At 46.5% G+C, this 70,701-nt stretch overlaps 2 protein-coding genes across 2 annotated transcripts in view; one reads left to right on the top strand and one right to left on the bottom strand.

Moving 5' to 3' along the window:
* The window catches only part of C27H6orf58 (chromosome 27 C6orf58 homolog), a 17,059-nt gene extending 10,976 nt beyond the window's left edge, over nt 1–6,083 (bottom strand). The window contains exon 1 of the mRNA XM_054393185.1: nt 5,762–6,083. Within this exon, the coding sequence (XP_054249160.1) occupies nt 5,762–6,083 (322 nt within the window). The remainder of the gene's footprint in view (nt 1–5,761) is intronic.
* A 27,523-nt stretch (nt 6,084–33,606) lies between these two features.
* SOGA3 (SOGA family member 3) lies at nt 33,607–60,556 on the top strand. Its single transcript, XM_054393106.1, has 6 exons — nt 33,607–34,521; nt 34,859–35,083; nt 40,680–40,838; nt 57,705–57,776; nt 58,657–59,832; nt 60,536–60,556. The coding sequence occupies exons 1-6, from the start codon at nt 33,607–33,609 to the stop codon at nt 60,554–60,556; spliced, it is 2,568 nt and encodes an 855-aa protein (XP_054249081.1).
* The last annotated feature ends 10,145 nt before the right edge of the window (nt 60,557–70,701 follow it).

The raw sequence follows: 70,701 nt of genomic DNA, 5'->3' as shown, positions 1-70,701 counted from the left end.
AAATTAAACATGGTTGGAATTGTCTCCCCTAACTGGGCTGTGTGCTGCAGAATCCCGTGCAGGTTCATGGTGCATGGCCTGGCTGTGGAGCTGAGTGTGCCAACCTGGGTGTACCTGGTGAGTAGGGTTTCCAGGCCTCTGTGTAGCAAGCACAAGACCTGTCACAAATGCTGCTGAGAGCATGTGAGGCATGTTTGGCTTTAAGCAGGTGGCATGTAGAGACAGCCTCATTCCTGCAAGCACTATGGACATGCACACTCTCTGGTAATTAGTCATGGAGGGAGGCAGGAAGCCTGCTTGAAGTGTCAAGTCCAATGAGTTGAGCTGTTCCAGAAGCTCCCAAGCTCTGCCCTGCAGAACCCTTACACTGATGAATCAGCTCAGTAATGACAGTGGCAGCCCTGTCAGGCCAGGACTAAATCTCATTACATCCTTGAAACCCCCAAATCTTCTGAGAGATTTTGCTCAAGAGTAGGAGATGGTCAGGGACCACATGCATGCTGATTATCCTAATTATCCTCTCCAGCTGACTTGTGCTTTGTGGCATGCTGGTTGTTCAAGCCTCCAGCCTTCAGTAGCAGAGGATCACAGGATCACAGGATGTTAGGGCTTGGAAGGGACCTCCAAAGATCATCAAGTCCAACCCCTCCAAAGATCATCAAGTCCAACCCCCTCCAAAGATCATCAAGTCCAACCCCACTGCCAGAGCAGGACCATAGAACCTAGCACAGGTTGGACAGGAACACATCCAGATGGGTCTTGAAAGTCTCCAAAGGAGGAGAGCACTGAGAGCATGAACTGGCAGTGCAATGCAGTTCAACAGGATGGGTTTGTTGCATGAAAAATTGTATTTATTAACATTTACAGAAAGATTTGGGGTTTCCCCCCCCAAGATTCTACTTTCACACAGGGTGTGAAATATGCAGCAGTAGTTCCCAGCATCATGGAGTCACAGAGTGCCAGGTTGGAAGAGACCCTGTGGTAGTTTTAGGCTATGCCTGTAAAAACTGTTCAGAAATCTCGAACAGAAAGGTGGTAAAGTGTAAATAAATCACTACTGGGTGTGAAAAGGACAATAATGATAGTTCTGAGCGATCCCATTGGAGAGATATCTACCATAAGAATTAGTCTGGCAAATCATTTCTCTCTCTTCTCTCTTTCCTGGAGCTGGGAGATACTAACTGGCTTCTGTTTGACCTTGGCTGCATTGTTTTGGCTAAGTTCTAACATCTCTCTGCTCCTTTCTCTTGTCCCTTTTGTGTACAAGGTGGGGGGAGGGGGGCAGGGAGGGAGAAGCTATTAGCTTCCCCTGCTCTTTGGCCAGGGGGGTTCTTGTGCTGCTTATCAATTATGAATCCCTGTAAATATTGCAAATCCTATCTATTTTTGTACCTATTCATTGCACTCCATTGTAAATTGGAGTTTTGCTTGTAAACACAGCTTCCATTTGCTTCCAACTGAGCTGGGCTGGCAAATGTAATGCTGGGGGGGAGGGGGGATTTTTCAACCCACCACAGACCCCAAGGGTCATCTGGTCCAACCATCCAAGGTGATGGTGTAGTTGAAATGAGCTGGCCCAGCAGCCTGGCATTAAGGGACAGAAGAGTGTTTAACTGCTCAGTGTCCTGGTAATCATTTCTTAATTTGCAGTGCAAATATCCTCTGAGTTTGGGGAAAAAGGACCAATCAGACTGGGAAAGTGGCATGGAAAGACACTAAGGATTTTCTTTTCCATCATTTACTTAGTAGCTGGTGAATAATTCAGGAGGTGTGGAGGAGACTCCCCTGGAGCTGGAGAAGCAACACAAATTGGTCAGAGAATCACAGAGTGCCAGGTTGGAAGGGACCCCAAGGATCATCTGGTCCATCCTTTCTAGGTGATAGTGGAGCTGAAATGAGCTGGCCCAGCAGCCTGGCAAGCTGAATCTTAAAGTTGTCCAGCGTAGGGGATTCCACTGCTTCCCTTGGGAGATGATTCCAGTGTCTGACTGTGCTTATGGGGAAACATTTTCTTCTGCTGTCCAATGGGAATCTCCCCCAAGCCGTTTTTTCTCCAGGCTGAAAAACTCCAGCTCTCTCAGCCTTTCCTTGGATGGCAGGGCTTCCCCTTGGTGTGCAAAGAGGATGAGCAAAAGAAGGAAAAGGAGACAAAATGTGGCAGAAGAATTGTATGTGAGATTTCCCAAAGGCTGCTAGCTCAGGTGTTTTGGGCCAATGAGGAGGCCTGAGCTGTATGAGTGATAATTGTAAGAGATCAATAAATTACTTGGAGATGGAGGCACTAACCCCACTTCTTGGTCTGCACTCCAGTTTTGTTCTCCCTGCTCCCTCCTATTCCCTGTGCTTAACACCATTGTTATTTCAGCCTTCACATCTACCCCAGCTACCTTTCTGTGCCTCTCAGCTGTATGTCCTTAGCAACTATTTGCAACCTCATCAGCAAGATTCCTTTACTGTCTCTCTGGCAAGGCTGTTAATGAAAAAGCTAAAGGCAGTAGTTCTCAAGAGTGATGATTTCAGATCTCTGAGCCTATCCTCCATTTAGCTGGAAACATACTTTAGCAGCATTCATCACTGAGTCCTCCTTCAGATGTTCTTTTCCCCAGATTTGCTATTCTCTGTCTCATTCTCGTTTTATAAAGGGTCATTAAAAACACTCCTTCTATGAGTTTACAAAAGGGGGAAATGCACTTCTGGACTCTGCCAAAACATCACTCCTACCAGAAAAGAAGATACTGATTTAATCTGACACAACCTAACTTTGATTCACTTGAGCTCTGCTTTATCCCTTTTCTACATTTAGCTCCATGCCACAGACTCATAGAATCACAGAGTGGTTTGGGCTGGAAGGGACCTCCAAAGGTCATCCAGTCCAAGCCCCTCTGCAGTCTCAACTGCAGTTGCTCAGAGCCCTGTCGAGCCTGACCTTGAATATCTCCAGGGATGGGGCTTCAGCTGCCTCCCTGGGCAACCTGTTCCAGTGTTCCACCAGCCTCATGGTGCAGAACTTGTTCCTAGCATCCAATGCAAATCTTGAAGCCATTGCCCTTTGTCCTGTCCCTGCAGGCCTCTGTGAACAGTCTCTCTGGAATAGAATCATAGAATCTTTAAACATTCTTTCCTCCATAGAATCATTCAGGGTTGGAAGGGACCACAAGGATCATCCAGTTCCAACCCCCCTGCCATGGGCAGGGACACCCCACACTAGATGAGGCTGGCCAGAGCCTCATCCAGCCTGGCCTCAACCACCTCCCTGGACAACCCATTCCAGGCTCTCACCACTCTCATGGGGAAGAACTTCCTCCTCATGTCCAGCCTGAATCTCCCCACTTCCAGCTTCATTCCATTCCTCCCAGTCCTATCACTACCTGATATCCTAAAAAGTCCCTCCCCAGCTTTCTTATAGCCCCCTTCAGATACTGGAAGGCCACAAGAAGGTCACCTTGGAGCCTTCTCTTCTCCATACTTAATGTCTCATCCACTGCTAATGTAAAAAATACTTCTGTTTCCTTCTCCCATTTTTCCTTCTTCATGAATGCTGGTACAAACTTTCTTACTCTTTGGACATACAACACTACCTGAATCTTTATGTTCTTGCACCTGGAATTCATAGAGTCATAGAATAGTAGGGATTGGAGCAAAGCAAGTCAGCTCTGGCTTGGAAAGGAAACCTTCACTGCCTGCTGCATGTGAAGTAGAATGTGGAAGAACAAGTTCTCTGACAAAGCCTTTGATCAGACATTGCAGCTTTAGCCTCAAGGGACAAGAAAGCTGGGGAGGGACTTTTTAGGATCTCAGGTAGTGATAGGACTGGGGGGAATGGAATAAAGCTGGAAGTGGGGAGATTCAGGCTGGATGTGAGGAAGAAGTTCTTCCCCATGAGAGTGGTGAGAGCCTGGAATGGGTTGTCCAGGGAGGTGGTTGAGGCCCCATCCCTGGAGGTGTTTAAGGCCAGGCTGGATGAGGCTCTGGCCAGCCTGATGTAGTGTGAGGTGTCCCTGCCCATGGCAGGGGGGTTGGAACTGGATGATCCTTGTGGTCCCTTCCAACCCTGACTGATTCTATGATTCTATGTCAGAGGTGTTTCTGTGTCTGCCAACAAGCAAACACGAGTGACTGCCTCAAATAACAACCAGCTTCTGGAGGATGAGCCATTAGAATTCAGACACCAAAAGCAAAACCAAGCCAAACCAAAAGAAAGAGCAAACAGAACAAACTTTATTTTGTTCCTAACAAAAACAAACAAACAACAAAAAAAAAAATATATATATATATAATTTAGAAAGTAATGAGACAACTCCTAAATTGATTGAATAGAAACAAATTCTCAGAGGCTGGGGTGAACATAAGGAATGAATAAAGGAATGAAACTCAAACCACCAGCAGAGGAAGACTGCAGGCCATGAAATCTACCTGCCCTTGCAGGGGGTTGGACCTGATGTTCTCTTGAGGTCCCTTCAAACCTCTGATATACTGTGAGACTGGGATACCTACTGCAAACAGGAGCAACTGAAATAGGGGATCATTAAGAATCACAGGATTGTTAAGGTTGGAAAAGACCTCTCAGACCATCAAGCTCCACCACAAAATGGAAACACCCTACTGCCCATCTAAACCACAGCCCTTCTGGGTTCTGAGCAGTCCTGTGTGAGCAATACCTTTTCTCATTAGGAAATTTAATGACCTATTGCTCATCAAGACAAGGCTGTTCCCTTCATTGACAATTTCTTCTTCAAACTGGCAGCTTAGCTCAAAATTTACACTGTCTGAGGCTATTCATAGAATCACAGAAGGAAGATTTTTGGTTGGAAAAAGAACTTTAAGATCATTGAGTCCAGCCATCACCTGACTACCATTATCCAACTACAATTTGGTAGTCAGAGCATAGCAAATCAGTGACTAATTTGGCATATTCTGAGCTTTGGGATTGTTGAGTCCAACCATCATCTAACTACCATTATCCAACTACAATTTGGTAGTTAGATAGAGTTAGAATACAGCAAATTAGTAATTAATTTGGTATTTTTTGACCTTTTAAGATTATTGAGTCTAACTATTCTCTAATTACCATTATCCAACTACGGTTTGGTAGATAGATAGAATATAGCAAAATTAGTAATTTGGTATATTTTGACCTTTTGAGATTGAGTCAAACTATTCTCTAATTACCATTATCCAACTACAATTTCGTAGATAGAGTTAGAATACAGCAAATCAGTAATTAATTTAGTATATTCTGACCTTTTAAGATCATTGAGTTCAACCATTCTCTAATTACTATTATCCAACTACAATTTGGTAGTCAGAGTTAGAATATAGCAAATTAGTAATTAATTTGGTATATTCTGACCTTTTGAGATTATTGAGTCAAACTATTCTCTAATTACCATTATCCAGCTACAATTTGGTAGTCAGATAGAGTTAGAATATAGCAAATTAGTAATTAATTTGCTATATTCTGACCTTTTGAGATTATTGAGTCTAACTATTATCCAGCTACAATTAGGTAGTTAGAGTTATAATATAGCAAATTAGTAATTAATTTAGTATATTCTGACCTTTTGAGATTACTGAGTCTTACTATTCTCTACCTACCATTATCCAGCTACACTTTGGTACTCAGATACAGTTAGAATACAGCAAATTAACTACTAATTGGGCTTGTTCTGAGTTTATGAGGCAGAAATCTTGCAAAGAGTGACCCCCAAGTGGGTCTGGTAGAGATTTTGCTGCTCTAGAAACTTAAGGCCATAAGTCCTACCTGTATGAAACTGCCACCCATGCTGCAGTGGCAATCCCCAGAGAATGTTGCCAGCATCCTGGGATCGAGGGGCTATGAAGTATTTGCCTGAAGAATTTATCAGTATCTTGTACATTCCTAGTCTCTGTAGGTAGTTCCAAGCATTGATGAGGATTTTGTTGTCCTTTACTGGGAAGTCCGTCAGGCTGCCCGGGACATGCTCCCACAGTCGGGGGTAGGCATCTTCTCCAGTGGCATCGTTTTCACCCTGTGCTGTGGCAGTGGCTGGGCTCAGGGCAGCAGTGGCTATGAGGAGAGCAGGTATGGCAAGGTAAGGCTGCATTGTGACTGGTCATCAGCCAGCAGCTCTTTGTGGCTTTTATAATGAAAGGGGAGGGCTGGGCAACAAGAGGTGACTCACACACAGAGGTCTCTATCTCCCTTCCCTGTTTGCTGTAGGAAGATAGCAAACCTTGAAACAACTTTGGAGGAGGCTATGTTTTGTCTTTCAGTTGGAAAGAATGTAAGCTGTGTCCAGTTCTGGGGTCCTCAGTTCAAGAGAGATATTGAGGGACTGGAACGTGTCCAGAATGATAAAGGCAATGAAGCTGGTGAGGGGTCTGGAGCACAGCCCTGTGAGGAGCGGCTGAAGGAGCTGGGGGTGTTTAGCCTGGAGAAGAGGAGGGTCAGGGGTGACCTCATTGCTGTCTACAACTACCTGAAGGGAGGTTGTAGCCAGGTGGGGGTTGGTCTCTTCTCACAGGCAACCAGCAGCAGAACAAGAGGACACAGTCTCAAGTTGTGCCAGGGGAGGTATAGGCTGGAGGTGAGGAGAAAGTTCTTCACAGAGAGATTGGCCATTGGAATGGGCTGCCCAGGGAGATGGTGGAGTTGCTATCACTGGAGATATTCAAGAGAAGCCTGGATGAGGCACTTAGTGCCATGGTCTGGTTGATTGCTTAGGGCTGGGTGATAGGTTGGACTGGATGATCTTGGGAGGTCTCTTCCAACCTGATTGCTTCTATGATTCTAAACACCTTGTAACTGAAGAGAAAGACCAGGCAGAAGTAGACTGGCTATGTTGAGAAGCTTGTTTGTCAGTATTCACCTGTTGTGTGCTTTGCTTGGACCCATGTCAGTGAAAGGATAGACAACTGGGATGTGACAGCTCTGTACTAGGAAAGTAGATAAGATGACTGTGTAACAGAGTAGGAGGCTTTGGCTTTAGGCTTTGGCTTATGCTTAAGCTCTTGCATTGCTTTTGCGATTTGGCTTATGCTTAAGCTCTTGCTTTGCTTTTGCTTTTGCTCGTGCTTAGTGCTTTGCTTAGTTACATAGACAATAAATGCTTTTGCCTTTCACAATGAGAGTCTTCTCATCTTGGCATCACCTGGAAACACCATAACACACAGCCTATGAGAAGAACACAACTGCTACAATTACAGTTTGCAGTGACCCTGAAGTGGAGCTGCCAGATCAGCAAGCTGTGAGTAATGGTCTGATCTCCGTGTGGCACCTGGGGAGCAGCAGCAGATGCCTCAGAGGGAGCAGTGTGACCAGAACATGTCCACATCTGTGCTGCCCATGGCATGTATCCACCCTTCCAAAAGGCTGAGGTGCTGCAATACTGATTGCACAGAATCACAGAATGGTAAGGGTTGGAAGGCACCTCTGGAGATCACCCAGTCCAACCCACCTGCCAAAGCAGGATCACCCAGGGCAGGTCACACAGGAACACATCCAGGTGGGTTTTGAAAGTATCCAGAGAAGGAGACTGCACAACCTCCCTGGGCAGCCTGCTCCAGGGCTCCAGCACCCTCACAGCAAAGAACTTTTTTCCTCATGTTGACAAAGAACTTCCTGGGTTCCAGTTTGTGCCCATTGCCCCTTGGCCTATCACTGGGCACCTTGAAAAAGAGCCTGGCCCCTTCTTCTTGCCACCCACCCTGCAGATATTTGTAAATATTAAGTAATCCCCTTATTAACCTTATTGTCCCTGTGTTTCTTCCTAGCTGTCATCTTCCTGTTCCCTGCCTGCTTCCTTTGGATGAAGAGACAACAATCACAGAATCACAGAATTAACCAGGTGTGTCGGTGTGAGCTGAAATTCCCCCCCCACCAACAATAACCAGGCTAGCTCAGTCTGGAAGCAAATGAAAAGCTGTATTTACAAGCAGAGTCTAAAATCTACAATGAAATGCAATGAATATGTACAAATATACAAAAATTCACAACATTCACAAATATATACAATCAACAGAAAAAGCACAATCGATCTCCCTTTGCTTCCCCCCAAGGGGACCCTCCCAAAGGGGGCCTCCCTCTCCCAGGAGCTTCCCCCCCCGACCCCCCTGGACAGAGAAGCAGAGTTTAGTTAGAGCAGAAAGTTGTTAACTTAGCTGCCAAGGTCAGTACGTGTTATCTTCAGCCAGAAGAGAAGAAGAAACAGCAGCCAGACAGCCCAGCAACTGCCCCCACTGCAGAACGCAGAATGTGCCAAATGCCTACTTTGTTTTGGGTAATAGTTCTTAAACATTTTTATCTATCCAATGGAAGTGTTTAGAACAATTGTTATTTTGCTTTCTTACACCCAATAGTGACTTATTTACATTCTTTCACTTTCTCTGTTTTGAACTTTGCAAGGAAAAATTAAAAAGACAGTTTCAAACCATCACAGTCCACCCCTTCTAAACAATTCCATTGGCTGCTACTATCATTTATCTAATCTATAATAATATCTACAACAATAGGTGAATAAAGACCATAGTCCATTCCGGCTATCTCAGATGTAGATGATTCAAAAGAGTCAAATCACAGGAAAAAACAGCAAACAGCTTGTTTCCTCGCAGATGGAGCGAAGAAAGGAACAGGGACTCTCAGGTGACTCAGGGCTCTCAGGGTTCATGCACTGTAGATCTCATGAACTCTCCTCTTGGGCGCGATGCTGTATCTGCGCAACACTCTGAATTTAACCTCTCTCAGCCAAAGTTAGATTTCTTTGTGGAATACACTGAATTTCACCATTTTCTTGCATCACCCAATAGGTGTGACCAGGACCTTCAGCAGAAACCACCCCTCGGACAGGTTTGGCCTCTCCAAAATAAAAAGTGTGTCGGTGTGAGCTGAAATTCCCCCCCACCGACAATAACCAGGCTAGCCCAGTCTGGAAGCAAATGAAAAGCTGTATTTACAAGCAGATGAAATGCAATGAATATGTACAAATATACAAAATTCACAACACTTACAAATATATACAATCAATAGAAAAGCACAACCAAGCTCCCTTTGCTTCCCCCCAAGGGGACCCTCCCAAAGGGGGCCTCCCTCTCCCAGGAGCTTCCCCCCCCGACTCCCCTGGACAGAGAAGCAGAGTTTAGTTAGAGCAGAAAGTTGTTAACTTAGCTGCCAAGGTCAGTACGTGTTATCTTCAGCCAGAAGAGAAGAAGAAACAGCAGCCAGACAGCCCAGCAACTGCCCCCACTGCCGAACGCAGAATGTGCAGAGTGCCTACTTTGTTTTGGGTAATAGTTCTTAAACATTTCTATCTATCCAATGGAAGTGTTTAGAACAATCGTTATTTTGCTTTCTTACACCCAATAGTGACTTATTTACATTCTTTCACTTTCTCTCTTCTGAACTTTGCAAGGAAAAATTAAAAAGACAGTTTCAAACCATCACACCAGGTTGGAAAAGACCATTGAGATCATCAAGTCCAACCTATCACCCAACACCATCTAATCAGCTAAACCATGGCACTTAGTGCCTCATCCAGTCTTATTTTAAACACTTCCAGGGATGGTGACTCCACCACTCCACAGAGCTCACCCCAAAACAGGCACAGGCAAGGTTAGGTTGGGGCTGAGGTGCTCTAGGGAGGGCTCCAGATGCTGGTGGAGGAGCAGCAGTGACAAAAGGCAGGTGCTGCCATTGGCACCTTTATCTTTTGGCTTTGGGACAAATTTCTGCAGCCTTCAAGTCATAAAAGTATTGGAAGCAGCCAAATCAACCTGTCTGCAGGCCATGCAGCACCTGGCTAGTTGTAGTGTTTGTCTTGTGTGGTTTCAATAAGGCAGAAATGTGGTACTGAGGGCCATGGTTTAGCACCAGCCTTGGTAGAGTTAGAGAATGGTTGGACTCAATGATCTTAAAGGTCTTTTCCAACCAAACTGACTCTGTGATCCTACTCCATCAGCGGTCATTATGAAGACCTCATTTCTCCTAGTAAGTCAGCAGAGAATCATAGAATTGTTTCAGTTGGAACACACCACTAAGTTCATCCAGTCCAACCAGCAACCCAACACCACCATGGCCATTAAACCATGGCCCCAGGTACCATGGCCCCACATTTCTTGAACACCTTCAGGGATGGGGACCCCACCACCTCCCTGGGCAGCCTGTTCCAATCCCTGACCACTCTTGCAGCAAAGAAACTTTTCCTAATATCCAAACTAAACCTCCCCTGGTGCAACCTGAGGTCATTTCCTATTGTCCTATCCCTTGGTACTAGGGAGAGAATCAGGATTCTATTATGATTTGAGAATATGAAGGCCATCCCACCTCTGATAAAATCAGTGTCTGACTAAGTTACACTCCCAAGAGAAATGAAACTGCCCAGCAACCTTCACCTCACCTAATTCCAGGGTTTTTCTAATCTTCAGCTGCTTTGTCTCAGGTAAGCAGTGGTTACAAAAGAACACTCAGCAAACACAGCCAGCAGTTGTTATCTCAGCAGTCTCTCTTTTGCCTGAGAAAAGCTGCAAATGCCTTGTTCCTTTGAAGGATACCTGTGACGTTTAGTGGAGCTTTGGTGCTTAAAGGACCTTAACCCTTAGGTGAGAGCAAGTCCAACCTGCTGCAAACATTTGACAGTAAATTCAGAATAAAACTAACAGCTCCATTCCATTTTTTTTCTCCATAAGGAGACTTTAAGTATCATTTCCCAGTGCTCACTTTCCTGATGCAGAACCCTGTATCCATTCCTAATAAACTGAAAGTCTTTTGAAGAACAATCAGTGCTCAGCAGAAGTTAGCACAGATCTGAGAACAATTTTCCATGGAGTTTCTCTGGGTGGGATTGATCTAACCTAACTGTGGACATTTAAATATTAACCTAGATTCTCTCAAGGGACAAAGCAGAGGGTCAGGCATGTCCAGGATGTACAAGGTTTAAAATCACAGAATCAGAGAATGGCTCAGGTTGGCAGGGACCTCAGAGATCATCTATTCCAAACTCCCTGCCATGGGCGAGGACACCTCTCAACTAGACTTGACTGCTCAAGACTTCATCCAACTTGGCCTTGAACACCCCCAGGGAAGGAGCATCCACAGCAACCAGTTCCAGAGTCTCACCACCCTTGGACTGAAGAACTTCTTCCTAAGATGCAGTCTCAACCAACTCTCCCTCAGCTTCAAACCATTCCCTCTTATCCCATTGCCAGACACCCTTATGAAAAGTCCCTCTTGCCTGGGTAGTAGAGGCCAGCTCCAGCAGCCTGTCTTTGCTGCCACTCCAGGCAGATCTCTGGGGGTGAAAGGATGCCCTGTGGCAGAGCCATTGCCTGGACAGCCACTGCAGGGAAGTGTGATGTGAAAAGGGACAAGACTATGCTCCTGCAGCTCAGTGTGTTTTAAGGGTTGGTTCTGCACAGGAGCCCCCAGGACAGCCAGATCTGTGGGACTTGTTCTGTCCCATCTTCCCTCTCCTTCCACACAACCTGGGCTGATCCTGTCCCCCTCCTGGATGCCAGTGCCCACTGCCTCACACAGGTACCCTAACCCACCCATGTGGTCCTTTGCTCCCATCCTCTATCACTCTTTTCCCCCTTTTTACCACCATTCTCCCTCTTTTTATACCCATTCCTTCATCCCTTTAGCATTTTCTTCCCATTTTGTTCCCATTTGCTCTCTATTTTCCTCCTTTTGATCCTATTTCCCCCTTTTTCATCCCCTTTTTCCCCATTTCTCCCCATTTTGCCCCCTTTATCCTCACTTTCTTCCCATTTTATTCCCATTTGCTCCCTATTTTCCTCCTTTAGATCCTATTTCCCCCTTTTTCATCCCCTTTTTCCCCATTTCTCCCCATTTTGCCCCCTTTATCCTCACTTTCTTCCCATTTTATTCCCATTTTCTCCCTATTTTCCTCCTTTAGATCCTATTTCCCCTTTTTTATCCCTTTTTCCCCATTTCTCCCCATTTTGCCCCTTTTATCCTCACTTTCTTCCCATTTTGTTCCCATTTGCTCTCTATTTTCCTCCTTTTGATCCTATTTCCCCCTTTTTCATCCCTTTTCCTCCCATTTCTCCCCATTTTGCCCCTTTTATCCTCATTTTCTCCCCATTTCACCCTTTTCTCCCTAGTTTATCCCTTTTTCCACTCATTTTTTATCCCTATTTTACTCCATTTTATTGCACCTTTACCTCCTTTACCTGTCCTTTACCCTTATTTCCCTGTTTTCTGCTCATTCCTCCCCCCTCTTCTCCTCCCCCAGTTCCCCAGCCTGTGCAGGTCTCACTGAATGGCAGCACAGCCTGAGGGGTATCAGCCACTGCCCTCAGTTTGGTGTCATCAGCAAATCTGCAGGCAGTGCCTCTGTGCCCTCAGGCAGGATATCCACAAATAGACTGCAGAGTCCTGCTCCCAGTACTGACCCCTGAGGGACCCCACTGGACACAGGCCTCCAACTAGACCCTGTCCCAGTGACCACAGCTCTCTGGCTTATTCCCTTCAACCAGTTCCCATCAACTTCACTCCCTGATCATCCAGACCAGGCTGCCTCAGTTCAGCTGCAAGGATGCTGTGGGAGATGCTGTCAGATGCTTTGCTGAGATCAAGATAAACCACATCCACTGCTCTACCATGAGTGGCTGTCCATGGGTCCATGTCCAAGTGGAGGCCAGGGACAAGTGGAGTCCCTCAGGGATCAGTCCTGGGATCAGTCTTGTTCAGTCTTGTTCAGTCTTGTTGGTGCCATGGACAGAGGCATTGAGTGCACCCTCAGCAGGTTTCCTGATGACACCAAGCTGTGTGGTGCAGCAGACAGGCTGGAGGGAAGGGATCCATCCAGAGAGACCTGAACAGGCTGCAGAGGTGAGCCCATGACAACCTCATGAGGTTCAACAAGACCAAGTGCAGGGTCCTGCATCTGGGTTGAAGCAATCCCAAGCACCAATAGAGACTGGGCAGGGACTGGCTGGAAAGCAGCCCTGAGGAAAGGGACTTGGGGTGCTGGTGGATGAGAAGCTCAACATGAGCCAGCAGTGAGCACTTGCAGCCCAGAAAGCCAAGCAGAGCCTGGGCTGCATCAGGAGAAGTGTGGCCAGCAGGGCAAGGGAGGTGATTCTCCCCCTCTGCTCCACTCTGCTGAGACCACACCTGGAGTACTGCATCCAGTTCTGGAGCCTCTGTTACAAGAAGGATCTGGAGGTGCTGGAAGGTGTCCAGAGAAGGGCCACAAGGATGAGCAGAGGGCTGGAGCTGCTTTGCTACGAGGACAGACTGAGAGAGTTGGGGCTGTTCACTCTTGAGAAGGGAAGGCTCTGAGGAGACCTTCTTGTGGCCTTCCCGTATCTGAAAGGGGCTACAAGAAAGCTGGGGAGGGATATTTTAGGGTGTCAGGGAGTGATAGGAATGGGGGGGATGGAGCAAAACTAGGAATGTGTAATATCAGATTGGATGTTAGGAAGAAGGTAATATCAGATTGGATGTTAGGGTGGTGAGAGACTGGAACATGTTGCCCTGGGAAGTGGTGGAAGCCTCATCCCTGAAGGTTTTTGCAGCCAGGCTGGATGTGATTGTGAGCAACCTGCTGTAGTGTGAGGTGTCCCTGCCCATGGCAGGGAGTTTGGAACTGGATGATCCCTGAGGTCCCTTCTAACCCTAACAGGTCTAGGATTCTATGATTCTATTCACCTGGTTATGTCCTCATCAAAGGCTATCAAGTTGGTCAAACACAACTTCCCCCTGGTAAAGCCACGCTGACTACTCCTGATGACTCTCTTATCCTTGCTGTGCCTTGAGACAGCAACAAGGAGAAGTTGCTCAATCAGCCTCCCAGGGATGGAGGTGAGACTGACTGCTCTGCAGTTACCTGGGTCCTCCTTTTTGAAGACTGCAGTGACCTTTGCTTTCCTCCAGTCCTCAGGCACCTCTCCTGTTCCCTGATGTGGAATGGGTACCTGATGCTGTCCCATGTATACCCTGTCAGTGCTCCAGATGAGTAATGGCAATACTTAAACTTCCTGAGCAGCCTTGCTTGCAAGACCAATGTTAAGGTGTCTAGATATAAAAACCAACCAACCCACCCCCCCTCCAACAGCTGAAACAGGAGAATTTGAATTGACTTCTGTTTTTCGTGATGAAGGTGATTTAGCTTAAAGGTTAGTTCAGGTAGTGCCATCAGCTTCACCTCTTTTTATTATCTTCAGCTCCGAAGATGAAAATTAAACTGATTGCAGAGTTAGGTATTTGTAGTGCTTAGCACCTACACATAAATATGCAGATAGATTTGGAAGGACATGGACCTGATGGAGTGGGTCCAGAGGAGGGGCACGGAAATGATCAGGGGGTTGGAGCAACTCTGCTATGGGGACAGGCTGAGGGAACTGGGGATGGAGAAGAAAAGGCTCCAGGGGGACCTAATAGCAACCTTCCAGTACCTGAAGGGGGCTGCAAGAAGGCTGCAGAGGGACTGTTTACAAAAGCCTGCAATGATAGGATGAGGGGCAACTGTTTCAAACTGGAGAAGAGGAGATTTAGGTTGGATGTTAGGAACAAGTTCTGAACCATGAGGGTGGTGGAACACTGCAACAGGTTGCCCAGGGAGGTGGTTGAGGCTCCATCCCTGGAGATGTTCAAGGTGAGGCTCAACAGGGCTCTGGACAACCTGATCTAGTTGGGGATGTCCCTGCTGACTGCAGAGGGGATTGGACTGGATGACCTTTGGAGGTCCCTTCCAACCCAGACCATTCTGTGATTCTGTGATCTCTTCAACAATACTCATCACAAAAGACGTCAGCCTTATTTTCATGTGATGGAATTCATTCCTTTCAGGCACACAGGACCTCCATTCACTGAGGCACATATTTTGAATACATATTTTGAGTAAAACACACTCAGCACATCTTGAGGCCACACCTTGAGTCTTGGGTTCAGTTTTGAGGTCTTCACTACAAGAAAGGTGCAGGAGCAAGTCCAGGGAAGGGCAACCAAGCTGGGGAAGGGTCTGGAGACCAGGGCTGGTGAGGAGTGGCTAAGGGAGGTGGGGTTGTTTAGTCTGGAGAAGAGGAGGCTGAGGGGAGACCTCATTGCTCTCTACAACTACCTGAAAGGAGGCTGGAACAAGGTGGTAATTGGTCTCCTGCCCCTAGTATGAAGTGATAGGATGAGAGGAAATGGCCTCAGGTTCCATCAGGTGAGGTTTAGGTTGGATATTAGGGAAAATTGCTTTGCTACAAGAATGGTCAGGGATGGGGACAGGCTGCCCAGAGAGGTGGTGGAGTCACCATGCCTGGAGGTGTTTCAAAGAGCCAGAGATGTGGTGCTGAAGGCCATGATTTAGCAGCAGCCTTGGTAGAGCTAGAGAATGGTTGGACTCAATGAGCTTAAAGCTCTTTTCCAACCAAAACAATTCTCTGATTTTCTATTTCAGATTGGGTAGATAAAGCAGGCAGATATACTCCTGAGAACATCAGGGTTGTAAAGAACTATCTGCTGTAGGAAGAGGATAGCACATTTTGATTATAGTATCTATTTTTTTTTTTTTCTGAGAGAGAGTTACTCAAATCCAGCCCTAAGCCTGATCAGGAAACTGAGTAAAACTTTTGGCTGTTTGAATATCACTTGGGAAAGACCAAATTTGCAGGGAAAAAAAAAAACCACAACAAAAAACCCTGCCCACCAGGCTCACACTGTGAGTTGGCTTTATTTCAATTTGTCATTAATTATGCATCCATTTCTAAGGCAGATTAATCAAATCTTCACTTATATTTTTAGCATGGCACTTTAATCAGATGAAAATGAAAATGAGAATAAGTGGAAATAACCCATGAGGAAAAAAGGAAGGAAGGAAGGAATTTGGAAGGAAGGAATTTGGAAGGAAGGAATTCAGAAGGAAGGAAAGAAGGAATTCAGAAGGAAGGAATTCGGAAGGAAGAAAGAAAGAAAGAAAGAAAGAAAGAAAGAAAGAAAGAAAGAAAGAAAGAAAGAAAGAAAGAAAGAAAGAAAGAAAGAAAGAAAGAAAGAAAGAAAGAAAGAAAGAAAGAAAGAAAGAAAGAAAGAAAGAAAGAAAGAAAGAAAGAAAGAAAGAAAGAAAGAAAGAAAGAAAAAGAAAGAAAGAAAGAAAGAAAGAAAGAAAGAAAGAAAGAAAGAAAGAAAGAAAGAAAGAAAGAAAGAAAGAAAGAAAGAAAGAAAGAAAAGAAAGAAAGAAAGAAAGAAAGAAAGAAAGAAAGAAAGAAAGAAAGAAAAAGAAAGAAAGAAAGGAAGAAAGGAAAGAAAGAAAGAAAGAAAGAAGAAAGAAAGAAAGAAAGAAAGAAAGAAAGAAAGAAAGAAAGAAAGAAAGAAAGAAAGAAAGAAAGAAAGAAAGAAAGAAAGAAAGAGAAAGAAGAAAGAAAAAAGAAAGAAAGGAAGAAAGGAAAGAAAGAAAGGAAGAAAGGAAGAAAGAAAGAAAGAAAGAAAGGAAGAAAGGAAGAAAGAAAGGAAGAAAGAAAGAAAGAAAGAAAGAAAGAAAGAAAGAAAGAAAGAAAGAAAGAAAGAAAGAAAGAAAGAAAGAAAGAAAGAAAGAAAGAAAGAAAGGAAAGAAAGAAAGAAAGAAAGAAAGAAAGAAAGAAAGAAAGAAAGAAAGAAAGAAAGAAAGAAAGAAAAAGAAAGAAAGAAAGAAAGAAAGAAAGAAAGAAAGAAAGAAAGAAAGAAAGAAAGAAAGAAAGAAAGAAAGAAAGAAAGAAAGAAAGAAAGAAAGAAAGAAAGAAAGAAAGAAAGAAAGAAAGAAAGAAAGAAAGAAAGAAGAAGAAAGAAAGAAAGAAAGAAAGAAAGAAGAAAGGAAGGAAGAAAGGAAAGAAAGAAAGAAAGAAAGAAAGAAAGAAAGAAAGAAAGAAAGAAAGAAAGAAAGAAAGAAAGAAAGAAAGAAAGAAAGAAAGAAAGAAAGAAAGAAAAAGAAAGAAAGAAAGAAAGAAAGAAAGAAAGAAAGAAAGAGAAAGAAAAAGAAAGAAAGAAAGAAAGAAAGAAAGAAAGAAAGAAAGAAAGAAAGAAAGAAAGAAAGAAAGAAAGAAAGAAAGAAAGAAAAGAAAGAAAGAAGAGAAAGAAAGAAAGAAAGAAAGAAGAAAGAAAGAAAGAAAGAAAGAAAGAAAGAAAGAAAGAAAGAAAGAAAGAAAGAAAGAAAGAAAGAAAGAAAGAAAGAAAGAAAGAAAGAAAATCTCCACCATAGCAAAGATTCCTTAAAAGAATGTCAGAAGCATCCCAAGCAGTAAATCTGTAGCTAGATGCTAGTGCCCGTATGGCAAATGAGAGCATCAGCCAGAAACTTGGACTAAAGCAGCTTTTGGGGGGTTGGGTTTTTTGGGGTGTGTTTTTTGGGGGTTTGTTTGTTTGGGGTTTTTTTATTTGTTTAGGGTTTTTTCTCTTTTTTTTTTCTTTTTTTTTTAGGAATAAACAAAATTCAGAAATTCCAATCAGGAAAGATATTTTCACCTTTTGAAACTTAGAGACCCTCAGAGACCATGTGGAGAGGACTGTGCTCCATCTTCTTCCAGATGCAGCCATTTTCCTGAGACTGAAACACGTAAGAAGGAGGGGGGGGAGGGGAGAAGCTTCCTCAAAAGGGAAGGAGAGCTGTGGAAAAAAAAATGATTGTCAGAGAAACAACTGAATCCTTATTGGGCAAGCAGGGAAAATAAATTTGGGTACAAGACAAGAGGAAAGGAAGGCAGTAAAACAAAAGACAGGAGGCTATAAATAATCCTTCTATTTTCTTGCCTAATTTTGCTTCTGTCATGGGCAAGAATAAGAGCCTTGTTGTTTCTAATTGATATTCCATGTTGGAATACAGCACAGCAGTTTGGTTCTGCTCTTTCACCCACAACAGCAGAGGGAATGAGTCTGATCTGCAAGAGAAACAGATTTCAGTTTTGTTTAGAGAAGTGTGAAGAACTCCTTAGAAACAAATTCCAAACCTGCCTGATTAAGTGAAGGTGTATATTTAGCACACACCTCCTACACCCAGGCAGCCACCTCTGAAACATAACCATGATGCTACAGACCTGGGAAAGGTATTGAAAGGGAGAAAATCCTCAACACAAGGACTTGGAACTGTTGGAGAGGGTCCAGAGGAGGCCACAAAGATGATCAGAAGGCTGGAGCACCTCTCCTGTGGGGACAGGCTGAGTCAGGGCTGATCAGCCTGGAGAAGAGAAGGCTCCAGGGAAACCTTAGAGCAGCCTTCCAGTACACAAAGGAAGTTACAGGAGAGCTGAGGAAGGACTTTTGACAAAAGATTGTAGTGACAGGATGAGGGACAATGGCTTTGAGCTGGGAGAGGGGAGATTGAGACTGGAGATTAGGAAGAAATTCTTCCCAGTGACGGTGGTGAAACACTGGAACAGGTTGCCCAGGGAGGTTGTGGCTGTCTCCTCCCTGGAGGTATTCAAGGTCAGGTTGGATGATGCCTTGAGCAACCCCCATGGCAGGGGGTTGGAACTAGATGATCTTTGAGGTCCTTTCCAACCCAAACCATTCTATGGTTCTATAATAATGAGTAGAAGACAAACCCCCTCCCGAACAGTGAATATGAACAGCCAAGCTTCACAGAAAGCAGCTTTCTGAAATATGTGACTTCCTCCTGGATTTCTGTTGCATTTTTGTCTAATTAACTCCAAAAGCTCAGCCTTTGAGCCAGAAGATTTGCCTTCTTGATCTGATTCTCTTCCTTTGCACAAGTAACTAAAAATCAACGCATTATAGTTTATTTTGTCAAATTGGAATGCACACATCAGGCTCTGCTCCTGGGCTTTTCCCATCCTTTCACTGAAATCACACCAAAATTCCTCGCATTAACCTCATCTGCAGGAAAACTTGTGATAAAATATTTGATAGTCTTGTGCCAGAGCAGGGAATGTGGCCATAACACAATTTCTAACTCCATGCTCTTCTTACTCTTCTGAGAGTCCTCAGGCTGACAGCAGAAAATCAGGAATTTACCTCACCTTTCCCAGTCAGTACTAGTGCCAAGTGGTGGAGTCTCCTTCTCTGGAGACTTTCAAAAGCTGTCTGGACACGTCCCTGTGCAATCTGATCTAAGAGAAGCTGCTCTAGCAGAGGAGCTGGACAAGATGACATCTGGAGGTCCCTTCCGAGCCCTACCATACTGGGATGCTGCCATTCTGTGTAATGGGAACCGGCAAGGGTGGGGAAACCGCAGGCGCCTGCAAACTCGCACATGGCCACTAGGTGGTGTTCTGGAACCGCTCAATCTGCTACTGCCACATAGAACGGAAACAAACAAACCAATAAACAAAAGACTGCAACAGAAATTGATTTGTGAGCCCATACCTTGAGTAGTGCCTTTAGTTTTGGGCTCCTCACTACGAAAAGGACGTTGAGGTGCTGGAGCGTATCCAGAGAAAGGCAACAAAGCTGGGGAAGGGTCTGGAGAACACAGGTGGTGAGAAGCAGCAGAGGGAACTGGGGGTGTTTAGACTGAAGAGGAGGCTGAGGAGAGACCTCATTGCTCTCTACAGTTCCCTGAAAGCAGATTTGAGCCAGGTGAGGGTTGGTCTCTTCTTCCTGGTATCAGGTGATAGATGAAATGGCCTGAAATTGTGCCAGGGGAGGTTTAGGTTGAAGATTAGGAAAAGTTTCTTTGCTGCAAGAGTGGTCTGGGATTGGAAGAGGCTGCCCAGGGAGGTGGTGGAGTCCTCATCCCTGGAGGTGTTCAAGCAACCTGTGGCTATGGCAGTTGGGGACATGGTTTAATGGCCATCATGGTGTTGGGTTGATGGTTGGATTCAGTGATCTTAGAGGGCTTTTCCAACTAAAACAGTTCTATGATTCTGTGATTCTGTGATTCTATGATTCTATGATTCTGTGATTCTATGGTTCTGTGATTCTGTCTGACAGATACCTTGAGTCTTCTGTCACTGTGGTAAAACCCAGCCCAAACCCTACCCAATGTACTAATACTGTTAGTGGCAGCATAATGTTAATACAAACATTCATTAACACCACTGATCATTTCCAGGGAAATGACAGGAGGTGTTCCCACTGCCTGGTTGTTAAGACACTCAAATATCTATCTGCATTTTTCTGTTGCTTCCCCTGTCAGGAAACAGTTGTGGCTGTCTTTGCAAATGACAAAAGTCTCATGGCACTTCATTAACTCTAGACCTGGCAATCACAGCACTCCCATAATTCTTATCTAAAACCAAAAAAAAAGAGACAAAATGCAGCATTTGTAGTATCTGAGGGAAAAGACATCTTACTGAACACCACCTGAAAGGGAAACTGGGAGGAAAAAGGTACAGGAACTCCACCTGCATGGAACGAATTCATCCCTTCCAAGGCCTCATTTTGGACTCTATTTATACCCTGTTCTTGCAGCTGATTTTCACTTAGTGCCTATGTTGGAGAAGAAAAGACATGGGGATAGCTTGGGGTTTTCCCTCAGCAAGTCTGCAGATGACACCAAGCTGAGTGTTGTGGTTGATATGCCAGAGGGACTGGATGTCAGCCAGAGGGACCTGGACAAGATGAGAAGGGAAAATCGGGAGGTTCCAAAAGGCCAAGTGCAAGGTCCTGCATCTGGGTTGGGATAATCCTCATTATCAATCCAGGCTGGGGGATTAATTAAATTAAGAGCAGCCCTGCAGAGAAGGACTTGGGGGTGCTGGTGGATGAGAAGCAGGACATGAGAGCCTGCAAAGGGCACTGGCAGCCCAGAAGGCCAAGGGCAGCCCAAGGCTGCCCTTGGCCTTCTGAGCTGCCAGTGCCCGTTGCCAGGGATGGAGAGAGGGGATCCTGCCCCTCTGCCTTGCTCTGGGGAGACCTCACCTGCAGTGATGTGTCCAAGAGGGTCCAGAGGATGGCCACAAAGATGCTCTGAGGGCTGGAGCAGCTTTCCTATGAAGACAGGCTGGGAGAGCTGGGGTCTTTTCTAACCAAAATGATTCTGTGATGCTCTTGTAGAGCCTGAGAGCAACTCTGGTTGCATGATTACAGGCAGGATAATGAGAGGGACAGAAGCTGTGATCTCTTTTTGTGATTCTTTCCTTCTCAGCATCTGTCATGCATTGAGCTCCAGCTCTTGTCAGGAATATTTTAATACACACCTGAGCTTTTGTGCTTGCTCCCAAATGCACTTTCAGCTTCCTGTGATAGGAAATGAGGCTTCCCTGCACTCAGGCCCATTGTTTTCTGTTTCATCAGTGCTGCATCAAGAGCAGTGCACATCAAACACCTCCCTTGTGCTTCCCTCTGTATGTCTCAGATTGCTTTAGGCAGAGATCAACATCCTTCTTTGTGCTTGTATGGGAAACTATTAGATTTTTCTGCTGTGCCTAGAAGGAGCTATCAGGAACATTCTTTACTCTGGGAAGTCATAAAACGAGACTCCTTCACATCTCTTCCGTTTCTTATCTCTGCAGGAGCACAACCTGTTTTATTTTTCTGGGTACAATTCTCTCTTGCATTATACAGACAGTACACAAAGTGCAATCCAGAATAACTGTTTTATGGGAGCTACAAAATTCTCACTTATGGCCTAGAAAACAAAAATAAACACGATCAAATCAGATTCATACTTCAGCTTTCAAACTCCCAGTGGCTCTCAAAACATCTTGCAACCTGGCCTGTACCAGGAATGTGTAACCAGCAGGACCAGGAAAGTGATTGTCACCCTGAACTCCGCACAGGTGAGGCCACACCTAGAGTCCTGGGTTCAGTTTTGGGGCTCTCACTCCAAGAAGGACATTGAGGTGCTGGAGCAGGTCCAGAGAAGGGCAACAAAGCTGGGGAAGGGTCTGGAGAAACAGGGCTGGTGAGGAGCAGCTGAGTGAACTGGGGGTGTTTAGTGTGGAGAAGAGGAGGCTGAGGAGAGACCTCATTGCTCTCTACAGCTCCCTGAGAGGAGGTAGGAGCCAGGTGGGTGTTCAGTAAAGAACATGTTACATCAAGGACAACAGAGACAACTGCTCTTTAAACAAGTCCATCCCTAAAATCTCTTTGGGACTTGGTACTATGATTCACAGATGTTCTCAGGTTCTCCTTCTCTGCAGGCACTCAGAACCCACCTGGATGCGTTCCTGTGAGACCTGCCCTAGGTAATCTGCTCTGGCAGGGGGGTTGGACTGGATGAGCTTTAGAGGTCCTTTCCAACCCCCAATGTTCTGTGAGTCTGTGGAATTAACAAGAAGAAAAAAAAAGACTAAATTAACATTAAATGAGAAAAACAACCAAACAAACAACAACAACAACAACAAACTAGAAGGAAGCCTTTATTTTATAAGAAGTAAGTTCTACTAAGCACCAGACCTAATTGAGCCTAGCTTTATTCTTCACTGGCAGAGTCAAAGATTCCTCTAATTTTCATTACCATTTGAAGATTTTTTTTGAGCCTTCTCACTCCCTGTGAGGCTGAGAAACCAGCCAGGAACAAAATCCAAGCCAGGTATGAACTTGAGCAACCTGATCTAGTAGGAGGTGTCCCTGCCCATGGTGGGGGAGTTGGAACTAGGTGATCTCTAAGGTCCCTTCCAACACAAACCCTTCTAGGATTCTTATAACCCTGTGGTAGCTTTAGGCTATGCCTTCAAAATTTCTCACAGATCTAGAACAGAGAGTTGTGAAATGTAAATAAATCACTATTGGGTGTAAAAAGGAAAATAATGATAGCTCTAAACAATCCCATTGGAGAGATATCTTTCTCTCTCTCTTCTCACCTCTTCACTCTGAGAGAGACTAACTGGCTTCTGCTTGACCTTGGCTGCATTGTTGTGATTGCTTTTAACGTCTCTGCTTCTGTCTCTTATCCCTTTAAGGGGGAGGCAGGGAGGGAGAAGCTGTTGCAGCTTGCCTGGGTTTTGGCCAGGGAGGGTCCCTGGGGTGTTTATGAATTGTAAATCCCTGTAAATATTGTCAATATTGTCTATTTTGTAGATATTCATTGCATTCCACTGTAGATTGGAGTTTTGCTTGTAAATACAGTTTTCATTTGCTTCCAGCTGAGCTGGTCTGGCAAAGTTAACGCTGGGGGGGAATTTTCAACACACCACAGACCCAGTGCATAAATATACAGACATCCTGAACTGGGATACAGGAGATCCCTTATGGATATGAAAGCTGGAGCTGTTTCCCTGGCCACTGGGATGAGTTGTCAGGGATGGCACAGATGGTATCATTCTCCCTTCGCTGAGGCATCCTGTCCCCTTGGTGGCATCTGTAGGTATGAGGACATGAATGAACAGAAGGTGCAGCCTCAATGTGCTCATTCTGTAGCTGTCTCTAGCTGAGGAGCAGCTGTTAAAGAGGAGGAGGAGGAAATAAAAAGGAGAGAGGCATGACAACCAGGCTCACCATGATTTTCTGTAATGATATGGTCAAATGTGTGCACCAGAACATGTCTGGGTTAATGAGCTGTTGGGTGCTCTTAGCATGGTTCTGTCTGATGAGATGTGTCAGCTGAAAATGTTATTTGGTACTTAGCTTTGCTCCCTCACCAGTGTGATTCCTCTTTAACATAAAGCTTGCTCCTTTTTGAAGCAGCATTGTGTGCAATTCTGCTGTGCAGAACATCTGGAAAGCTCTTCCATTTCCAAGGGAATAGGAAAAGGTGAGCAGTTGTAAAGTATTTAGTGTTTATTCTTAGACTGCTGCCTGGTACAATAACCATCAGGGCCAGGTAGCCACTAGATCAGAAATTACCCATGGATAAAAAATCGATCATAGAACCACAGAATTGTTTGGGCTGGTAAAGACCTCCAAGCTCATTGAGTCCAACCTTCAACCCAACAGACAGATATTTGAGTGTCTTAACAACTAGGCAGTGGGAACACCTCCTGTCATTTCCCTGTAAATGATCAGTGGTGTCAGTGAATGTTTGTATTAACATTATGCTGCCACTAACAGTATTAATACATTGGATAGGGTTTGGGTTGAGTTTTAACACAGTAACAGAAGACTCAAGATATCTGTCAGATAGAATCACAGAATCATAGAATCATAGAATCAAAGAATCACAGAATCACAGAATCACAGAGTCATAGAATCACAGAAACACAGAAACACAGAATCACAGAATCACAGAAACACAGAATCATAGAATCACAGAATCAGAGAATCACAGAATCAGAGAATCAGAGAATCACAGAATTATAGAATCACAGAACCACAGAATTATAGAACTGTTTTTGTTGGAAAAGGCCTCCAAGATCATTGAATCCAACCATCAACCCACCACCACCACAGCCATTAAACCATGTCCCCAGGTGCCATGGCCACACATTTCTTGAACAGCTCCAGGGATGGGGACTCCACCACCTCCCTGGGCATCCTGTTCCAATCCCTGACTACACTTGCAGGAAAGAAATTTTTCCTAATATCCAATCTAAAGAGGGCTAATCCAATTTAAGGAGAAAGGGCTCTGGTCTGGTGTATAAATAGTCATGTCCAGCTCATCTCCTTGTGCGGGGAGATAAGCTGCAGCCTGTGCCAGCTGGGGCAGTGCCAGCATCATGACCTAGCACAGCACGCTCCAGCAGCTACTTGTTCTGCCCTAGCAGAAGCCAGCATATTCCCAAAAGGGCAGAGGAGGTGAGTAAGCAATGTGGCCCCAGCACACCGAGTGCATGCTACCCAGGCATCCTCCTGGAAAAGTGTCCTCTCCAAATGCCTGCTGAAAGCTGTTATTAAAGTGTTCTCTGCTGAAAGCTAGGAGGTCATGCTTGGGTCATGCTTTTTAGGGTGTTATGTAAGGGATCCCTGTCTTAACTTCCTGAAGGAAACCTTTACTATATGACTTAAACTGGAACTGTAGGTGGAGGAGAAATTCACAGAATCACAGAGGAAATGGTTTGAAGCTGAGGGAGAGTAGGTTTAGACTGGATGTCAGGAAGAGGTTCTTCAGTATAAGGGTGGTGAGACTCTGGAACAGGTTGCCCAGAGAGGCTGTGGAGGTGTTCACAACCCTTCCCTGGATGGATTCAAGGCCAGGTTGGATGAGGCCTTGAGCAAGCTGGGCTAGTTGAGAGGTGTTCAAAAAAGGATTGGACATGGCAGTTGAAGCCATGGTTTAGTTAGTCATGAGGTGCTGGGTGATAGGTTGGACTTGATGATCTCTGAGGTCTTTTCCAACCTTGTTGATTCTATGATTCTATGTATCACAGGACATTAGAGGTTGGAAGGGACCTCAAGAGATCATCCAGTACAACTACCCTGCCAAAAGCAGGGTCACTTAGGGTAGTCTGCACAAAAATGCATCCAGGTGGGTCTGGAAAGTCTCCAGAGAAGGAGACTCCACAACTCCCTGGGCAGCCTGCTCCAGGGCTCTGTCACCCTCACTGTAAAGAAGTTTCTTCTCATGTTGAGATGAAACCTTCTGTGTTCAAGCTTGTACCTGCTGTTCCTTGTCTTATTGCTGTGCACCACTGAAAAGAGCTTGGACCCCTCCACTTGACAGCCACCCCTCAGATATTTATACACATTGATCAGATCCCTTCTCAGTATTCTCTTCTCAAGACTAAGTGTTCCTGCCTATGGCAGGTAGGTTGGAGTAGATGAACTCTGAGGCCCCTTCCAACCTAAATCATTCTATTATTCTGTCATTCTATGGTTGCAAGGGACCCTCAAATGTCATCTTGTCCAATGCCCCTGCAGTCAGCAGGGACATCTCCAACTAGAGCAGGTTGCTCAGAGCCCCATCTAGTTTGACCTTAATTGTTTCCAGGATGGTGCCTCCACCACATCCCTGGGTGATCTGTTCCAGTGTTTCACCTCCCTCATAGTAAAGAACTTCCCAATGTCTTATCTAAACCTCCCCTGCTCCAGTTTCAAACCATTGCCCCTCTTCCTATCACCACAGGCCCTTCTAAACAGTCCCTCCCCAGCCTTTCTGTAGGTCCCCTTCAGATATTGAAATGCTGCTCTAAGGTTTCCCTGGAGCCTTCTCTTCTCCATGCTGAACAGCCCCAACTCTCTCTGCCTGTCCTTGTAGGAGAGGTGTTCCAGCCCTCTCATATCTTTGTGGCCCTCCAGCTCTCTGATCATCTTTGTCTCCTTTCTTTTCCTCTCCTCTTTCAGTCTGGTGCCCTTTCATTGCTTGTATAACTACATAGAACTAAAAAAAACATTTTAAAAAGCAGGTCTTTACATGAGCAAGGAACAGTGGAGACTAGAAAACAAAGTATTCACAGTCCTAACTGCAGTCAAAATAGTTTTAGCTACTGAAGGCAAAAAGAATGCTGAAGAAGTCATAGGTATACTTCACTAGGGTGCAGTAGGTTAGCAGTGCATCCTAAGAAGGATGAATGAAAAGGGAAGGGAAGGGAAGGGAAAGGAAGGGAAGGGAAGGGAAGGGAAGGGAAGGGAAGGGAAGGGAAGGGAAGGGAAGGGAAGGGAAGGGAAGGGAAGGGAAGGGAAGGGAAGGGAAGGGAAGGGAAGGGAAGGGAAGGGAAAGGAAAGGAAGGGAAGGGAAGGGAAGGGAAGGGAAGGGAAGGGAAGGGAAGGGAAGGGAAGGGAAGGGAAGGGAAGGGAAGGGAAGGGAAGGGAAGGGAAGGGAAGGGAAGGGAAGGGAAGGGAAGGGAAGGGAAGGGAAGGGAAGGGAAGGGAAGGGAAGGGAAGGGAAGGGAAGGGAAGGGAAGGGAAGGGAAGGGAAGGGAAGGGAAGGGAAGGGAAGGGAAGAGAAGGGAGAAAAGAGAAGAAAAGAGAAGAAAAGAGAAGAAAAGGAAAGGAAAGGAAAGGAAAGGAAAGGAAAGGAAAGGAAAGGAAAGGAAAGGAAAGGAAAGGAAAGGAAAGGAAAGGAAAGGAAAGGAAAGGAAAGGAAAGGAAAGGAAAGGAAAGGAAAGGAAAGGAAAGGAAAGGAAAGGAAAGGAAAGGAAAGGAAAGGAAAGGAAAGGAAAGGAAAGGAAAGGAAAGGAAAGGAAAGGAAAGGAAAGGAAAGGAAAGGAAAGGAAAGGAAAGGAAAGGAAAGGAAAGGAAAGGAAAGGAAAGGAAAGGAAAGGAAAGGAAAGGAAAGGAAAGGAAAGGAAAGGAAAGGAAAGGAAAGGAAAGGAAAGGAAAGGAAAGGAAAGGAAAGGAAAGGAAAGGAAAAAGGAAAGAAAAGAAAAGGAAAGGAAAGGAAAAGGAAAGAAAAGAAAAGAAAAGAAAGAAAAGAAAAGAAAAGAAAAGAAAAGAAAAGAAAAGAAAAGAAAAGAAAAGAAAAGAAAAGAAAAGAAAAGAAAAGAAAAGAAAAGAAAAGAAAAGAGAAAAAATGGGAAAGAGAGAGAAGCAAAACTAGAGGATGAGAATTTTCGTATGGAGCCAGATCAAAGAGGGCAGGCTGGTGAGTTGGCTAGAGGGGAACCTCATGAAGTTCAACAAGGGCAAGCATATAAAAATTGACAATGACACAAAATTTCTTCTGCTCTCATCATTTCTGTTTCTGGAGGGAGTGGGTGTAATCTACAGGAGCTAAAGCACTCTTGCTAACAAAAACCTCTGTTGCTATTAGGGAATTTGCTGCTAGATCTCTGTAAGCATTTTACATCAGCAGCAGGTCAAGATATAATAGATGCAGTAATTGTATCTGCCCTAGAATCATAGAATGCTTTGGGCCTTAAGAGACCTGCTGTGACAGCAGTGAAGTTTTAGCCAGAGCAGAGCCTTTGAGAATGAAGTCAACAATCCCAAATGGGTAGAGTTAGATTAGATGTCGGGAAGAAATTGTTCCCCATGTGGGTGGTGAGACACTGGAACAATTTGCCCAGGGAGGTGGTGGAAGCCTCATCCCTGGAGGTTTTTGCAGCCAGGCTGGATGTGGCTGTGACAAACCTGTTGTAGTGTGAGGTGTCCCTGGCCATAGCAGAGGGGGTGGAACTGGATGATCCCTGAGGTCCCTTCCAACCCAAACAATTCTATGATTCTAAACAATACTGAGAGGTGAGAAAACATTTCTGCCATAAGATTGGTCTCTACTGTGGGTTGCATGGCTTGACAGTATGGATGAAGATAATCTGATGGCCTCCTTCTGACAATGGTATGAGAAAATAAGACTCTCTATCTTTCAAATGCCCAAGAAAACTTGTGCAGGTGGTATGGGATGTCATCCCACCTCACAGAACTGTAGAATCATAGAATTGTATTGGTTGCAATAGCCCTCAGAGATCATCAGTAAATTTGCAGATGACACCAAGCTGGGAGCAGGTGTTGATCTGTTAGAAGGTAGAAGGGCTCTGCAGAGGGACCTTGACCGTCTAGACAGATGGGCAGAGTCCAACAGGATGGCATTCAACAAGTCCAAGTGCCAGGTGCTGCACTTTGGCCACAACAATCCCATGCAGAGCTACAGGCTGGGGTCAGAGTGGCTGGAGAGCAGCCAGGTAGAAAGGGACCTGGGGGTACTGGTCGACAGCCACCTGAACATGAGCCAGCAGTGTGCCCAGGTGGCCAAGAGAGCCAATGGCATCCTGACCTGTATCAGGCATAGTGTGGCCAGCAGGAGCAGGGAGGTCATTGTACCCCTGTACACAGCACTGGTTAGGCCACACCTTGAGTACTGTGTCCAGTTCTGGGCCCCTCAGTTTAGGAAAGATGTTGAATTGCTGGAGCATGTCCAGAGAAGGGCAACGAGGCTGGGGAGAGGCCTTGAGCACAAGCCCTATGAGGAGAGGCTGAGGGAGCTGGGACTGTTTAGCCTGGAGAAGAGGAGGCTCAGGGGAGACCTCATTGCTGTCCACAACTACCTGAAGGGAGGTTGTAGCCAGGAGGGGGTTGGTCTCTTCTCCCAGGCAACCAGCAGCAGAACAAGAGGACACAGTCTCAAGGTGCACCAGGGGAGGTTTAGGCTGGAGGTGAGGAGAAAGTTCTTCACAGAGAGAGTGGTTGGCCATTGGAATGGGCTGCCCAGGGAGGTGGTGGAGTCACCATCCCTGGAGGTGTTCAAGAGGGGATTGGACTTGGTGCCATGGTTTAGATAGTCATGAGGTTTAGGGTGACAGGTTGGACTTGATGATCTTTGAGGTCTCTTCCAACCTTCTTGATTCTTGATTCTTGATTCTCGATTCTTGATCCAGTCCAACCTTCTATCCAACACCACCATGACTGTTAAACCATGTCCCCAGGTGCCATGGCCACATGTTTCTTAACACCTCCAGGGATGGTGACTCCACCACCTCTCTGAGCAGCCTGTTCTAATGCCTGACCACTCTTGCAGGAATGAAATTTTTCCTAATATGATGTCCTAGATGTCATATTAGTTTTACTGTGGAAAGTCTGGTCAGGGACCTCATCCAGCGAGGGAGCAGAACCATTTTAACTGCTGTCCAGTGCTTAAGGGGAAGGACTGCTGTGCTTGTCCTCCCCAGTAGATGACAAAATGTTGTGTTACTGTGATGATCTCATCTCTGCTATTCTGCATATTCAGAGGCAAGGACCCTAGGTGTTCTTCTAGCCAAATCCAGACACCACTTACACAGGAGATTCTTTCCCCTCCAACTTTAGAAATATTTTGTAGTTTCATGCCTCATGTTTTCAATCAATTTTTCTGTTTAGTTGCCTTGACTGCAGTCAATATTTATGAGCTTCAAAGGCTTGAGTAATCATTAAATATTATGAATCTTAAAAGTAGCTTCTCATCACCCTAGTGTTTTTATTCTTCAGCATAAATGTTACATTTCCAATTTTCTGATTGTCCTCAGCTCATCCCATCTATAAATATCCAGCTCCTGCAGTCCCTGGGCTCAAGGCTGGAGAACATGCAGCTGCATGGTGGGGGTGTACCTTTCCACATCGTAGGATATGCTGTTTCAGATGTGTTGGGTCCTGCTTGTCATATCAGAAGAGGTGGAGAGGATTGTAGGGCAGAAGCAGCTGGAAAGATAGCAGGAGGTCTCCCCTGAGCTTGCCCTCCCCCAAGGGCTGCACCAGAACCTCACAGATACCTTTCTATACATATATGCATATGCAGTCACAGAATGGTGGGGGTTGGAAGGGACTTTTGGAGATCATTTAGTCTAACCCCCCTGCCAGAGCAGGTTCACCTAGAGCAGGTTGCACAGGATAGTGTTCAGGTGGGCTTTGAATGACTTCAGAGAAAAAGACTCCACCACCACCCTGGGCAGCCTGCTTCGGTGCTCTACCACCTTCAACAGAAAGAAGTTCTTCCTCATGTTTGGATTTCACCTCCTATATTCCATATCTGAAGCCATACACATGTAGGTGTGTTTGATGTGTTCACATGTAGGTATGCACACACAGTGCTGTTTCTGTGTAGGCACAGTGTATTTGTGTGGATATATTTAATGTATAGAGGTGGACATAGATCCGTGCATGTGCATATACCCTGGTATACCTGTGGGCATGAAATCCTCCTCTGCACAGACCTCAGATGGAAATACTTCCTCCTGAGAGGGCAAGGAAAGGGAAAATGAAAGGGAAAGGGGAAAGGGAAAAGATAATGGGAAAAGGGAGAAAGAAAGGAAAACGGGAGAAAGAAAAGGGAGAAGGAAAGGGGAGAGGAAGGGGAGAGAAAGAGATGGGATATAGAGGAAAGAAAGAGAAGGGAAGGGAAGGGAAGGGAAGGGAAGGGAAGGGAAGGGAAGGGAAGGGAAGGGAAGGGAAGGGAAGGGAAGGGAAGGGAAGGGAAGGGAAGGAAGGGAAGGGAAGGGAAGGGAAGGGAAGGGAAGGGAAGGGAAGGGAAGGGAAGGGAAGGGAAGGGAAGGGAAGGGAAGGGAAGGGAAGGGAAGGGAAGGGAAGGGAAGGGAAGGGAAGGGAAGGGAAGGGAAGGGAAGTCTCTTTGCAATTGCGAGAGACTTCAAGTGTGGAATCTCAGGAGCCCTCAGGGTTCTCCAGCGCACAGGTGAATTCATCTCATGACAAAAGCGCTGAAACTCAGGGTACGGGTAAACGGTTAACGGCTTCTTATTCCCTATGCCTATATGACCAAACCGCTCCGGGGTACGCTCCCGGGAGCCCAGGGGGGGCTCGTCTTCCCCGTCTCGGCAAGGTCGGGCCGCGGTGGCGGAGCGCAGCGAGGACTCGACGGCGAACAAAGACAGTCCCGCCAGCATCCCGCCGAGGGTGCCGAAGACGGCCGGCGTCCCCAGGGCAGCGCAGGGCACTGGGTGGCTGCTCCGGGTGGCTGGCCGAGATGCGCCGGGCAGGTGGAGTGCAGGCTGTGACCCCCGCCCCGCTGTAATCCCGCACCTCTGTGTGCCGTGGGGGGGGGGGGGGGGGGGGGGGGCGGGACGCGGCTCAGCCTCCAGGCCTGGGCGGGGTTCTTGCCGCTTCAGCTTTTCTTTTCTCTTCCCTTCGCCGCTTTCCTCCCTCCCTCCCTCTCCCTCCCCCCGTCTCCATCTCCCAGGCCCAGTGAGGTCAGCTCATGAATATCTCATTTTGCTGAGAGGACCTCGTGTGCGCTGCCTGTGCCCCCCCCACGCCGCATGCATTCGGCCAGCCCGGAGCAGACAGGGTGGTGGTGAGTACCGGGGCTGCCTTATACCAGCCCTTTTGTGTCCCCGATACCGGAACGCCGCTCGGGATGCAGGTGCAATAAACCCGCCCGGGTGTAAAGCAGAAACGGAGAAAATCCTGCTGCTCCTTTAAATCCAGGACAAAAGGCAGGAGCGCTCCCAACCTTTCCCTTTGGGATCAGGGAGAGGCGGGCGGCAGGGGCGGCTGGGGGAAGCCCTGGGTGAAGCCCTGGGCAGGGGGGATGCCCAAGCTGAAGGGTGGAACCTTTGCATGCCTCCCTTTTGTTGCTGCCCTTTATTTATTTATTTTTTCCACTCGGGCTGCTGTTCCCGACGAAAAAACCTCCATCCAGGCGCCACGTGGGTTTGCTGCTGGGGTGGAGGTTGTGTGGTAGAGTTTGGTGAGGATGGAGATATTGGACTGCGGCTCAAACGGGGCTTTCCTTGTGCCACCTGAAAGACAAAATAACCTTAAAAATCAAGAATCTAAGCCATAGTCCTGGAATCGGGGGCAGGCACGATGAGACGTGTTCCCGACAGAGCGCGGCCGAGCCGGGTGACTTTGCTGCAGTGAAACTTCCAGATAGAAGATTCAGGAACCTTACACTATTATTTGTTTTAATTTGGTTTTGAGCAATAGGTATAAAGAAAAAGGAGGCAATGAGTAAGATGCAGGATCTAAGCTAAGTACTGGGGGTTTATATTTTTGCAGTTTTCTGTAGGTTTGGATTCCAAGAGTGACATTTTGTACCTGTGTAGCTCTGAACAGCAGCAGTGTGGAAATTCTGGTTGTGATGGTTAATAGAGATGTAAAGCAAGCGTTAAGTTTTACACTCCCATGCTCCCCTTTTTGACTAATTAATGTCTGGGAAATTTCTGCCAAATGGTGTTCTTTCAAGCATTAATTTCCAGTATATTGGTTAAAATCATGGTGATAATGACAGTGCATTTGAGAGGAAACCCTATGCTCTTGCCAGTAGAGCTAAGCAAACACAGTCTCATTGTCTAGCATGTTCTAGGGAGTAAACCAGTTGTCAGGGACTGGTATAATATCAGACTTTGCCCAGTGGTTTGTCTTTCTTCCCTGTGCCATTAAGAAATGGTTATGCCAGGAAGGAATCATTAGGCTGTGTTAGGAATGCTGCCATTTCTACTTTGTCTCTCGTTTTATTTGCAAAATATATTCAGAAATATTATTAGCAGCATGATATGGCTTTACCAGTCCTTTCTAATAAGTTGTTGTGGCCATGAAAACTCTGCTTTAGACACTATGGGTGGGGGGTAAAATTGCCCTGTTAGCGACCTTAGGTGACCACATCACATCCTGTACTGGGTGAGGGTGTGTTCCCTGCTTCCTCAGGTCTGAAAACCCGCTGGAGTGATTGTGCCTCAGCCCTATGTCACAAACCTTGATCAGTCTTTAGCCCTGACAATGTCTCTGGAAAATGAAAGGGGACAAATGAGAGAATCACAGAAGCGTTTGGGTTGGAAAAGACCCTTAAGATCATTGAGCCCAACCATTATTTAACTCTACCAATCTCTAGAAGCTGATTGAAGGGCCCCTTTCCTTTATGATCCCCAACTCCTGAGATGTGGAGACCTAACCTTGCTCTGAAGAGTCCCTGTCAAAGCTGAAGGGAAATCTGTTGTTGCTTCCACGTGTGCAGCCCTTTGTACAGAACCCTTTCTTTCCCCATCGGCTGTCACAGACAGCTGGAAGAGGCCTCTGAGGAGACAGACAGGTGTGGTACAGCCCAGATTGGCACTGAGCTTGGCAGCAACAAGGCAGAAGTAAGTCGGGGGTGTGGATGGAAATTTAGCTGTGGTGGGGCAGGCCTCAGGGGGGGTGGGCTGGGCATCAAGGTGGGGGTGGTGGGGAATGGCCCACGATGCAAGCAGAGTGGACCCTGAGCTCGTCCTCAGCCATGCAGTGGGCACTCCCTCTCAGAAGCACCCGTGGCCTGGCGCTAGGCTTCATCCTCAGCCGGCTCTCCCCTGGCCGCCGCCCTGCCCGCGGGGTGGAGAAGGGCCGGGGAGCCGCCGGGGCACTGCAGCGGTAAGCAGCTGGCACGCTACTTGCCGGAGATCCCATCTCCTCACCTCCCCGATGTTGTCCTCCCTTGTCTCCACCCCAACCACCTTCACTTATCCCGCAGATCCCGGGGCGGCGGCGGCGGAGGAGGAGGAGGCCGCCGGTGATGGACGTGTCTAGCAGATAGAGCCGCCATGAGCCAGCCGCCGGCAGGGGGCGCCGCCGCGGAGCCTCGCCTGCACCCCGAGGGCAGCAGCGGCCGGAAGCCGCCGCCGCGCGCCTCCTCCCCGGCCCGCGCTCGCGACACCGCCCCGCGCCCGCCGCCCGCCAGTACCTCCCGCGCCCCAGCTGCCGTCGCCGCCGCCGCCAAGGCCGCCTCGACGCGCCCGCCGCCGGGCCAGGTCCCCAGAGCCGCCCGTGGCCGCGCCGCTGACAAGGCACCGCGCGGCGTGGGGCCTGCGGGAGCTGTCCAGCCCGGCGCCGGTGCTGAACCGCCGCCCGCCGCTGGTGGAAAAGCCGCTGCCGAGGAGTCTCCGCCGCTGCGCGCCGCCGAGCCCGCTGAGGAGGCGCCCCCTGCAGGAGGCGGCGGCGGGCGGGAGCGGGAGGGGGCGGGGGCGCCGCAGCCGCCGCCGCCCAAGCAGTGGCGGGGGAAAGCGGGGCGGTCTCCGCTGAAGGGCGCAGGGGAGGCGGCCCCGGCGCCTCCATCTTCCTCGGGCGCAGGGAAGGGCCGCGGGGCGGCGGGTGGCGGTGGGTACTGGAAGGAGGGATGCCTGCAGAGTGAGCTGATCCAGTTCCACCTCAGGAAGGGGCTGGCGGCGGCAGCCCAAATGCAGACCAAAGGCAGCAACCACAGCAGCAGCGGCAGCGCTTCTTCCGCCGCCTCCTCCTCCTCCTCCTCCTCTGCGGCCGCCGCCCCGGTCGAGCCTCCCCCGGGCGCCTCCGCCTCCTCGCCCTCTGCCATGGCGGCGGCCGGGGCGGAGGGGCTGCGGCGGGAGGAGGCGGGCGGCGGCGGCAGGAGTGGTACCCCCGAGGGCTCACTGAGCCCGCAGCTGCAGGAGGAGATGCAGGAAGAGATGGAGAAGCTGCGGGAGGAAAACGAGACCCTCAAGGTAAGGGGCCGGGGCGGCGGGGGCAGCGGGAGGCAGTAGCCAGGGGTCGGGGGAACAGGGGCCAGGCCGCCTCCCACCCCCATGCCCGGTCGGGGGTTTCCCTGCAGCCCTCTTCCCCGGCACTGCCACTGGAGGCAGGCTTAAGGTGGCCCTGCGGTGGGGGTGCGGGCAGGGACATTTGCTTGGGTGCGGAGCTACTAATGAGGTGGGTGGTGTTTAGCTGGTGGTCCTGCGGGGGGGGGGGGGGTCCATTTTGGCAGCTTTCCCTTACCCGTGCTGCTATTTGTGCTTCTGACCCACCTGTTGCCTCCCTGTCCCCTTGTTGCCCCACTGCCAGAATGAGATAGATGAACTGAGGACGGAGATGGACGAGATGAGGGACAGTTTCTTCGAGGAGGACGCTTGCCAGCTCCAAGAGATGCGGCACGAGCTGGAGCGAGCCAACAAGAACTGCCGGATCCTCCAGTACCGGCTGCGCAAGGCCGAGCGCAAGCGGCTGCGCTACGCCCAGACCGGCGAGATTGATGGCGAGCTCCTGCGCAGCATGGAGCAGGACCTCAAGGTATGCCCCTGGGCAGCTGTCAAGGGGAGGCAGTGCCTCGGACCAAGACATAACTCTGCGCTTGGTCCTCATGAATCAGAGCATGGCTTGAGTTGGAAGGGCCCTTAGAGATCATCTAGTTCCAGTCCTCCTGCCATGGGCAGGGACACCTTCCACTAGACGAGGCTGTTCAAAAGGCTCATCCAGAAGTCTTAAACACCTCCAGGGATGAGGCATCCATAGGTTCTCTGGGCAACCCATTCCAGTGCTTCACCACCTTCATAATGAAGAACTTCTTCCAAATCTAAATCTAAATCTAAATCCTAAATCTAAATCTAATCTAATCTAATCTAATCTAATCTAATCTAATCTAATCTAATCTAATCTAATCTAATCAAAATCAAAATCTAGTCTAATCTAATCTGGGCAACTCATTCCAGTGCTTCACCACCTTCGTAATGAAGAACTTCTTCCAAATCTAAATCTAAATCCTAAATCCTAAACCCTAAATCTAAATCTAAATCTAATAAAATCTAATCTAATCTAATTGAAATCGTAATCTAATCTAAATCTAGTCTAATCTAATCTGGGCAACCCATTCCAGTGCCTCACCACCTTCATTATGAAGAATTTCTGCTAAATCTAAATCTAAATCTAAATCTAAATCTAAATCTAAATCTAGGTAACCCATTCCAGTGCTTCACCACCTTCATAATGAACTTCTTCTAAATCTAAATCTAAATCTAAATCTAAATCTAAATCTAAATCTAAATCTAATAAAATCTAATCTAAATCTAAGTCTAATCTAACCTAATCTAATCTGGGCAACCCATTCCAGTGCCTCATCACCTTCGTTATGAAGAACTTCTAAATCTAAATCTAAATCTAAATCATCAAAATCTAAATCTAAATCTAAATCTAATCTAATCTAATCTGGGCAACCCATTCCAGTGCCTCATCACCTTCATTATGAAGAACTTCTAAATCTAAATCTAAGTCTAAATCTAAATCATCAAAATCTAAATCTAAATCTAATCTAATCTAATCTAATCTGGGCAACCCATTCCAGTGCCTCACCATCTTCACTGTGAAGAACTTCGAAATCTAAATCTAAATCGCATCTAAATCTAATCAAATCTAATGTAAATCTAAATCTAAATCTACATCTACATCTACATCTACATCTACATCTGAATCTAAATCTAGTTTCAAAAGTTCCCCCCTCGTCCTGTCACTACAAGCCATTCTAAATTGTCCCTCCCCAGCTTTCCTGTAGCCTCCTTCAGGTACTGGAAGGCCACTCTAAGGTCTCCCTGGAGCCTTCTCTTCTCCAGGCTGAACCAGGAAGAGATACTTTTGCACCATCTGCATGCCCAATGCCTGGCACACTCAGACCCAAGTGCTGATCCCATATGTATTGGGAATGAATTACATTAACTTGGCATCAGAGGCTTGGGGGAAGTGGGTTAGGGATGCTGCAAGCGGACAAAGGTTGAAATTTCATAGGATATCTGATGACTTGGATCCTCCATCCTTACAAAAACCCTCATCAAAAGGCCCTCCCAAGCTCTCCTGTAGGCCCATTCAGATACTGGAATCAAGTGTTTCCATCTGTTCTGCCAGTGCAGCTCATGGGGTAGCAGTGGACAAGCATACTGTGGCACTTCAGGGTTTATTTAGGCTGGCTGCAGCTTTAGTCCTATCAGTTTTGGTAAAGTTGTTGTGCAAGAAGTGTCTCAAGTCCAAATGAGGACCTAGAGATTTTGGATCTTCATGATGAACCTAAAACATACCCTACCCCTGCAAAATTAAACCATCCTCACCAGATAGTCCTCTTGACTTTAAGAGGATTACAGTTCTCTTCAGTCAAGGTTTCAGAGAGCTGGCAGGTTGAATACTGGCAGAGTCAGAACACAAAGCCCTGGCCCCACTGATGTCAGCAAAAAAACTGCTGTTTTCAGGATTTCTGAAAATCCTGAAGCTGGGATTTTCCACATCTCACTGAAACCATAGACACAACCAATCAGATTTCAATGTCTAATCAGCCGTAGTCCACCCATAACGTCAGAATGAACTAAGGCCTGTTGTTGAGGAAGAGTTTCAGCTCTGAATTCAAGATTACCATTGGTAAGATCTCCATCATAGAATCCTAGAATTGTTAGGGTTGGAAGCGACCTCAAGGATCATCCAGTTCCAACCCCCCTGCCGTGGGCAGGGACACCTCACACTACAGCAGGTTGCTCACAGCCACATCCAGCCTGGCTGCAAAAACCTCCACGGGTGAGGCTTCCACCACCTCCCTGGGCAATCTGTTCCAGTGTTTCACCATCCTCACGGGGAAGAACTTCTTCCTAACATCCAATCTGAATCTACCCACTCCTAGTTTTGCTCCATTCCCCCAAGTCCTGTCACTCTCTGACACCCTAAAAAGTCCCTCCCCAGCTTTCTTGTAGCCCTCTTCAGATACTGGAAGGCCACAAGAAGGTCTCCTCAGAGCCTTCTCTTCTCCAGACTGAACAGCCCCAACTCTGTCAGGCTGTCCTCATATGAGAGGTGCTCCAGCCCTCTGCTCATCCTTGTGGCCATTCTCTGGACATGTTCCAGCATGTCATCTCCATTCTAGGTTGGTCCAGTTATATAAAAAAACCACTGTTCCTTGGGCTAGTTGGAAGTTGTTTATTTTCTTCTTCCATCCACTAGATTCTTACTGAATCAGGATTCCTATGTCCTGCAATTTCCCATGGAAGCACAGAGCTCTGGAGAGCAAATATAAGGTTATTGACCACACTTCAGCCTGTGACTCCAGTTACCTGAGGCTCATTGGATTCTGTGGGTGCAGTTGAAGATGCTCATTTAATGCATGGGCAGGAACTAGGTGGTTTTTAAACTTGGTGTTTGATCAGTCTAATGGAATAAGAGTCTGTTATTCCCAGGCCTGGTTTGCAGACTTGGATCATCTCTTCTGGACATTTTCCAGCTTGTCATCATTCTTATTAAAATGTAGGAACCAGTCCAAGACTCGTTCTAGTAATTTTCTCACTAATGCCATCTAAAATGCTAATACCCTTCTCTCAATTTCTGTTTGATATTCCTTCTCTGTACATATTCTTCTCCTTCTGGTTTAATGGCCATGGTGGTATTGTGTCCCTGGTTGGACTCAATGACCTGAAAGGTCTTTTCCAACCAAAATTATTCTGTGATTCTGTGAAACTCCATGTTGTCTGTTGTGGCCATGACAGTTCTCTAAGTACAGCTGTCCCTGTGGTTCTTGACAAAATGGTCTTCTTGGTCAGAAGAAGCAAAGCAACCCCTTCCTCAGGGGAATTTCTAATTGAAACAAGGGGTCTTGGCACACTCAGAATGCTGTTTAGGTGAGTAGCTGATTTGTTGCAGGCAGAATTTGAACATGAACCTTCCTGCCCCAAGTCAATATTGTGATTTCAGCTTCCAGAGTTGATTTCCTAGTTGGCTCAATGTTACTTGATGTTAGCAAGTGTGCAGGGCTTGGGGGGAAGTGGGTGGGGCATCTCTGGTGAGGTGCTTGCCTGCAGTGTAGGAGGTAGCAGCTGAGGTCTTAGGTTGAGCTGGACAAAGGGCTCACTTCAATGATGTTTTCTCCCACATCTTTCCCAATAACTATACAAGTGACTCTTTGGAAAGGGAAGAGTGTTTTTGCAGAGTGTTCCCACAGATGATGAAGGTGTTCTGCTCTGGAGTAGGGATGGATGTCTACTGCCAGATTTCTACCTAATTAAATTCTGGGTGCTGGCTAACCATAATTGTAACTCGTCTGCAGTTCTTTGGGCTGTTCCCAAGTCCACTGCTGGGGAATTTCTGTCCAAAATGGCCTCAACCTGAGCCAGGGGAGGTTTAGGTTTAGGATATTAGGAAACATTTCTTTGCTGCAAGAGTGGTCAGGAATTGGAACAGGCTGCCCAGGGAGGTGGTGGAGTCACCATCTCTGGAGGTGTTCAAGAAATGTGTGGCCATGGCACTTTGGGATATGGTTTAATGGCCATGGTGGTGTTGGCTTGATGGTTGGACTCAGTGATCTTAGAGGCCTTTTCCAACCTTAGTGACTCTACAGTTCTGTGAAAACAATGCTGTTTATTTTGCATGGGTAAAATATTGGGGGGCTCAATCCTTCAGGGATGCAGTCATGCATTTAGCTGTATCCAAATACATCTTGCATAAGTGAGTGCCATTCCCCACCTCATCTAGAAAGCTCTGTAGCATTTCCCTGCATTAATTGCTACTCCTCCAAATTTTATATTGAATACCTGCTGCCATTAATGATCTTGTTGCTTGGCTGTGTTTACTGCTGCAGCCTGTATCTATGAACTGAGGACAGATTCTGATAGGATGCTGTTCCAAATGTGTCCCCCATGATTTTCCATTTCCTTTGGTTGGGCAACCAGATGAGCAGTTTAATACTGAGCATAGGCAAAGCCATCAAGCTGTAGCCCCATGGCGTGATTCTCAGCTCATCCTGCAGTCTCTTTGGAGCATGGTTATAATTGAAATTCCCCTCCACTCGCTCTTTCTGTGAGGCATTATGTGTCTTGAGTGCTGCCTGTGTGGTGGGGGAGGTTACTGAATGATTTCTGGGCTACACTGCAGCACTGTATCTGTAATTCACACTGGGTTTCTTGTCAGAGGAGGCTGAGTCACTAGCTGCTGCTGTTTTCTGAGTTTGGATCCTTCTAGACTGCTTGCTTACAATCTTTTTTTTTTCTTTAGATTTTTAGTGTGTCAAAAAGAATTCTTTGACATAGTAACATCAAGATGAGGCTAGTGAAAGCCATAAAGGATATCTCCCTGAGCTCCCCTAGCTAATGCTAAGAAGGATTAATTAGACTTTCCCGTATTCTAAAAAAAGCAGGAAATTAGGCTCTTCAAACTCTGTGTCTAAATCACCAGCACAGCAGTGATTAGTGTGTGTTTAAATGTGTTTGCTGCATGATTATGGTTCCTCATGGTTTCACAGAACACAATGCAAGTGGCTTGAATGGCAAAATTCTCATTGCTTTCTATGAAGAAGAGAAATTAGATCTTGATGTATGCCTTTTAACTGTATTCTTGTGAGAATGCATTTTTAAAAACCCAAAGAGCTTAGTGTTCATCTTCATTTGACATATTGGACATCATTTGAGCAAAAGAGAAGACTGAGAGGAGATCTTATTAATGTTTCTAAATAACTGAAGGGTGAGTGTCAAGAAGAAGGGGCCAGGTTCTTTTCAGTGGTGTCCTGTGATAGGATGACACAAACTGGAACTCAGGAAGTTCCACCTCAACATGAGGAAAAACTTCATTGGTGTGAGGGTGCTGGAGCCCTGGAGCAGGCTGCCCAGAGAGGTTGTGGAGTCTCCTCCTCTGGAGACTTGCAAGACCCATCTGGATGTGTTCCTGTGTGGCCTGCTCTAGGTGATCCTGCCTTTGCAGGGAGGTTAGACTCAGTGATCACTGGGGGTCCATTCCAACCCCTACCTTCTGTCTATCTGTCTCCTTACACAGAAACCTCCAGAATTAACCTTTCTGGTTAGGTTGCTTAGGCACCAAGCACTACAGCAGTAATTCTTGGCTTTTAATCTTTCTTCTGAAATACCATTTCATTTAGGTTGCAAAAGACGTGTCGGTGAGACTTCATCACGAGCTGGAAAACGTGGAAGAGAAACGAACCATAACAGAAGATGAAAATGAAAAATTAAGGCAGCAGCTTATAGAAGTTGAAATTGCCAAGCAGGCACTACAGAATGAGATGGAAAAGATGAAGGAGGTTAGTGTTGCTTTTTACTTCTACTCAAAGTATTTGAGGTTTTCAGATTCTTACTGCTGAACTAACTGGTTTTCCTTCTAGAACTCACTCGGGGGGGTGTAAGATATGGCAGGCAAAAGTTGATAATTCCAAAGAATGTTGAAGTACAGCTTTGTGATTGGGAAGCTGAGAAGAGTCTGAAGGGGATTTGGTGTTTCCTAAGCAAAACAGAAGCCAAACTGTGACTTTGTTTTTCTTGTAGAAGAAAGGGAATGTGGAACTGATGGTAACAGAGTTCAGGTGCTTTGAGATATTGTATGTACATTAAGGTACAGGCATTGGAACAGGCTGCCCAGGGAGGTGATGGAGTCACCATCGCTGGAAGTGTTCAAGAAATGTGTGGCCATGGCACTCTGGCACATGGTTTAATGGCCATGGTGGTGTTGGGTTGATGATTGTTGGACTGGATGATCTTAGAGGTCTCTTCCAACCAAAACCATTCATAGATTCATAGAACCATAGAATGGTTTGGGTTGGAAGGGACCTTAGAGATCATACAGTTCCAAACCCTCTGCCAGGGGCAGGGACACCTCCCACTACATTAGGCTGCTGAAGGCCTTCCCCAGCCTGGCCTTGAACACTTCCAGTCAGGGAGCATCCACAGTTTCTCTGCACAACCTGTTCCAGTCTCTCACCACCCTCTGTCAAGAATTTCTCCCTAATCTCCAGTCTCAATCTCCCCTCTTTTTAGCCAAAGCCCTTGTCCCTTGTCCGGTCACTACAAGATCTTACCAAAAGTTCTTCCTCAGTTCTCTTGTAGCCCCCTTCAGGTACTGGAAGGCTGCTCTAAGGTCTCTTTGGAGCCTTCTCTTCTCCAGGCTAAACAAACCCAACTCTCTTAGCCTGTCCCATAGTGGGGGTGCTCCAGCCCTCTGATCATCTTCATGGCCTCCTCTGGACCTGCTCCAGAAGTTCAATGTCCTTTTGTGCTGGACATTGAACTACTGGGTTCTATGATTTTATATTTACAGGAAGAGTGCTGCAGGGAGTCAAAGGCATCTAGCTTTGCAGCTGGTGTTCCCCACAGGTTTATACAAAGACCACTTTATCTCCCTTGCTGGATACTACCAGGGACCAGCAAACTCTGAGACTGGGTATCTAGCTGCTTCTTGTTCAGTTGTGTTCTTTGGAGTGCTGGGAAGTGAAAGATTCTACCTGGCCTTTCAGTCTAAGCATGATTTTATGTTATATCTACTTCATCTTCCAAATGACTCCATTTGCTGTTGGAGAGATGCAAAATGCTGTGCTATTAAGTAAGCAGAAAAATTTTGCTATAGCAGTAATGGCCTGGCTGACAGAGATAACAAAGCATGCAGTAAAAAGGGAAACTGTTGACTAAGGATAAGAAAACTCAGATTTTAGGAACAGCTCAGTATTTAAAATTCAGTGAATGCCACCAATTTCACTTTTAATGCTATTCCTTAGAAGGAGTGCCAATGTCTACTTTGATCTTGTATGCAGCAGAAGTGATGTATTTCAGTTGGTAAGACAGTCAGGGAATTTTCAGTTCTGTGATAAGTTACAGAGTTTTTAGGAACTTACTTTAGTGTTTGCTTTAAATGAATGTAGTATTGACTGGAACTGAGTTCAAGACAATGTTAGTAGAAGATAAATAAGTGTGGTTTTTTTTCCACTTCCTACTGCTTTTCCAGATAATTGCAGATTTGAAATGGGCATGAAATCTGAGCCTTAGACAGCTTCCTTCTCCTCTGCCTGAGGCTTTCATTTTCTGTTTTCACTCTGCTTTCACTCTTTTTCTGCCCCAACCCAAGAGACATGAACCTGCTGCAGCAGGTCCAGGGCAGGGCACGAAGATGATCAGAGGACTAGAGAACCTCTCCTGTGAAAATAGGCTGGGAGAGTTGGGGCTGTTTGGCCTGGAGAAGAGAAGGCTCCAAGGAGACCTTAGAGCTGCACTTCAATATCTGAAGGGGGCCTACAGGAAGGCTGGGGAAGGACTGTTTAGAAGGGCCTGTGGGGACAGGATGAGAACAAATGGTTTGCTACTGGAGCAGGGCAGATTTAGTTTGGACATCAGGAGGAAGTTCTTCACTATGAGGATGGTGAGATACTGAAACAGTTTGCCCAGGGATGTGGTTGAGGCCCCATCCCTGGAGACATTCAAGGTCAGACTTGATGTGGCCCTGGGCAGCCTGATCTAGTTGAAGATGCTCCTGCTGACTGCAGTGGCATTGGACAAGATTACCTTTGAGGGTCCCTGCCAACGTGATACAATCTGTGAATCAAATAAAACTCAGTTTCTGGGACCATCATGTTTATGAGACCATGATCTTTCTCTAATTATCCTTATAACTTGTTGTTAAGCTTGGCTTTACTCCTTTTTTCTTTAATTACTCTTGTCCATTTAGACTCTACTTTCTTCTAGATTCCCATGTATGGATCCTTTCCTCCTGTTCTCTGATAGATTGTATCACCACTCTAGGCTTCTTTTACCTTGCTTCTTCTTTGGCTTCTTCAGATAACAATGAAGTGTAGTGGAAATTTAATAGCTTTTGTTCTTCAGGAGCTCTGCAGCTGTAGGAAATGAACCCAATCAAAAGGCTGCTTCATCTCTGTCATCAGTAGTTGCTTTCTCTTTATCCTAATCATTCCTTCTGGCCTGCTATGCTGCTTTCATACTGGTTTCCACTTCTTTCTTTGACTTAGGTGTTTGCCCCTTTCTGTCTTTGCTGTTGGTATCAATGGGAAGATACTGGAGACTCCAGAAGAAAGGAGAGTGTCATGTTTAAGCTAGGGACTCTTCTACACAGTGCTGTTTTCATGAAGCTGAAACAGATGGATAATGGCCACTGGCACAGAATGGGGACACTGGGTTAGAATAGAAAAATGCAGTAAGACAAAGTAGGGAAGGAAAAATGCACCAGAGTAGAGGTGGAGTGGACAAAGAATTAGAAATGCATCCTCATGTTGGACTGGAGAGGAGAACTGCCAGGCCCAGTCACTGTATGCATTGTCATAATGAGGCAGGAGTTTGTATTTTTGTGTTTCAAAGAGGCTGCTGATGCCCTTTCAGGAGCAGAGGACATTAGGACTTTCAGGAAGTTGGAGGATGGTTGAGGAGCTGCAGGCCAGAGAAAAGCAAGTTTGAAATGAAGCCAAATTTTGATGCACTTTGCAAACATGCTGTGACTTGGGGGCCCAATGGAAGGATGCTGGTGTAGAATTCTGATTCTTACAGATTATAAATCTAGCATCAGTGAAGAAGCTACAAAAATGTTAACATGAAACAACTCTGAAAACAAGCCAAAGCAGTCTGAAGTGTATTAGAATTTTTCTGTGGCAAATACCTTTTGTTCTTCTCTGGCAGTCAGAGGTTTCATGCATCTTAAGTGCCATTGTCAGGTAGTCACAGAGTCACAGAATTCGTTGGAAAAGACCTTTGAGATCATCAGGTACAACCGGTCACCCAACACCATCTAATTAACTAAACCATGGCACTAGTCATACCTGTTAATGTTAATTTTGTCTTTGTTTGTCGGTTATTTCCTCTGGCCTCATGGGTTTTGTTCCTTTGTCACTGCAGTGCAGCCCATGATGACCAATGGAACCTCCTGCTTGAGGAAGTTCTACTCAGCTGTGTGTAAAGTTAAGACCTATTGGCTAGGTTGTGGTCTTCATTGAGTTTAAGAGTAATGGGACAGTTAATCTCCAAAAACAATGAAGCATGATAACAGTACTCAGAGTATGTAATGACTGATTTCTGTCCTTTTATGTCATCACATGTACTGCAAAAAAACACAAACCTTTCATTCTCCTTGAATTTTATTTATGAGTAACTGCCATGGGAAATTTACTCTTGTTTTATAGTGAACAATAGCAGAGAATGGTTAAAAGACTTGAAATGTTGGAGGCAGAATGATAATTTTTTGTAAGGGAATCTCTAGAGCAAGACCAAAGCCAAAGTTCTCTTTGTGTTTAAAAAAAAACATGGTAGACTTGCCTGGAAACATCTCTAGAAGATAAATGCTAGCAGATGTGCTTGCATAAAGACTAATCCAGAGTTCTGCAGTGGAGCAGGTGGGGGAATTATTATAGACTTGAGAATCTATCTGCCCTTTAATACAGAGAGTTTCTGTTTGATTTCTTGATTTAGAGCTGTTGAAAAAAAAAAAAAAACAGTTGTGATTTTTTCCATGATAAAGAGTTGTTGCTGACAGCAGTGGAAGCTTGCAAGCATCCAGGATTTGGAAGGTGTTCCAGCAAAGTGTGGATTTTCCATGTTTCTTTTACTGTCATAGAATCATAGAATGGTTTGGGTTGGAAGGGACCTCAAAGATCATCCAGTTCCAACCCCCCTGCTATGGGCAGGGACACCTCCCACCAGCCCAGGTTGCTCAAGGCCTCATCCAGCCTGGCCTTGAAACACCTCCAGGGAGGAGGCATCCACAACCTCCCTGGGCAACCTGTTCCAGTGTCTCCCCACCCTCACTGGAAAGATTTTCTTCTTAATCTCCAGTCTCAATCTCCTCTCTTCCAGCTCAAAGCCATTGTCCCTTGTCCTGTCACTACCAACCCTTGTGAGAAGTCCTTCCACAGCTCTCTTGTAGCACCCCCACCCGGCCCTGGAAGGCTGCTCTAAGGTCTCTCCAGACCTTTCTTGTCTCCAGGCTGAACAGCCCCAAGTGTCCCAGCCTGTCCCCATAGGTGAGGTTCTCCAGCCCTCTGATCATCTTTGAGGCTTCTTCTGGACCCTCTCCAGCAGTTCCAGGTCCTTCTTGTGCTGGGAGTGTCAGAACTGGAGGCAGTGCTGCAGGTGGGGTCTGAGCAGAGCAGAGCAGAGGGGCAGAATCCCTTCCCTGTGCTGCTGCTCTCCCTGCTCTGGAAGCAGCTCAGCACACAGCTGCCTGCTGGGCTGCCAGGGACCATTGCTGGGTCATGGGGAGTTTGACATGAGATGTCTTCTGCTCCTTCACTTCAGGAGTTTATACCTGCCTGCATGGATCTGTGTTTTCAGGAGTGGTGCCTGCCTTGTCAGTCAGTATGGTTTGTTCACTGCATGGAAAGGGAAGAAGGCAGCAGGGTCTGAGGACCTGGGCACTGGAGCTGGAAGAAGAGAACTGCATTCTTTTCGTAATTTTGGTACTAACCTGCTGTGGCACTACAGGAAAGAAATGAAACTTTTCTGCTTACTCTTGCAACCTTTGTCTGCCCTGCTTATACACAGATTAGCTCTCCATGCATCTCTGAGTGCTGAGACTGCACAGAAATTAGGAGGGCAGCTGAGAATTTCACAAGAAAAACTGCTGTTAAAAACAAACAACAAACTCCCATCACCCCAAAACCAGAGAGCTGTGTGAAGAACTGGTAAGGGATGATCCCATCCCAGTTCCTTTGACAGCAATATCAGCTACCCCTCTGTGTCTCTTGTATAAAAATCCAGTGTCTTTCTCAAAGCCCTTTCACTCTTTATAGACTCTTCTCCTCCCATTTAACCATAATCACTTATTCTCTCTCTCTGTCTTGATCCCTTCCCTTCCCTTCCCTTCCCTTCCCTTCCCTTCCCTTCCCTTCCCTTCCCTTCCCTTCCCTTCCCTTCCCTTCCCTTCCCTTCCCTTCCCTTCCCTTCCCTTCCCTTCCCTTCCCTTCCCTTCCCTTCCCTTCCCTTCCCTTCCCTTCCCTTCCCTTCCCTTCCCTTCCCCTTCCCTTCCCATTTTGCTGTGTTCTGGTTCCTAAGTCCCAGTCCTGTCCTTCTCCTTCCCGTTCCCTCCTTCTCTGCATACATCCAGCTCTTCCTGAGGCTCCAACGTCCTCTCTGTAGTTCAAGTCTTTTCCAGTCCATTTTCCTCTTATTCTGCTCCGAAGTTTCTTATCTTCATTTCTTAGTTACAGCTTCTTTCTTCTGCCAAATTTGTCCTTTTCCCCTGATTCTTCCACCCCCTCATACAAATCTGTCAGCTTCCTTGGTTTGTTCTGTTCCTTTTCTTGTTCCCTAGCTCTTCACTTTTGCATCAGGACTGGGAGCAGGTCCCTCAGCTGCTCCTCCCCAGCCCTGTTCTCCAGAGCCTTCACCAGCTTCATTGCCCTTCTCTGGACCTACTCCAGCTCTTCAATGTCCTTCTTCTACTGAGGGCCCCAAAACTGAACCCAGGACTCAAGGTGTGGCCTCACCAGTGCCCAGTACAGGGGGCCAATCACATCCCTGGTCCTGCTGGTCACACCATTGCTGATCCAGCTCATGGCCTTCTTGGCTACCTGTGCACACATTGACTCATCTTCAGTCAGCTGTCAACAGGCACCCTCAGGTCTTTCTCTGTTGGTCAGTTTCCAGCCACTCTGCCCCAAGCCTGGAGCATTCATGGGGTTGTTTTGACCCAAGTGCAGGACTCAGCCCTTGGTTTTTGTTAAACCTCATACAATTGGCTCATTGATCCAACCTGTCCAGGTCTCTCTGTAGAGCCTTCCTACTCTCCAGCAGATCAGCACTCCCTCCCATCTTAGAGTCATCTGCATGTCTGTAGATTATACCCCAATTGATGCCACCCATGCTTCTTTGTGGTCCTCACCCATAGCTCCCAGCTGGTCCATCACCTGTTACAAAGCACTGCTGTGTGCAGCTGAACTGCTCTTTTGTGTGGAGCACAACTCTTCTTCTTCTCTTTTAGAGGTTTTATCAATCCATGGCTGCACTCCAGGCATGAGAGCTATCCCATCACGTCTCTGAGGTCCCACTGAAGTCATGCATTTATAGTTTCTCTTTGTTGCCTGTGCTGCAGGCATGCAAGTCACTGAGAATGGATATTTGGTTGTGCTGCTTTGAAAAGGAAAGTTTGAGTCTCTGACATCAGACCACCCCCAAGCACATCCTGAGTGCACTTTGTTTTCATGTTAGAGTTTAAGTCTTGTTTCAAACAGCAGGTAATGGGGAGAGTAGGGACAAGGTTGAGATAAGTTGCTGTTAATTTTAAGATGTTTGAGGTCTACTCCACTCTGGTGAGACTCCACCTGCAGTGCTGTGTCCAGCTTTGGAGCTCCCTGTGCAAGATGGACGTGGAACTGTTGGAGAAGGTCCAGAGGAGGGCTACAAAAATGATCAGAGGGCTGGAGAACCTCTCCTGTGAAGACAGGTGCAGAGAGATGGGGTTGTTCAGCCTGGAGAAGAGAAGGCTCTGGGGAGACCTTAGAGCAGCCTTCCAGTATTTGAAGGGGGCTACAGGAGAGCTAGGGAGGGACTTTTGACAAAGACATGGAGTGACAGGATGAGGGGGAATGGCTTCTGACTGAAAGAAGCTCCATTTAGATTAGACACTGGGAGAAATTTTTTCCCATGAGGTTGCTGAGGCACTGGAATAGGTTACCCAAGAGCTGTAGAGGCTCCAAGCCTGGAAGTGTTCAAAGGCAGGTGGGAAGGGGCCTGGAGCAACCTGATCTAGTGGGAAGTGTCACTACCTATGCACAGGAGTTGGAACTAGATGATATTTAAGGTCCCTTCCAACCCAAACCTTTGTAGCTATGTGTCTGTACTACAGAGTGGTTCCAAAGAATGTTTATAGATATAATGATTGGTGCTTTATCTATATAAACAGAAATAAATGTGTAAAAACAAATCCATAGACAGCTTCACCCATCAGTGATGCTCTTCCAAGACTTACAGTGATTTACTTGCTCCTGGCACCAGATGGCAGCAGGGGAGGCTTTTATAGGGCTCTCACAAGCCTCATTTCTTCCTAAGTCTTTTGAACGACCCAAATCCCAACTCTTATCAGCAACACTTCTACTAAAAGTACCTCTGCTTAGAGGATTTCCATGATCTGGAATCTCATTTGGTTACCTGATGAAGATTCAGTTTGCTTTGGTGAAAAGAACAGCAGGATAATGAGGAAAATCTCTTTTCAAAAAGACAGGAGATTTTACAAAAGCGATGAGAAACAAATCTCTGCCTGAGTTCCTGCAGGAAAAAAAAAGGCAAAAAAATTCCTCTGTCTCAGTGGTTCTCCAAGAGCTGCATCCCTGCAGATGTAACCCCCCCACCCCAGTTACTTCTGTCAGATTTGCTCATGTGAAATTCTGTTACCTTTGGTACCCTGCCCAAATATTTTGTTCCTTTAAAAATAGTCCTCAGTAGGGATGCTATTTATCATCTGTGAGGGGGTGCTTCTGACATCTTGGCTCAGAACACACTGCCATGGCTTGCACAGATTGCAGAGGGAGCCAGCTAAGCAGAGTTTGCTACAGTTCAGAAAAGAATCATCATGCAGAAAGAAATTGGCTTGGTACAAAAATCTGTTGTAATAGTTCGCTGAAAATGTCCTGCCATAAACAGGGAAAAAAAAAAACCAAAACCAATGTGCATTGGAGAAGCAGTTTGCACTTAAATCTTCACAGAATCAACCAGGTTGGAAAAGACCTCAGAGATCATCAAGTCCAACCTATTACCTAATACCTAACATCTTCTAAAATTGTTTTTTAATGATGTATCAACTGTCAGCCATTCACAGGAGCCATTTGCTTCAAGAGAATGTAGTGAAAGTGAACATTTGGGGACTGGAACATCCACCTTACAAGGAGAGGCTGGGAGAGCTGGGGCTGTTCAGCCTGCAGAAGAACAGCCTGAGGGAGGGAATCTCATTAATGCTGATCAATAGCTAAAGGGTGAGTGTCAGGAGGATGGAGTCAGACTCTTCTCAGTGGTGTCCAGTGACAAGAATCACAGAATCAGTCAGGGTTGGAAGGGACCACAAGGATCATCTGGTTCCAACCCCCCTGCCATGGGCAGGGACACCTCACACTAGAGGGCAGTGGACACAAAAGGGGCAAGGGATACAAACTGGAACACAGGAGATTACACTTAGACATAAAGGAAAAATTCTTCACTTTGAGGGTGGCTGAGTCTTGGAGCAGTCTGCCCAGAGAGGTAGTGGAGTCTTCACCTCTGGAGGCATTCCAAACCCACCTGGACATGTTTCTGTGTGATTTACTCTGGGTGATCCTGCTCTGGCAGTGGGGGTTGGACTCAATAATCCTTCCAACCACCACCATTCTGTGATTCTGCTGGATTCTGTGAAGCAGGACACTTTGCAGGTGTTTTGTACAACTCTTTTTTTCCTGTGCAGTACAGCTGCACACAGCTGTGTCTGTGCAGAACACCAAACCTTCCATCAGGCAGATAGCTCACATGCAGGGAATGATCACAGAATCACAGAATCAATAATGTTGGAAAAGACCTCCTGGCACAACTTGAGACTGTGTCCTATTGTTCTGCTGCTGGTTGCCTGTGAGAAGAGACCAAACCCCACCTGGCTGCAACCTCCCTTCAGGTAGGTGTAGACAGCAATGAGGTCTCCCCTGAGCCTCCTCTTCTCCAGGCTAAACACCCCCAGCTCCCTCAGCCTCTCCTCGTAGGGTTTGTGTTCAAGGCCTCTCCCCAGCCTTGTTGTCCTTCTCTGGACACATTCAAGTACCTCAATATCCTTCTTAAGCTGAGGGCCCAGACCTGGACACAGCACTCAAGGTGTGGCCTAACCAGTGCTGAGCACAGGGCAGAAAGACTTCCCTGCTCCTGCTGGCCACACTATTCCTGATGCAGACCAGGATGCCATTGGCCTCCTTGGCCACCTGGGCACATTGCTGGCTCCTGTTCAGCTGCTGTCACCCAGCACCCCAGGTCCCTTTCCACCTGGCTGCTCTCCAGCCACTCCAACCCCAGCCTGTAGCACTGCTTGGGGTTGTTGTGGCCAAAGTGCAGCACCTGGCACTTGGACTTGTTAAATGCCATCATGTTGGACTCTGCCCATCTGTCCAGCCCCTCAAAGTCCCTCTGCAGAGTTCTTCTACCCTCTAACCAATCAACACCTGCTCCCAGCTTGGTGTCATCTGCAAATTTACTGATGACTGACAGATCATCAATAAAGATGTTGAACAGGATGGGGCCCAGAACTGATCCCTGGGGTACCCCGCTAGTGACTGGCCTCCAGCTGGATGTGGCACCATTCACCACCACTCTCTGGGCTCAGCCCTCCAGCCAGTTCGTAACCCAGCTCAGAGTACCACAAAGGAAGCATTATCCGCGGGGAATAATGCTCAACAAATGGCTTCTGTGACCAGGCTGAACAGGAGTAGAGGCTCTATGGCTGAGCAAGGCAGCCAGCTGGTTCTTAGTTGGCCACCAGGGTGCCAGTTGTGCTCCACCTCTGAACTGCCCTGGAAGAGCTATGCTGCAAAGAGCAGAATTGCATGTTTTGAGCCACCTTCTTCTTTTAGACTCTCATTTGCACTCATTTATAGCCATATCCTGTGATGTGTGTCACTGTGTATTAAAGAGAGATGAGCTGCTGATGTTCTCTATGGGCTTTACTCACTTGTGTGCAGCTCTTCAGTTTTCTCCCTTCAGATCTCCAGTTTAGGAAGCATGCATTCTGTGACTGATCAATCATAAGTTTTGTGGTTTGGGTTTGTTTGTGGTTCAGCAATGTTCACACATTCATCATAAGTTCTCATACCAAAATTACCAAGGGAAACACTAATTTTTAACTGAGACACTGTGGTGTGTTGCTGTGAAATAATGCAAGATGATCAAAGAAGAAAACAATGTGAGACCTAATTTGGTGAGAAAGGCTCAATAACTTCTCATTTGAGAAGTGGGCCAGTGGCAACTGCATGAGGTTCAACAAGTCAAAGTGCAAGGTCCTGCATCTGGATCAAGCCAACACCAGGCACAAATCCAGGCTGGGTGCAGAGTGAGTTGAGAGCAGCTCTACAGAAATAGACTTGGGGGTGTTGGTTGCTGAGAAGTTCCCCAGGAGCCAGCAGTGCCCTCCTGCAGCCCAGCAGGCAGCTGTGTGCTGGGCTGCAGCCAGAGGAGTGTGGGCAGTAGGGCAGGAGAGGGGATTCTGCCCCTTGGCTCTGCTCTGCTCAGACCTCACCTCCAATCCTGCCTCCAGTTCTGGTGTCCCCAGCATAAGAAGGACATAGAGCTGCTGGAGCAAGTCCAGAGGACGCCACAAAGATGATCCAAGGGCTGGAGCACCTCTGCTATGAGGCTAGGCTGAGGGAACTGGGGTTCAGTCAGGAGAGGAAAAGACTCTGGGGGGGACCTTAGAGCTGCCTTCCAATACCTGAAAGGATCCTGCAGGAAGGCTGCAGAGGAACTTTTCCTGAGGCTGTCTAGCAACAGTACAAGAGGGAATGATTTGAAGCTGAGGGAGAGTAGGTTTAGACTAGATCTTAGGAAGAAGTTCTTCAGAATGAGAGTGGTGAGACTCTGGAATGGATTGCCCAGGGAGGTTGTGGCTGCCTTCTTCTTGGAGGTGTTCAAAGCCAGGTTGGATGAGGCCTTGAGCAACCTGGGCTGGTGGAAGGTGTCCCTGCCCATGGTGGGCAGGGGGGTTGGAACTAAATGATCTCTGAGGTCCTTTCCAACCCAAGCTAACCTTTTAGAGGTACAGATGAGCTTTTCTAAGTGTGTGTTTCTGCTGGCACGTTTTGACACGTGGTGTGTTGTCTGGTTGTTTCCATTGCTGCTGTTAGCAGCAGCATCCATGCAGATGTGTAGAATGAGCCCTGTGGCTCTCAGTTCTGGTTTGCTTTGTTGGATCCTAGTTGTATGATGGTGTTAATTGACTTTGGCTCTCTCAGCAATGGATCCAGGTTAGGTTAATAACCAAGCTCTTTGTTTAGGTCACAGATGAGTACTTACAGATAGAAGGTATTTGCCATGCATCTGTTTCCATCAGTGTTGTGTGTAGTGAGAGGCTTCTACATGCCTGTAAAGCATGACTGATGATGACATCCAGCTGGCCTAATTATCAAGAGTGTTTTACATTACAGGCTTGGCTGAATTATTTTAATTTTTACAGATGCTAGCAGTTTAGATCTTTGATTAAATGATTAATTAGAAGCACCAGCAGCAGTGCCCCAGAAAGTGTTTTGAACTGGAGCATTGCCTTGGTGGTACTCATAAGTACACTCAGAGGTTCATTTTCCTTGTGGAGTATTACTGCTGAGTTCCCAACCTCTGGTCAGGTTTCATGCAGTCAAAGCAGGGCAGATTTAGGTTGGGCATCAGGAGCAAGTTCTTCACAATAAGGGTAGTGGAACACTGGAACAGGCTGCCCAGAAATGTGGTTGAGACCCCATCCCTGAAGACATTCAAGGTCAAACTTGATGTGGCCCTTAGCAACATGATCTAGTTGGAGATGTCCCTGCTGACTGCAGCAGGGTTGGACAAGATATTGGAATGTATCTCTAAGGTCTCCCTGGAGCCTTCTCTTCTCCAGGCTGAACAGTCCAAACTCTCCCAGCCTGTCTTCATAGGAGAGATGCTTCAGTCTCTGATCATCTTTGTGGCCTTCTTTGTGGTCTCTCTTCTGTTGGGGGCCTCAGAGCTGGACACAGCATCTCCAGGTGAGGTCTCACCAGAGCAGAGTGGCAGAATCATCTCTCTTGACCTGCTGGCCACGCTGCTTTTGATGCAGCCCATATGAAGATGTACATCTTCATATTTCATAGAATCAGAGAATGTTTAGGGGTTGGAAGGGACCTCTGGATCTCATTGAGTCCAACCCCTTTGCCAGTGCAGGTTCACCTGGAGAAGGTCACACAGGAACACATCCAGGCAGGTTTTGAATGTCTCCAGAGAAGGAGACTCCACAACCTCTCTGGACAGCCTGCTCCAGTGCTCCATCAACCTTAAATTAAAGACGTTCCTCCTCCTGTTTAGATGGAACTTCCTAAGTTCAACCTATATTTAGTCATATTAAAACAGATATTCTCTGGTTGCCCCAAGACTTTTATGACTGACCATCCCTTTTAGTAGTTAAAGCTCCTCCAACCTTTACTTTATCCAATATGATTTTATGGTGTTTGGTTTTTTTGGGGGGGCAGAAGCACAAAATGTTCATTAATGTAGGACCAAGAAGTGATTCTTGTATAACCCCATCAGGGTTGCTGTGCATTAACCTGCAGGTGATTTGCTGGTTCAGTGACATTTATGCTGAGTGCTGAAGAGTCAGATGTTTGTTCAGGGTAGCTACTTAAAAATGCATCCCAGTGATCAAATATTTATAACGAGCTCAGGACTGCCAAACTTCACTTCAGAATGAAGGATTGAAATGAGTTTAAGCACCACAGCTTAAACAGCTTTTTGTGCAGCTGTTCCATGAGAATGAAGATGGTAAAACAGTCAACTGAACAGGAGGGAGACATTTTTTACAGTGGGGGTGTTGAAAGACTGGTGGCTGGAGCACCTCTGCTATGAGGATGGGCTGAGGGAGCTGGAGTTGTTCAGCCTGGAGAAAAGAAGAACCCAGGGTGATGTTATAGCTGCCTTCCAATACCTGAATGGACCCTACAGGAAGGCTGCAGAGGGACTTTTCATGAGGGTGTCTAGAGACAGGACAAGGAGGAATGGTTTGAAGCTGAGGGAGAACAGGGTTAGACTGGATCTTAGGCAGAAGGGTGGTGAGACTCTGGAATAGGCTGCCCAGAGAGGCTGTGGATGCCTCCTCCCCAAGGGTGTTGAAGGCCAGGTTGGATGGGGCCTTGATCAGCTGAGTCTAGTTGAGAGGCATCCCTGTACATGGTGGGGAGGTTGGAGTAGATGATGTCTGAGGTCCCTTCCAACCTGAGCCATTCTGTGATTGTCTGACTGGCCCAGGTTGCCCTGAGAGGTGGTTGATGCCCTACCCATGGAAACATCCAAGGCCAGGCTGGACAGGGCTCTGAGCAACCTGATCTAGTTGCAGATGTCCCTGCTCACTGCAGGTGAGATACTCTCTAAAAAGTCTGAAGAAATCTAGGTGTGTTAATAGGTGTGAGAAAGAAAAATCTTTAGATTTGGCAAAATCTTGTATGTTTTTATTTCACAATTATCATATCCCTACTTGTGCCTGTGGTGAGGTGGGGGCTGGTCTCTTCTCCAAAGGAACAAGCAACAGGACAAGAGGAAATGCCCTCAAGTTGTGCCAGGGGAAGTTTGGGTTGGACATTAGGAAAACCCCTTACCCCAAAAGGGTTGTCAAGGCCTGAAACAGGCTGCCCAGGGCAGTGGTGGAGTCCCCATCCCTGAATAGATGTAAAAGCCACACAGATGTGGTGCTGAGAGACCTGGTTTAGTGGTGACCTGGCAGTGCTGAGTTAATGCTTGGACAGGTCTCTTCCAACCTAAATGATTCTGTGATGATTGCTGTTGGGTGGTGGTGTTTTGAACAGTGCTGAATACTGTCTGTCATACTTGCAGTCCCAGATGAAGACTGGGGCAGTGAATTGTGCAAACCTTGACAAAAAAACCCTCTTTTCTCCCCCAAGAAAAAGCCAAATAGCCGAGCTGGCAAATAAATAGCAACCTGGCAAGCCCTAGGAAATAGGTTTAAGTAGCATCACTTTGCAGCCAAATACCTTATTGCAGCACCTTCCCTCCAAAGGCTGCAGTGTTCTGAGGTTTGCTTTTGTGTCTCAGGATTAGGGAGCTGAGTGTAAGCTGACTGTGCTTCTGCAGCTGTAATGAGGCCTGGCTGGAGAGTGCTGGGGAACAAAGCATCTTTAGCTCTTCCATCTTTTGAAAAGTTCAAATGTCAGGAGACCTCTTCCTCTTCAGAACATCTGCTTCCACTGTTTGATGGTATCCTGGTGGATGAAGGAGTGTGCTGTAATCACAGAAAGCAAACCATCACAGTTTGGCCAGCTGCATGAGCAGGGCGTATGGAGAACTTTGAAGTCAGCTTTCAGCTTTTACTGCTCAGGGGGGGTTCAAAGAAGAAAAAGAAAGAATCAAATGTAGAGGAAACAGAAATATGCTGCTTCATGTTATGCATTGCAAAGTGTGCTTTTAGCTGGCTCTACCACAGAGTTGTCATGGTTTGCTCTAGCAAATGTGGGTTTGGTTCAAAATGCAAAGGGTTTCTCTAGCTAAGGTGCAAGTGTTAGGTAACTTTTTTTAGAACCATCTAGTCTGGAAAAGACCTTTAAGATTTATAGGTTCATAGAATGGTTTGGGTTGGAAGGCACCTTCAAGATCATCCAGTTCCAACCCCCTTGCCATGGGCAGGGACACCTCCCACCAGCCCAGGTTGCTCAAGGCCTCATCCAACCTGGCCTTGAACACTTCCAGGGAGGGAACATCCACAATCTCCTTGAGCAACCTGTTCCAGTGTCTCACTTCCCTCACTCTAAAGAATTTCTTCTTAATCTCCAGTCAAAATCTCCCCTCTGAGATTATCAAATCCAACCATTAACCCAACACTATCTTTTCTTTCCTTTTTCTTTCTCATTTACTAAATGAGAAATTATTAAATGATTTAAATTATTGAACGAATAATGGCAAGTGAATAATAGCAAAGGATCTGAAAACGATAACTGAAAGAACTCCTAACTAAATGCAAATGAAATACAGATCCTGGAGGGCAGCTCCAGTGCTGGAGCACTCAGGGTCAAACCCAGTTTTACCTCCTAGTCTTTCCTAGGTAAGCAGGGATTATACAATACCTGTGCCAGTTGAATAATAGAATAGAATAGAATAGAATCAAGAAGGCTGGAAGAGACCTCAAAGATCACCGAGTCCAACCTGTCACCCTAAACCTCATGACTATCTAAACCATGGCACCAAGTGCCATGTCCAATGCCCTCTTGAACACCTCCAGGGATGGTGACTCCACCATCTCCCTGGGCAGCCCATTCCAATGGCCAACCACTCTCTCTGTGAAGAACTTTCTCCTCACCTCCAGCCTAAACCTCCCCTGGTGCAGCTTGAGACTGTGTCCTCTTGTTGGTGGTCTTATTGTCCCCAGTGCTGTTGAAATATTTCATCAGTACTTCAGCACTTTAGCAAACTCCCCATTGTAGAATCAGTACCATGGGCATTCTCCTCCTATCACTCAGGTCACCTGAGGGGTGGTGGAAGCCTCATCCCTAGAGGTTTTTAAGGCCTGGCTCAATGTGACTCTGGGCAACCTGATCTAGTGGAGGATGACCCTGCCCTTGGCAAGGTGGTTGGAACTGGATGATCCTTGGGGTCCCTTCCAACCCTGACAATTCTGTGGTTCTGTGTAATTCTGTGACCTCAGTGGCACTGCTTTATGTAACTTCCCTACTCCAAAGGCTAAGGCTACATGTCTGGCTAGACACATATTGAATTACCTTGGCCTCATTAGGGTTAATATCAAATGGGCAAGCTGGATTTCACTGCTTGCCTCAGCTTGTCCTTCTGGCAGTTACCACTTGGGTTACCTTCTTTCTTATCTCTATTGTCCTGTGTTAAACATTCATTGGAGAAGAGGAGGCTGAGGGGAGACCTCATTGCTCTCTACAGCTGCCTGAAAGGAGGTTGGAGTGAGGTGGAGTTTGGTCTCTTCTCCCAAGGATCAGGTGATAGAGCGAGAGGAACTGGTCTGAAATTGTGCCAAGGGAGGTTTAGGTTGGAGATTAGGAAAAAATTCTTTGCTGCAAGAGTGGTCAGGGATTGGAACAGGCTGCCCAGGGAAGTGGTGGAGTCACCATCTCTGAAGGTGTTCAAGAAATGTGTGGCCATGGCACTTGGGAACATGGTTTAATGGCTATGGTGGTGTTGGGTTGATGGTTGGACTGGATGATCTTAAGAGATCTTTTCCAACAGAAACAATTCTGTGATTATGCACTAATCTTAAAATGTATTAATGTATGAATAAAACAGGTAGCAGAGTGATTAAACTAATGCTTGTATAACAGTACTGGGTCATTTTTGGGCAGCTGTCTCTCACCTCTGTGCTTAGTATCTCAAGGATTACAAGAAATTCATTCTCTTCTACTTGTACTTGACTTGTTATGTTTTAAAAGAGTGCCTGGATTACATACCTCTTACTGAAATATTCACTGCATCTCATTTTATTGTTATTGCAGCAGTCACTGAAGAGAAGAGGGAGCAAAGACCTACCAAAATCAGAAAAAAAGTCACAGCAGACACCAACAGAGGTAAGTTGTAATAGCAGTAGCCTGGATTCTCATGTGGGGGCTTCAGGGACACTATGAAAATCACAGAATTATGGAATGGTTTGGTTTGGAAGGGACCTTAAAGATAATCCAGTTCCAGTGTCCCTGCTGTGGGCAAGGACACCTCCCACTAGCCCAGGTCACTCAAGACCTCATCCAACCTGGCCTTCAACAATTCCAGTGAGGGAGCATCCACAGCTTCCCCGCACAACCTGTTCCAGTGTCTCACCACCCTCACTGGAAAGAATTTCTTCCCAATCTCCAGTCTCAGTCTCCCCTCTTTAAGCTCAAAGGCACTTCTCCTCATCCTGTCTCTACAAGCCTTTGTAAAAGAAACTATGCTCATGGTTGGTAGATTTGCATTTTTCTTGCCTGCTTGCTTTTCTCTTTCCTGTGTGTTGTAAACAGAGAGCTCTTACCCCAGGTCTGCAGTCAGACCACCTAAACAAACTGTTGGTGCTGCACTGGAACCCACCAACGTTCATCCACTCTATGTTCTAGGCAAAAGAAGTAAATGGGAGCAGCAGTGACACAAGATTCTAAAGCCTTTGTGTGCTGGCTTCTGGATTTGTGAACACTGTAAATTCTATCACAGTGTTTCAAGCCTAGAAAAAAATAAGGATTTTTTATGAGCCTCCCCCAATATGTTTTCTGGGAACTGTGCAAATATTTAGTCACAAGTGAAGCAGTCTTTTACCCCTAAGTGTTTATTTCCATCTATTTATTGATCAGTACAGGAAAATCTCTTAGTTTCTAGAGCTGTGCACCTGTGATTGTTAACCTTGTGATTTAAAACCATCCACTGGAGGTCTCCTGCTTTACATCAAGTTTCCTCAAATGCTACTTTTTCTTTTTGTCTAAGGAGGACAATGAAGACCTAAAATGCCAGCTACAGTTTGTCAAAGAAGAAGCAGCCTTGATGAGGAAGAAAATGGCTAAGATAGATAAAGAGAAAGACAGATTTGAACACGAGCTGCAAAAATACAGATCATTTTACGGGGATTTGGACAGTCCCTTGCCAAAAGGAGAAGCAGGTGGGCCACCTACCACAAGAGAAGCTGAGCTCAAGCTTCGATTGAGGCTTGTAGAGGAGGAAGCTAACATTCTGGGGAGGAAAATAGTGGAACTAGAAGTAGAAAATAGAGGGCTGAAAGCAGAGCTTGATGATTTAAGAGGAGACGATTTCTCAGGGACTGCTAATCCCCTGCTGGGAGAGCAGAGCGAATCCCTGTCAGAATTACGGCAGCACTTGCAGCTCGTGGAAGATGAGACAGAGCTGCTGAGGAGAAATGTGGCTGATTTAGAGGAGCAAAACAAGCGCATAACAGCCGAGCTGAACAAATACAAGTACAAGTCCGGGGCCCACGAGAGCTCCCGGCACCATGACAGCGCCAAGATGGAAGCGTTGCAGGAGGAGCTGAAAGCTGCCCGCATGCAGATCAATGAGCTGAGCGGCAAAGTCATGCAGCTGCAGTACGAGAACAGAGTCCTGATGTCCAACATGCAGCGCTATGACTTGGCCTCTCACCTGGGCATCCGAGGCAGCCCCCGGGACAGTGACGCCGAAAGTGACGCGGGCAAGAAAGAGAGCGACGATGACTCGCGCCCTCCGCACCGCAAGAGGGAGGGCCCCATTGGAGGGGAGAGCGACTCCGAGGAGGTACGCAACATTCGCTGCCTGACACCCACCAGGTCCTTTTACCCCACCCCAGCGGGGTGGCAGAAAAGCTTCACTGACAGGCAGCAGATGAAGGACATTCGCTCCGAGGCCGAGCGGCTGGGCAAGACAATAGATCGCTTAATCTCTGACACGAGCACCATCATAACAGAGGCCAGAATTTATGTAGCTAATGGGGACCTCTTTGGACTGATGGATGAGGAAGATGATGGCAGCAGAATACGCGAGCATGAGCTTCTTTACAGGATCAATGCCCAGATGAAGGCCTTCAGGAAAGAGCTCCAGGCTTTCATCGACAGACTGGAAGTCCCAAAGTCTTCGGATGACCGCAGCACAGACGAACCTTTGTCAGTGAGTCAGGTAGACTTTTACTTATTATGGCATGCAGGTAAAGAGGCTCTGCCCAGGGAATTAGGCTTCCAATCTGATGTGTGGCCCATGAAAAATCTTTATGCTAGATGAAAAAGAGCTGTTTCTTACATGATTTTCAATCCTCATTTGGCCTTCTCAAACCTTCTTAGAATCATAGAATCGTTTGGGTTGGAAAGGACCTTCATGGTCATCCAGTCCAACTGGTGTACCAAGGTTGGTGCTAAACCACAGCCCTCAGCACCATATCTCTGCCTCTTTGAAACACCTCTATATGAGGTGAATAAGTTTGGACTCATGGAATTTAAGAGAGTTCTGCTCTAGGAGGTAGAAGATTTTCTGCCTTTCAGAGTTTGCAACTGCATTTGCCAGAGTTGTGCCTTCATTGCCAGTAAAGGCAGTGTAGGCAGCATTTTTGGCATATAAATGAACGTGATCATTTCCTTAGTAGTTGGGTTCCTGTTAAATGAATATGAAGAAAATCTTACTCATTTTATAAAAGAGGAAACATTAAATTTCCAAAATCATAGAGAATATGACAAACCACCCAAACCACCTGAACAGATCTACTTTTCAGAATCCCAGAGCCATTTGGTAGCATGAATATTGGCATTGCTTTAACTGACTCTATCTAATTGAAGGCCTGTGGGTCACTGCTTACGTGCAGCAGTGACTAAAGTTCATTTTTAGGCAGAATTATTCCAGAGAGGTTTAGGGGAGCAAGTTCTTTGCTGATTCAAAGTATTTTGCTGTCAAAAAAAAAAGAATTCAATGACCTACCTTTATCTTCCTGTGCTATCCTATAGCTGCCTAATCTCGTTACTGCTCCTGGTGTTACCCAATGGTTTAGTAAATCTCTTTTTGCTCATTTAGTAAATCTCTAAATGTTCATTTACTTTGTGCTGTGCTGCTAATTGACAGTTAAATAGTTGCCAGGTGAAGCTGAAAGTTATTATTTCTTATTCCTATGCTGACTAATTAGTCTTTTGTTTCCTTGTATCAGAAAGTCACAGACGCAGTGAGTTTGAAGCTAATCAATTCCCTCCTATCCGTGTACTGCATGAAATCAGACAGAAATGGCATTTGGCATGCTCACTTTCTGATCTAGCTCTGAGCTTGTTGAGCTCCCATTAGCTTGAAGGCAGAGCACTGCATGGGCTGACACAAATTTAAAGCAAAGTAGTTAGTATTTTCTCCAAACAAAGAAGAGCCATAGGTTAAATTGGACATTTCAGGCCCTGACCATGCAGAACTCCTTCTGAAGTCAATGGGAGATGGGCACTTGGTGCCTTCACAAGCTTAGCCTGATTCACTATTTTGTTGAAAGTTTGGACTTGCTATTCCATTAATTGACTGTTCTCTTTGTCTTTGTATTTACTTTCCCAGATGTTCCAGCCTATCATTTTACTTATCCTCATCCTTGTATTATTTTCATCCCTTTCATACACAACAATATTTAAACTTGTCTTCCTTTTTACACTGTTTTTTGTACTGTAAACCATTCATCATTTACTGTTCATTGTAGTATTATTTTCAGTTTGTTTATTTTGTCCACCCTCCAAGATAAGAAGTGCAAGAGACATAGTTTCTGTCATAGACACTGCTGTAAAAACACTGAAGACTACTTGTTTACCAAAACCAACCTGCAAAAAAAACCCATACCAATTAGACCCAGTTGAATAGGAAACCTGCTCACCACGGTGTTCCAGGTAAGCAAACAGAAAAGGATGTTTCTCACATTGTCTGGGTTTATTAAGGGCAAGTGTAGAGTCTTGCACCTGGGAAAGAACAACCCCATGGACCAGGATAGGTTGGGGGATGACCTGTTGGAGGGCAATTAAAGGGAAAAGGACCTGGAGGTCCTAGTGGATGGACCATGAGCCAGCAATGTGCTCTTGTGGCCAAGAAGGCCAAGGGCATCCTGGGGTGGATTAGAAGGGCTGTGGTTAGCAGGTCAAGAGAAGTTCTCCTCCTCCTCTACTCTGCCCTGGTGAGGCCACATCTGGAGTACTATGTCCAGTTCTGAGCTCTTCAGATCAAGAAGGACCTCAGGGAACTGCTTGAAAGAGTTCAGCAGAGCCGCAAAGATGATGAAGGTAGGCAAACATCTTCCTTACGAGGAAAGCCTGGGGGAGCTCAGGCTCTTTAGCTTGGAGAGGAGGAGCCTGAGAGGTGACCTCATTCATGGTGATAAAGATGTGCAGGGTGAGTGCCAAGAGGCTGAGGCAAGGCTCTGCTGGGTGATGCCCAAGGACAGCACAAGGGGTGGTGGTGGAAGCTGAGTGGTGGAAGTTCCATGGAAACAAGAGGAATTTTTTCTTCCCTGTGAGGGTGACAGAAGACTGGAAGAGGCTGCCCAGGGGAGTTGTGGAGCCTCCTTCTCTGGAGATATTCAAAACCCACCTGGATGTGTTCCTGTGTGATCTGCTCTAGGTGATCCTGCTCTGTCAGGGGGGTTGGACTGGATGAGCTTTTGAGGTCCCTTGCAGCCCCTAACATTCTGTGATTCTGTGACATCTGGGACATCTCCCACTAGACCAGGTTGCTCAAGGCCTCATTCAACCTGGCCAAATACTTCTTCCTACTAGGGGATGCTGTTATTATTTATTTTGTAATTAGCAAGATAATTCCAAAGGAAATGGTAATCAGTACCTGTGAGATGAAGAGTTCGCCTTGTCTGGTGTCCTGGTTAAAGATAATGTCAGGCCCACAGTAAATGTGAGAAGTTTCTAAGCTGCTCTAATTTATACTCAGTTGGCTAAAAGTAATGTTTCATACATTCATACAATAGAATCATGGAATTGTTTTGGTTGTAAAAAAACTCCAATATCATCAAGTCCAGCCAAGAGCCTAAGACCACCATGGCCATTAAATCATGTCCCCACGTGCCATGGCCAGACATTTGTTGAATACGTCCAGAGATGGTGACTTCACCACCTTGTAGTGATAGGATGAGAGGGAATGGATTTAAGTTTGGGGAGGGGAGATTGAGACTGGAGATTAGGAAGAAATTCTTTCCAGTGAGGGTGGTGAGACACTGGAACAGAGTGCCCAAGGAGGTTGTGGATGCCTCTTCCCTGCGGGTGTTCAAAGCCAGGTTGGATGAGGCCTTGAGCAACCTGGGCTGATGGGAGGTGTCCCTGCCCATGGCAGGGGGTTGGAATTGGATGATCTTGAAGGTGCCTTCCAACCCAACCCATTCTATGAATCTATGAACACGTATTGCAAGGTTATGCCAAGATATGTTCAAGCAGATTGCCCTTCACAGTGGATTCCTAGCCTGGAGAAGAGGAGGCTCAGGGGTGACCTCATTGCTCTCTACAACTACCTGAAGGGAGGTTGTAGCCAGGTGGGGTTTGGTCTCTTCTCCCAGGCAACCAGCAGCAGAACAAGAGGACACAGTCTCAAGGTGCACAGGGGGAGGTTTAGGCTGGAGGTGAGGAGAAAGTTCTTCACAGAGAGTTGTTAGCCATTGGAATGTGCTGCTCAGGGAGGTGGTGGAGTCACCGTTCCCTCCAGGAATGGTGACTCCACCACCTCCCTGGGCAGCACCCAAGAGGGGATTGGATGTGGCACTTGGTGACATGGTTTAGTGGTCATGAGATCTTGGGTGACAGGTTGGACTTTGATGATCCTAGAGGTCTTTTCCAACCTTACTGATTCTGTGATTCTGTGATTCCTGTCAGTATAAAGATATTTCTCAAACCATTTGACAAAGATCCTTTTGCTGCTTTTCTCTCAGTCACTGCTGAAAGAAATTGTTTTTCCCTCCCACCTATGAACTGGCAGTTTGGACATTAAAAATATAATAATTTGAGGCTTAAACTTGTCATATCAGATCTTAGCAGGAGAAGTTTTTAGTTTATTTTTGTTTTACTTTCTCCCTTACGGGAAGGAAAGATCATCTGAGTTTTCTTAAATGTTGCTGGCACAATCCCATTAAGAGATAAAAGTCCTGCTTCAATCTGAGCTGAAGTTCTGAGCTTACAGATTTTAACCCACACTTGCTTGTAACTTTCTCAACCTTGTATGTAATAAAGATGAGTTGAGAGAGTTTGGGTTACGCTGAGTGTATCAGTAATAGTATAATGTAAAGTTTAATAGACTGAATTCATGCATTGAATGAGGATAGGCTGAGGGAGCTGGGGTTGTTCAGTCTGGGGAAGGGAAGACTCTGAGGGATCTTAGAGCTGCCTTCCAATGCCTGAAGGGATCCTACAGGAAGGCTGCAGAAGGGCTTTTCGTAATGATGTCTAGAGACAGAAGAAGGGGGAATGGTTTGAAGCTGAGGGAGACTAGGGTTAGATGGGAGCTGAGGAAGAAGTTCTTCAGTATGAGAGTGGTGAGACTCTGGAATAGGCTGCCCAGAGAGGCTGTGGCTGCCTCCTCCCCGAGGATGTTGAAGGCCAGGTTGGATGGGGCCTTGATCAGCTAAGTCTATTTGAGAGGTGTCCCTGACCATGGTGAGGAGGTTGGAGTAGATGATGTCTGAGGTCCCTTCCAACCTGAGCCATTCTATGATTCTGTGATCTTGAAAGTAACTGGGAAAGATTTGCTTCTTTCTCAGAAGTCAGAAAAGATGAGGGTGAACCTCTTGAGCTAAAAGGCAGAGATAACATCTGCACAGGACTGGCAATTAGAAACTCAGTGATTTCTCTTGGATGGAGCTGGGGCTTGCCTTCTCCTAATTGTTAAACATCAGCAAAGCAAAGCTCAGAACCTTTTGGGACATTCAGGGAACTGTTGCACAAGCAGCTTCTGAAAATCTGGAATTAGGTATACCTAACCATCCAAAATCATTTCAGAGGCTCCCCACAGTTTTTGATGAGCAAGGAGAATGGTGAACACTCCCTGCAAACCTCAGTACAGAGAAATCTCCATAAGAAATGAGATGTTTTTCATGGCCCTCTGCCTTCAGCTTGAAGGGAGTGATTGGAGCTGCTTCTCTGTTCTGCACCACCAGGGAAATACACAGCTCTCTGTTTTTCACTGTTCTAAAAGCTGCCAAGAAGCTAATCATGGACATCTCTCCAGAGCAGAAGATAACCTCTAGCCAGAGTAATAAGTGTTCTGTGTCTTGCTGAACTGAGCTACCTTGGTCTAAGAAAGAAACACAATAATTATTCTTGCCAAGAAGGGAGGCAGAGTCTCCCCATTGGTAGGCAAAGTCCAGCTTACAGGTGGGTTGAGGCAATCCCAAGCACAAATCCAGGCTGGTTGGTCTCTTCTCCCTAGGATCAGGTGGTAGAGGAAATGGCCTGAAATTGTGCCAGGGGAGCTTTAAGTTGGAGATTAGGGACAATTTCTTCACTGGAGAGTGGTCAGGCATTGGAACAGGATGCCCAGGGGGGTGTTGGAGTCAGCATCACTGATGTGTGCCCATGGCACTTTGGGACATGGTTTATTGGTGGTTTTAGGTTGATGAACTGAATGATTTTAGAGGGCTTTTCCAGACCAAACAATTGTAGGATTCTAGGATTCTATGAATGCTCTGCATCTGGGTCGAGGCAATCCCAAGCACAAATCCAGGCTGGGCAGGGACTGGCTGGAGAGCAGCCCTGAGGAGAGGGACTTGGGGGTGCTGGGGGATGAGAAGCTCAACATGAGCCAGCAGTGAGCACTTGCAGCCCAGAAAGCCAACCAGGGCCTGGGCTGCATCAGGAGAAGTGTGGCCAGCAGGGCAAGGGAGGTTATTCTCCCCCTCTGCTCAACTCTGGTGAGACCCCACCTGGAGTACTGCATCCAGTTCTGGAGCCTCTATTACAAGAGGGACATGGACATGCTGGAAGGTGTCCAGAAAAGGGCCACGACGATGAGCAGAGGGCTGAGCTGCTCTGCTATGAGGAGAGACTGAAAGAGTTGGGGCTGTTCAGTCTGGAGAGGAGAAGGCTCTGAGGTGACCTTCTTGTGGCCTTCCAGTATCTGAAGGGGGCTACAAGAAAGCTAGGGAGGGACTTTTTAGGATCTCAGGTAGTGATAGGACTGGGGGGAATGGAACAAAGCTGGAAGTGGGGAGATTCAGACTGGACATGAGGAAGAAGTTCTTCCCCATGAGAGTGGTGAGAGCCTGGAATGGGTTGCCCAGGGAGGTGGTTGAGGCCCCATCCCTGGAGGTGTTTAAGGCCAGGCTGGATGAGGCTTTGGCCAGCCTGATGTAGTGTGAGGTGTCCCTGGCCATGGCATGGGGGTTGGAACTGGATGATCCTTGTGGTCCCTTCCAACCCTGACTGATTCTCTGATGTCTGATTCTATGAAAGTATCTCTAGAAATATTTCCTTTTCCTGCTACTGAAAAATTCCCATGATACTAAAATGATCATCTTCTCCAGGAGCAGAGATATTATGGAAGAATTGATCTTGCATCTGTAGATCCAATCCTGACAGTTTTACACTTGGGTAAATCAGCAGCAACGCTGCCAATGAGTTTTCATGTCATTTAGAAACTAGGTGCATTTCCTTCATTTAATGCAGCCAGGTAAAATCAATTAAATTCATTTCCTATTCAGAGTTTGCCCTGACAAAGTACCACTACAAACATTCCCTTGACACCAGGATGTGTGTTTCTTCTCCAGGAGCAGAGATATTTCTTTCAACCAAAAATATCCATGCCTTAAGCTGCAACTAGTTAGAGACAAAGTGTCTGCTGACACATGTCACCAGTGCTTCAGACTCCAAACTAGAGGAGAGCAGGTGGTGTGGTGCAGAAACATGCCTGGCAGTTGGAAAATAGCAAATTGCCAAAATCATGGCTGGCTGCATGCGTTCTAAAAAGAGCTGAACTGCACATGAACTTTGCAAGTTGTTTACAAAAACAAGCAGAGCTTTAGGATATTTGATGCCCTTCTCCTTAACAACCCCAGAATTTGAGAGGTGAGTAGGAGACTTCTAAAGGCATCAGTATCAGGGACGTAATTCCCATTGGCTTACATTTCTGTCTCTGATTTAATGCCAGGGGAAGTGATACTCAAAACCCAACTTTTGCCATTACACATGCAGTTGCCTATGGGGAATATTACAGTGGCTCTATTTAAAGTAAACATCTAAAGTATCTGCCACTGATTTCCAATGTAACCTTGGAGAAGTGACATGACATAACACTTTGTTGGCTCTATTTCTCCACTAAAGTCATCTAGCATTTCAGAAGTGCACAACAGGAAGAGGAGACAGACTTTCTATTCCCCTCTGCTTATTTCCTAGTGGATGGATTTGCACTCCTGATGGATTTGTCCAGATTATCAAGGTGTATGTACATCATTCTGGAATCTGCTGTTATGGTTGAGTTGGTTCCAGTGGCAGCAGTGCTGCTTTTCCTTCTTGTAACCAAATTTGATGTGGACTTGACAAAGTTGATGTGCTTCAGCCAAGCTAATACAGCAGAACTGAAGGCTGTGAAGGTAGCTGAAGGTTAGGAGGCTGCTAACCAGCATACACACTACATTTAGTATTTCATCAGAAACTCCTGCTCCTTTGAGTCATTGAGAGATGGAATCATTTCAGATCCAGTTGGATCATTGAGTCCAACTGCAGACTTAACACTAAACCATGTCCTTCAGCACCATTTCTCTGCCTCATTGGAACACCTCCAGAGATGGGGATTCAACCACCTCCCTGCACAGCCCGTTCCAGTAGTTGAGAACCCTTTCAATGAAGCAGTTTGTTCTAGTGTCCAACCTCAACATCCCTTAGTGCAACTTGAGGCCATTTCCTCTCCTTCTAATACTTGTTACTAGGGAGAAGAGAACAACCCCCACCTCACTCCAGCTTCCTTTCAAGGAAGCCTCCTTTACTCCAGACTAAACATCCCCACTTCCTCTCATCCTATCACGTGTTACTCAGGAAAAGAGACTGACATTTTCCTTGTTACAGCCTCCTTTCAGGTAGCCAACAACAGGCTGAGGGAGGTGGAGGTGTTCAGCCTGGAGAAGAGACCTAACAGCAGCCTTCCAGTTCCTGAAGGGGGCTACAAGAAGGCTGCGGAGAGACTGTTTCCAAAGGCCTGCAGTGATAGGATGAGGGCCAATGGTTTGAAATGAGGGGAGATTTAAATTTGATGTTAGGAACAAGTTCTTTACCATGAGGGTGGTAGAACGCTGGAACAGGTTGCCCAGGGAGGTGGTTGAGGCCCTATCCCTGGACGTATTCAAGGTGAGGCTCAACAAGGCTCTGAGCAACCTGATGGAGCGAAGGTGTCTCTCCTAACTGCAGGGGGAAAGAATTAGATGACCTTTGGAGGTCCTTTCCAACCCAAACCATTCTATGATTCTCTCTCTCACCTTCCATACCTCGGATGCAAGACTTTCCAAAGTTCTTCTGGTGGTAAGCCAGGCTTTTAAAGTCCACATTAACAGTGCCACAGTTACTTTTGCCTTCAGCAGTGAGCTGATGAAAGAGCTTGCAATTTATTCAGGGAGATGTCTTCAGACTTGCACAATGAGGAGATGTCTAACAGAGGCCTTGTTTAAAATGTGCCCTTTTTGCTGAGGTGCTGACTTGTAGCACAAGCAGAGCAGGTAGCAGGTATGGACAGAGGGAAGCAAGTATGGAAGCAGTCTGTCAGGTGAAGGAAGACTTTAACTCCCAAGTAACTAGTGATAGAACAAGAAAGAATGGCCTCAAGCTGCACCCAGGGAGGTTTGGGCTGGAAATTAGGACAAATCTTTTCACTGGAAGGGTTGTCAGGCACTGGAACAGACTGCCCAAGGAGGTGGTGGAGTCACCATCCCTGGAGGTGTTTAAAAACTGTGTAGATGTGGTGCTTGGGGATATGGCTTAGTGGTGGACTTGGTAGAGGAGGGTTAATGGTTGGACTGGATGATCTTGAAGGTCTTTTCCAACCTAAGTGCTTATGATACTAAGAGCCTTCCAACATTTTCCACCTGTGCCAGAGGCCTGAAAGCCACACTTGCTGCTTTGTGGGGCAGGGAACATCTCTGTTGGATAACCTTTTTTCCCCAGAAGCAAAAGTCACTGCTGCTACTCTCTAGAGTGTCCTAAGCAATAATCCCAGGGGTTTTTTTTTAGCTTGCTTCATGTTCTGTTTGTCCCAACATTTCTGTGCATTTCCTATATCACTGAATGCCAAGGTGCACTGGGACAAGGGACAGTGGATATAAACTACAGCACAGGAGGTTCCACCTCAGCATCAGGAGGAACTTCTTCACTGTTGAGGGTCACAGAGCACTGGAACAGGCTGCCCAGAGAGATTGTGGAGTCTCTTTCTCTGGAGAATTTCCAGCCCTGTCTGGATGTGTTCCTGTGTGACCTGTGCTGGATTCTCTGGTCCTGGCCTGGCAGGGGGATTGGACTGAAAGATCTCCAGAGGTCCCTTCCAACCCCTAACATCCTCTGATCCTGTGACCCCACAGAGCATCTGGTCCAGTTTCACATACTACAAAATCACAGAATGGTGGGGGGCTGGAAGGAGCTTCTGAGATCATAAAGTCCAACCTCCCCCTGCTAGAGCAGGTTCACCTAGGGCAGACCACACAGAAGAGGATGATGATTTTAACATGGCCTTTTGACCCAGGAGTGAGGATCCAGCTCTTGTCTCCCAATGAGGCCCTCAGTCTCACACATTTCTCATTCCTCACACTGACAGACATGGAAAACTTTGCCCAAGTGAAAACTCCAGCCTGGGATTGAGTCCCATCGTTTTCTTTTATTTTACTGTGCTTTATTTCAAAGAGTTTTGCATACCAGGATGAGGGACATTGAGTGCTGGTGGGTGAGAGTAACAGCATGTCCAGAGGCTGTCTTCACTTGTCTGACAGCTGTGCTGGCTTTAGGGTGGAGGCTGTGCTGTGGCACCCAGCCTGCAGCTGTGGGCTCTCCCTTCTGCTCCCAGCTGTGTCAGCTGGCCCAAAAGAAAGTCACACTTCATGCTTTATGAACAGGGAATTTGCAAATCCTCAGAGTCTGGAGACTGGGCAACTCCTTAAGAAATATTAAGTTGTGTATTTCACAGAATCACAGAATGTTAGAGGTTGGAAAGCACCTCCAGGGATCATGCAGTCCAACCCCACTGCCAAAAGCAGGATCACCCAGGGTAGTCTTCTAGAGTAGGCATCTTTGTTCAATTTTTAGCTCATCTTTGAGACTTTCCCAAATAGCCCAGGCCTGTTATTTGTGCTACATGGGAGCATAATGAGCACCCCAGGAATGCATTCACTGAGACTTACAGCTAGACCATATAAGGAGAAAAAATGGGTTTGCCCTGAAACCTGCTTTGGTATTTACTATAAAATGTACCCAGAGCTAAAATCTTTATGCTGTGCATGGATTTTATCACAGCTCAAACTTTATTGTTCCAAAGAGGGGAGTGCTGACTAGGCAGAGGATGTGTGAATCCTCATACTGTGCCTTCCATCTCACTGATCCTCTTGTCATCAGCTGCTCTGCCCACAAAAATCTGTCACCCCTGCTAAGTGCATTTGAAGACACCCATCTGACAGCAGATTTTGTCCAGAGCTTTCTGGTGCATGAGTCAAATACTTTGTGGCCCTTTTCCAGGTCCATGTGGGGCAAAAGTGCCTTGAAATACCAACTTCCTACAGATGGTGTCAAATCACTGTCCACAGACACATCCAACCACAAGTTCCCAGCAGGGCATGAAGCTCCTGCCCAAGGGTCTTCCTCAGCATGCCAGCTGGAAGCAGTTTGAACAGAGGGTGCAGGAGCTGCTGTGGTGAGCAAAGCTGCAGGGAGCCAGTGGAGCTCCTCCTACCTGCAGCTCAGCAGGGGGAGCAGCTAAATTTCTCTTTACTGGCTTCAGAGTCTCCCGGGGACTTTCACTTGCTGGATCATCTTTGTTTCATAAGCTTGCTTCCCTCACCCCATGCCAACACTTGCTATGGATCCTCCC

This window comes from Indicator indicator, chromosome 27, assembly GCF_027791375.1.
Source record: "Indicator indicator isolate 239-I01 chromosome 27, UM_Iind_1.1, whole genome shotgun sequence".
NCBI lineage: Eukaryota > Metazoa > Chordata > Aves > Piciformes > Indicatoridae > Indicator > Indicator indicator.
This window is presented reverse-complemented; position numbering and strand designations above follow the sequence as displayed.

Excerpts from the sequence above, each read along its gene's own strand:
- SOGA3 (XM_054393106.1), top strand. The coding sequence starts at position 33,607 with ATGAGCCAGCCGCCGGCAGGGGGCGCCGCCGCGGAGCCTCGCCTGCAC. Across the intron at positions 34,522-34,858 it reads AGGAAAACGAGACCCTCAAG|AATGAGATAGATGAACTGAG; the intron begins GTAAGGGGCCGG and ends CCCCACTGCCAG. Across the intron at positions 57,777-58,656 it reads CACAGCAGACACCAACAGAG|GAGGACAATGAAGACCTAAA; the intron begins GTAAGTTGTAAT and ends TTTTTGTCTAAG.